General features: G+C 36.0%; 3 protein-coding genes across 4 annotated transcripts; all 3 read right to left on the reverse strand.

The window, feature by feature from the left end:
- Nucleotides 1-25,576: 25,576 nt before the first annotated feature.
- On the reverse strand, nt 25,577-27,802 carry LOC103954234 (ferredoxin, root R-B1). 2 transcript variants are annotated; one of them, XM_009366040.3, is made up of 2 exons: nt 27,645-27,802; nt 25,577-26,219 (listed from the first exon to the last, which is right to left on the reverse strand). In XM_009366040.3, exon 2 carries the CDS (start codon nt 26,209-26,211, stop codon nt 25,750-25,752), a length of 462 nt encoding a protein of 153 aa, XP_009364315.1. In that variant the 5' UTR covers nt 26,212-26,219; nt 27,645-27,802; the 3' UTR covers nt 25,577-25,749. The 2 variants fall into 2 exon arrangements, with proteins under 2 accessions (XP_009364315.1, XP_009364316.1); XM_009366041.3 differs by having other exon boundaries at nt 27,577-27,717.
- Nucleotides 27,803-45,222: 17,420 nt separating this feature from the next.
- On the reverse strand, nt 45,223-48,111 carry LOC103954233 (60S ribosomal protein L10a). The gene is made up of 6 exons (XM_009366039.3): nt 48,002-48,111; nt 47,672-47,717; nt 47,101-47,320; nt 46,595-46,760; nt 45,640-45,845; nt 45,223-45,506 (listed from the first exon to the last, which is right to left on the reverse strand). The coding sequence occupies exons 2-6, from the start codon at nt 47,674-47,676 to the stop codon at nt 45,453-45,455; spliced, it is 651 nt and encodes a 216-aa protein (XP_009364314.2). The 5' UTR covers nt 47,677-47,717; nt 48,002-48,111; the 3' UTR covers nt 45,223-45,452.
- Nucleotides 48,112-49,253: 1,142 nt separating this feature from the next.
- LOC125470444 lies at nt 49,254-51,637 on the reverse strand. Its single transcript, XM_048569478.1, has 2 exons — nt 51,099-51,637; nt 49,254-49,591 (listed from the first exon to the last, which is right to left on the reverse strand). Exons 1-2 carry the CDS (start codon nt 51,503-51,505, stop codon nt 49,528-49,530), a joined length of 471 nt encoding a protein of 156 aa, XP_048425435.1. The 5' UTR covers nt 51,506-51,637; the 3' UTR covers nt 49,254-49,527.
- Nucleotides 51,638-72,089: the final 20,452 nt, after the last annotated feature.

The following is a 72,089-nucleotide window of genomic DNA, read 5'->3' on the forward strand; positions in this document are numbered from 1 at the left end:
AAAATATAATTTTCTTAACGGGTAACGGGTCGGGTCATATTACCTGATAATATTAACGGGTTGATTTCGGGTCGGGTCATATTACCTGTTTACTTTAACAGGTATTACACGACACGACCCGTTAAGTTATCGGGTATGACACGAAAACGACACGAACACGAGAAACACGACACGAATGCCAGGTCTATTTTAAACCATCTTGCCATTGAATATGGATCGGCTTTTCTTGTGATCAATGAATATGACGGTTAAAACAAGTGAAGAGTATCAGATGCAATTTCTTGGTTTTTGTGCACACACAACAAACACAAAGTTTCATCATTGCATCATTTATGGCACAGAACTCAAGGCTGGGCGTCTGAATCTAAAAAGTCTCTACTACCCCACAAAGAATTAGATCACCATATGAAGACAGAAGACCAAATGGATGTATTTCAACTTACTCCAAAAGATATGGTATGTGGATAACTATCCATCCTCAAGGGAAACAAATGCCCTTTACATGTACAATTATGGGCAATTGTGGAACTATGATTTTTGAGAGCCGAAGTAAGGCTGATCCCAATACAACTACCTAAGAAGTCCGGTCATGGACCTAATAACTCCAAGCGGAGCTAGATTAATGGAGTAGCAGTGTCACCATCATCTTGTTATAGGGAAATGGGCAAGTCCAAGTGGCTTCATTGGAATTGACTATGCTTGTTATGCAAGACATGGGATCTAATCCGAAATGGAATCAGCTAGTTCTCGATAAGTCTTGGATTCCAACAAACTATGAATTGGCATGTGTCACAAGTAATCACACTCCTAAAGAGCATGCAATATCTACTTCTAGATATTCTCTAAGATTCCCCCGGCTTAGAACTATAGGATTCTATCCTAAAAAGGTCTCTCTCCCGGCTAGTATAGATACACCCATTTAGTGTTCATCTCTAAAAACGCTATCTTTGCACTCTAACTCTCTTGCCCACTACTTGAGTCTTATACTTGCTTACTAACTTGGCTGTCAGAGAGCCTTTGGCCTGTACACACCCTATCCCTAGTCTTAGGCTTGCTGACGGTTGTTTGCTCTTTTATAGATTACCTGGAACTGTGCATCATCATCACTCACAGCGGTGCGCAAATTTGGTTCCAACAGTTCTACTTTTAAGAGTTCCTTTAATAAATACACAAAAATGAAAAGTCTAAATACGATTTGAAATTTTTTTTATTTTAATTTCTTTAATAAAAACCTTAGTTTTTTGTACAATTGATATTCTAGACGAATCTCAAGATGAGAAGTTCGAACTCTTAACATAGTGAGTTGGAAAAAAATTCTAATCATTAGAGCAACCCATCATATACAATAAACTCTCGTAAAATAGACTGAATTATCGTTTTGTTAGTAACAAGATCAACATTTCTAAATTTTCTTTTTCCTGGCTTGTATCCGATCTGGAAGTTCAATAATATATTTTTCGTACATACTGAACCCGAAGTGCATGGGAAAACGATTGAATGAAGTATAAATAATCATATGATGCAATCAAGGTTGGTAAGATGTGCTTCACTATCAGCATGCTTGCCCTTATACAAGTTTTATTAATTAATCAGCGTCGTGTAAACACAAAGATCCAGCATGCCAAGCAAAAACCGCCGTTTATGAAAACGATCCTTTAATCTCATAAAATATAGTGCTATTTTCATGTGACATATGTACTGAATCTGTTATTCTACAAGGAAGAAACCGGACAAAGAAAAACAAATACATGTCGGCGTAGAAATTGTGTTTTATAATCGTTAAATTACGTATGTGAATGATTAATATTTAGATATTCAAACGAGCATAACACTTCTTATACAATTGAAGACTAATAAGGTTCAAGAATGTAAATCTTAAGATTTAGTTTAGCAGTCATAACTTTAAATAAGGTTGATATATATATATATCCTTTAACAAGAGGGATCCTATTTTTCTAAAAAAAATGGGAACATCCTCTTGACCGTTGGATTTGACTTTAATGAAATTGTATGATTGAGATTGTATGACCTGTGATTTAATCTCATCCACACAATTTTATTAAAATTAATCCAATAGTAAAAAAGATGTCCTCATTTAAAAAAAAAAACATGAAAATCTCTCTTATTAAAAGGCATATATATATTCAATAAAGGAAAACTCTTGGTGCTTGACGAATTTCATAATCTAAATGGCGAGTTTTTTTCTTATTTAATATTAATGTTGTCATAAAAATATATGTACCGTAACAAAGAATATATAAAAGGCCGGGCACAGGTGTCGGCAGGGGAATCTTTGATTGGGGTATGATAGGGAAAAAGGTGTGAGCTAAAAGACAACTTCTTATTCCAAATGTCCCCAGTGGCGATATAAACATCCGTCGAGCAAATATACTTTGACGATGACGTTTTACTTTAAGACTTTTAAACTTAAAAAGTAAATAAATTATATTTAAGTATTATTAGTACTAGATGTCACTGAAATAATTTATAAGTTTAATAATCGAATGAATCAATTTTGGGCATGGTATAGTGTACAACAGATGAGTTCAAACCCCTATGTGAACTTGTCCAAATATACAAACTATTTCTCCAACAACAGAACATATAATATATCTAATAATAAGGGAAATAAATATACTCTAAAATATCTTTATTTTAATAAAATGAGACTTTGCTGACACAAATTTTAGTAGAACACACTTGTCTGCCGCTTCGAGGCGGCTTCCTAATAATAAAGGTCAAAAGAAATCTTGTACCTCAATAATAATTATTATAAATATTATAAATTTGACATTTACGATCTAATTGTGTTATCTTTTCAAAATTATATGATAATAATATTAATATAAAGTATAACAATTTTTTTCTAATACAAGTAAAAAACAAAATTTATCATGGAGAGAGATTGAAATGATAAATAAAGATAAGAGTAGAGTGCTAATAAACCCTACCCAAGTTTTATCTCTCAACCCACTTTTTGATAAAAATCTTGACACTAACCCTCGTGTAAAATAACATCTAAGGACCAAAAAAAAGATTCTCTTCGTTGTTCACCATCTCTCTGTAACTATCTCAATTCCTTCAAGTACATTATTTAGAAATTTGAAAATTGAAATGCAGCATGAGGCTTGTTCGCAGTACTTGGAAGGGGAGGGAAGGGTGTTGCATTAGGGGTCTGGAGAGATGGAAGTAGGAGTGACACATTTCGACCTGAAATGTCCATTTATACTCTAAATCGAGCTGTGCTGGCCGACACCTGGAAGGTGACGAAGCCATAAAGTGTAGTGTAGTGGAATATGTGAATAAATTTAAACCTAAAAGTGCCTAAATATAAGAGTGTGATGCCCAAGGAATCAAAACTATTTCTGGTTTCCATTCTCGAAAGGGTTGGTAGAAATGACTAGATGGTAGTGGAATTGGTAGGTAAATCCCTTGTAATGCACAACTATCGATATGGTAGCCCTGCCTCAAGGTCATCAACTTGTCTCAAATCTACATCTTTCCTTGGCAGGGAAATTCTTCACTTAAAGTTTAGAGGCAGTTACCAAATTGATTTTCTCGAATGTCAATAAGTCGCCTAATCCGCCCAAAACTTAGGAAAACCTAACACGTTTTTCGTAGTCGACGAGATGGCAAAATTCAACAATTTTGCTCAAGAATCGAGAATGCTTACATCACGATTGTGATGAATGCAATACTGCCCAAACTTATGCTCTAATAAGGAGAGTTGCAATCTGCTAAAGATATAGGGATTGACTAGATTATGAAATTCTAACTAGAATAAAAATCTGGAGAGAGGCCTTGGTGGTGAGGGGAGGCTCTGGGCTTATCAACACTCTAATATTTATTCTTCTAAACGGTCAAAAAAGAATTTATATATATATATATATATATATTAGAGGTTATTTTAGGAATAATAGTATGTAGGAAAATAGCATTTCAATTTTTAACTTTTTTTGGTGGATGAATTATAATGTGTGAAAAATAAGATATTGAAGTGGGAATGAAAACACTCTAAAAGTATCAAAGTTGATTTAAATTTACTTGAAAAATCAAATAAATTGAAGACACACATGTGAATAAATTTAAAAACTTGAGGCAAGGAATGAAGTGACATGCACCTTTAAGCCCAAGTCTCATGCTTCTCTTGATTCTTAAGCACATTTGATATTAGATTATGTTTAATGAGGCAAATATTATTGTACAAGTATGAAAATACTTAGATATAACGTACAAGAAGATGCCATTTAGTACTAAAGTCTAGTGATATTCCTCTTCACTAGTAAGTGACAGGTTTTAGGTTCGATTTTCACCAAACGTAAATTTGAACTACATTATTGTTAAGTCATTGTGTAGCTAAGCCCAACTTTTCCCTCTTAGTGCTAATATCGTTTGTTTCAAAAAAAAAAAAAAAACCATACAAGAAGGCACATTTTCAAGATGATGAGAAATATTAAGTGACTCTAGTAGGCCTTAATTGGCTCTGGCATTTTATACTTATAAAAAAAAAAAACCTTTTTCAGAACAAAAAAAATAAAATAAAACGTCATGATTAGCCGAGTAAAGGGCGCGCATGATCCAACAAAATATTAACGAAACCATTTTGCGAGCAATCTATTGTTTTCTATAATACCTTTAAGCTTCAAAGGCACCAACCACAGATCAAAAACCCTATCATTAAAATTGAGAAACAAATACATAAACAGGAAAACTTAGCCGTACAATTAGTAATTTAAACACTAAAGAAAACTTAGCCTATTCTCCATCTCTTTTTCTGTGAAGTCTAGTTTTATTATTTGGTCTTCATTTTTAAATGTTGTAAATTGTACCACACATGCTCTTGTTAGATTTAGAGTTAAAATACTTCTTTGGGATCATGTTGCTAAAAATATTCATCTCAAGAGCTTAATTTCTCTACATCAAAGGTTTGCTCATACTTATGCATTTCATATCACTACTTTCAGTTCATCCTGTCCAGTGGCTTTGTCTAGTCAAATCTTCTCGCTGGTTTCACACAAGTTGGGCACACACTTTAAGACAACCCACATGGGCCTAGAGCGTTTTTCAACCTTAGATCTTTTCAAATTGCTTTTGCACATGACACGTGGCTTTTCCATCCCATTCTCTTTGTCTTGAACAAGCCCACTATAAAAGCTTCATCTAGGGTTTCATTTTCATCTGGCTAAGAGAGTCTATCTTCTGAAAAAGGTTGATTTTAGCTTGGAGCTGCCCTTTGGTTCTCATTTGAAAACCTTAGCCACAAAATCACATCCATGCACTAAACACCCACATCATTGCATATTAGGGTAGCGTTGCTATTGTGATTTTGATCTTTGTTTCCGGTCAAGTTTTTATAAGTTTCAAATCTTTGAACTGACCTCCTTTTGGATTCGCATCAGTTTCATCTTTCAAGTGTTTGACTGGTGAAACTGACTAGACAATGAATCCAGATTTGCATCAACTTCATCATAATATCATTTGTATAAGTTGATTGGATCTTCGTACCACAAGGTGAAGAACTCAGGAGGACCTGCCACTCAGTGAAGATCGAAAGAGTCTATCACGTGAAAGGCAAGGTTGTACAAAGGTACAAGCTGCTCCATAGATAGGGATCTAGGAATTGAGCTTGTGTGGTTATTTTGTAAGAATCTTGATTTCACTAGTGGATTGGACTTAGTGGAGAATCCCCGGTTTTTTAACCTAGAGGTGGATTTTTCCGGCCAAAAACATCCCATGCAATTTATCACTTTACTAGTTTACTTATCTTTCTTTTGCTTGTGATATATGTTCTTCATTATCCACAAATAGATAAGTCCTTGTAACTAAGCTTGTCAGTATTAAAATGAGCACTAAACTGGATCTTAGTTAACTAGGAACTTTATAGTACACTGAACTTTAATTTGACTTCTTCCGATGTGAGTAAACTAACATATCTAAGCTTAGTTGATAAGTGTTGCTGACTAGCCAAACAAGCACGTATACATATTGTAAATTGCAAGTTATTCCACCTGGTACCAATTTCAATTAGTATCAGAACCGTGCTCTAGATTTACATAGCATGGTCTCTGGGTGCTACTGGTATTGGGTGGATTTTCACCATGGATTGTGATCGTGTTGTGAGATGTCTTATCAGGAACTGTCTACCATGTATAAATCCTTGTTCGATGAGACGTGTACTGCCAAATTGAATAACGTTGAGCTAAATCTAAAGATTATTAAGCTGCAAGAAAAAGTTGAGTCTCTTCAACTAGTTAAAACTAATGAGGGAAAAAGTTATGTCCCTTGAGGCCTAAATCAGGGTATTGGAAAACCAGTTCGTGACTTGTGTGATGTAGGGTCATCCGAAGCAGGTTTAAGCTCTGTGTGCACTTACACTGATACTGAGGAAAGTTCCTTACCTGCAACCTCTATGGCCAAATCTTCCTTGAAGAAAAAATTCAATCCCACATGTCATCGATATGGTGAACTCGTTCATATTTGACCATTGTGCAGAAAAAATTTCATGGAAAAGAAAGATGACTTGAAGGATTAGGTTGATCGACTAGCCATGGAAGTCAACAGAATGGCATAGGTTGTTGGTTCTTCTAGCTCAAACTGTACCATGTCTATTTCAAGGAGACATCAAAGTGGGTCTGATAAATGTCTAGTTTCTCATTGTGCTCATTTTGTTCCAAAACCAGACGTTTGGTACTTTGATATTGGTTGCTTATGTCATATGTCGGGAAATAAAGATGTCTTCTTGTCACCTATACCAAATAAAGGCAATGTTATTGAGTTTGGTGGTGGACACATGTCTCAGATTAGTGGAAAGGGGGTAGTTAAAATTCCTGGTCTTCCTCAACTTGAAGATGTCTATTATGTGGCTGAATTGACTACAAACCTACTTAGCATTAGCCAGATTTCTCCCTAGATAAGAGGAAAATTGCTACTCTTGTGGTTCCTAAAAACAGTGAATGGCCTTTGTGGGGTACAAAAACTGATGAATTTTTTATCACAAATAGGCTGCCATTTTCTTCTTCTCTGAATGCCACTTATGTGAATCTCTTAATGTGGAAAAGCACTGCACCTACTATGAAATTCCCAAAACGCCACATCTAGTTGAAATGATCTCAAATGACCTATATCAAATGGTGTTCTATGGGAAGATAATGACAATCTCAATTGCTTGGTGCATGGAAAATCAAAGGTATGTTTCCCTCTGTCATACTGTTGCAAATTGCGACTTTGTTTTGTTTCCTTGTGATATTTTGGTGTGGATGTTGTATATGTTCAATAATCTTGGTGTGAAACCTTTTGCTAATGGCATTCATTGTGATCTTGTGTGTAACATTGACTTTTGGATGAATCTTGCCCAACAATTATCAGCAAATTATTTTGCAACTAAATCTCATCTCGTTGATGAAGTGTTAGAAAGAATGACAAGTGCTCTAGTCTTAGTATCACTTAAGAAACAGCTAGTTAACTTCTCACAAGTACTCTTGTCTATCGAGGAGATAAAAATCTTCGATGGTATGCTGTCCTTTGTGCAATCAATTGAACAGGTTGAATAGCTATGCTTCCAATTTTATTTGTTGCATACGTAGTTTTTATTGTTGTTTGGCACTAGTCAAATATCTCATTAGTTAGCTTTCCTGTTCTCATTTTGCATCTCTTAATTGTCATACATGGGTGATATTTTGTGGAATAACCTTGAATAATATTTTCACTATGATGTCAAAGGTTCTCCCTAATGTGATTGATAGTCTCTGAAAAATCATTATTTCATTTAGCAAAAACTTATGTTGATTTTAGGGTTAGGCTTACTTTGGTCTTGATTGGGTTCTAGTGACTCTATTTACTCCATAAATTGAGGTTAAATATCAATTCGAGTGCAAAACACCACCTGTTCTATCTTGTTTTCATGCTCAACGCTTCACAAAAGAAAAATCATTGTCTTGAGCATCAATATTACCACTTATGGTCAACATACTCAATGTCAAAAAAGGAACCTCAATCATTCATCCCTGCAAATATGTTCTCACATGCAATGTCATGTTCAACCAAATCCTTCCCACTTGTCATAAAAAGTTCAAAAGTTTTTTGGGGTGCTTCAAATACATCTTGCACCAACCATGTCAAATGACTTGGGTTTCCTACTTCCATATGCCATCTCAAAGTTCCATTTGGCTTTAGCTTCCCATTGTGCCTAGTTTTGTGTTTTGCTTATTTGCTTGATTTATGTTCTAAGTGTTGTTTCTTGAACTTAATAGATTATTAAAAGCTTGGTTAGCCTTCGAATTAATCTTGAGCATAGTCAAATGAAGTTATGATTCAAAGATGTCTATCTCCAATCACATTCCCATACCTTGACACATCATGGATGTTGTATGAACGTGTGTTAATATATGCTTTACCTTCTATGTATGACTTTGAAGATCTTTGTAGATAGCACTACATATCATATTTTCCTTCAAGTCTTTGGTTAAGTTCCGCTCTTGTGTTTGGAAGCATAGATATTGGAGTTATTTTCATCTGTGATTATCTGTGAGGAATCTCTAATTGGCTGTAGCCTAATGGTGCTAAGATTGTGCTAGCCTTCTATGTTATTTGTAGGTCTTGAGTGTGGTATTCCATGTGATCATTGCGTTTGGGACAAAATTATTTTCAAATTAGGTGTTTACTTTTTCTGTCCAGTCACAGCACGTGTTAGAAAAAAGATGCTCATTAAGGGTATTTCTGTCATCGCACTTTATGTTTTGACCTTCCAATCTAAATCGTTAATATCATCTCTACAATCCAGATTAATCTCACAGTGTCCTAGGCATTTACCCTCTCTTATCACATTAGGTTTTTACAATTACCCTCATTTGTGCCGTTTGCTCTAGTCTTTTCTCTTTCTCTCGATTCAAACTGTGAGCAACTGTTAACATAAGGGTGTCTTAATCATGTCTTCAAGTCAAACTTCATTTCATCACTTCAGAATGCAACCTAATCCTCCTCGTCGTAAAACCCATTCTCAAACCACGAGAGAAGCCAACACAGAGCCTTCAACACTTTAGCGCCCACGTTTCCCACGTCTCCTACCAAGAAAATCTTCGGAGTTGCTGCTACCAAAAAAGTTGTTCCTGAGAGAAGGATTGCCTGGGATGGCCTCTCCGTGGCTAATGCTTTCTTGTCCAAAGATCTCATTGAAAGGTACAAACTTCATCAGGTAAACTCACCTCTTTCGACCTTCAATCTTTCCATGGTTCAAGAATTTTATGCAAATGTTTCATCTAAGTTTCCAGACTCTGGTGATGAAGTGTATGTCTGTGGAGTCCTTGTTCCTTTCAATTCATCTATCATTAGCTCTATCATAAGTCTTGAGCACTCCTATGCTTCTGATATGTATAACTTCAACCTTCTGACATGTCACTATGACATGAAAGCTTATTATCGAAAAGCTTATTTAGACCCATCCATTTCTTTGGTTAAAAATCAAGAGTCAAAATCTCATATTCGACCGCTTTACAGGATTTGGTCTAACTTTATTTGTAGAAATACTATGTGTAATATCCCACATCGCCCAGGGAAGTGGATCCTATAAGCCTTATATGTATATTCGCATCTCTACCTAACATGAGGCCTTTTAGGAGCTCACTGGCTTCGGGTTCCGTAAGAACTCTGAAGTTAAGCGAGTTTGCGCGAGAGCAATCCCAGGATGGATGACCCACTGGGAAGTTCTCGTGCGAGTTCCCAGAAACAAAACCGTGAGGGCATGGTAAAGGCCCAAAGCAAACAATATCGTGCTACTATGGAGTCCAGGGTGGGATGTGACAATTTGGAATCAGAGCTAATCCCTGGCCGAAAGTGTGCCGACGAGAACGTCGGGCCCCTAAGGGGGATGGATTGTAATATCCCACATCGCCTATAGGAGTGGATCCTGTAAGCTTTATATGTATCTTCCCATCTCTACCTAGCATGAGGCCTTTTAGGAGCTCACTGGCTTCGGGTTTCATAGGAACTCCGAAGTTAAGCGAGTTCGCGTGAGAGCAATCCTAGGATGGGTGACCCACTGGGAAGTTCCTGTGTGAGTTCCCAGAAACAAAACCGTGAGGGTGTGGTAGGGGCCCAAAATCGGACAATATCGTGTTACGATAGAGTCGAGCCCAGGATGTAGTAGGGGCCTAGGTCGGGATGTGACAATTTGGTATCAGAGCCAATCCCTAGCCGAAAGTGTGCCGACGAGGACGTCGGGCCCCTAAAAGGGGTGGATTATAACATCCCACATCGCCCAGGGGAGTGGATCCTGTAAGCCTTATATGTATATTCCCATTTCTACTTAGCATGAGGCCTTTTGGGAGCTCACTGGCTTCGGGTTCTGTATGAACTCCGAAGTTAAGCAAGTTCGCACAAGAACAATCCCAGGATAGATGACCTACTGGGAAGTTCTCGCGTGAGTTCCCATAAACAAAACTGTGACGATGTGGTAGGGGGCCAAAGTGGACAATATTGTGCTACGGTGGAGTTGAGCGGATATGGTGAGCTCCTCAAACAATGGTAATCCTACTCTTGTGTCAGCCAAAATATTGCATGCTATGCTCAGTCTGTTGGATGTTCCATTTCGATACTTGATATTTAGGTCCATTATGAAAGACTTATGAACCTAAGTGATATGATGTGTGTCGTTGCTCATGGTGAACCCCGTCCTTTTCCACCACCAAATGCGTCTCAAGAGTGAAAAATTGTTTATCATGAGTATGAGATTAACTCTCTTCGTAGACAATTGCGTATCTTGACTCACCTCATGTCAGTCACACCACTCCTGCATAGTCTTTGAGTAAATATTCCCAAAATCCATCTTCATTTATGCCTAAACCTGTTATATGTTCTCTAAAATTGACTCCTAAACACTCAGTGTTTCCCTCATCTCTCATAGTTGTCCCTCAACCTCAATTTGTATCATCATCCCTATCCTATTTCACTGCCACATCATCTGCTTATTCTCCGGATGTTGCCGCAAAGATGTCTACAGCGTATGATGGCTGCAGCATATACTGCCAAAGGAAAAAGGTTGCTTCTTTTGAAACATTGAACCTATCCTCTTTCCCTATCCCATGGCTAAGCATATCAGGTTCACATAATCGAATGATGAAGAGGATAAAGCTGAAGAGGATCTTAAGGAAAACCTTGAGGAAAACCTTGAAGAAGACCTTGCTGAAGAAACTGAGGCCAATGGTTTCCCGCTTCACTCGATTGCATCGTCTCAATCCGAGAAGTTCTAGCTTATGGGGGAGTAAGCTTATAAGAGAGTGTAGTTCCAGTGTAGTTTCTTGGGAGATCACTAATCATGGGGGAGTTCAAGTTCTTTTACTTTGTTATTAAACATTTGTGCTTACATTGTAATTTGGAACTTCATATTTTTGTAATTATTATTGTGCTACTCTCGGTTTAGCTTTTGTTGTTATTCCTAAACAAATGGGTGTTTTGAACAAATTGCTTTGACATGCTCCTTTGGTTTTAATATTTTGGTATCGAGAATTGTACCTTGTGCTTAACTTTATGTGTTATGTTATGTCTTTGTTGTTGGTTCGTATTACTTCATTGGTGGTTGGATTTTTTTTTAATGAGCTTAATTGTCATATCCATTTATTTTGTTTAATGAAATTGGCATTTCATTCATTTTACATCCTTTGTCTTTGCCATGACAAAATGGGGGAGAAAATTAAAATTTGAAAATTCGTGTTGTGTTGCAATCATGTACAATGCTAAACAATTTACTTCCTTGTAATTGCTTTAACCATGATAATTTTTCATTTGTTCTTTGTCAAGAGTACTTCTTTGCAGGATATTCTCTTGAGTGAGGTTGGTGATAGGAGCATATTTATGCGCCTTAGTTAGCTAGTTCTTATGCATTTTTGTTATGTTTTATTCGTTAAAGTAGTCTTTTAAGCTACTTTCATGTGTTTTCAGGTTTAAAGGACATATTACATGAAATGATGCAATTGGGAGCTTTTGGAGCAAAACTGAGCTGGAATGTGGTGTATGCAAATGGAGCACGAGGAATGAACGAGGTTGAAGGTCAAAGGAGCTTAAGAAATGAAGAAATGAAAGTGAAGAGCAAGGAAGTCGGAATTGGTAACCAAAGTTTCTAAAGTTGGAAGTTTCTATTCTTGGAGGTTTCCATTGTCGTGAGTTTCTATTCTTGGCTTTGGGCTTTTAGATGACCTAAACCCTAACCTTAGCCCATTTTAGAGCCATTAACCTTAGCCCATTTTAGAGCCATTGCCATGGGCTTTAGCCCAAGTCCTTTCCCTTGCCATGCAAGGGGAGGCATTTTAGGCCCAAATCCATGCATTAAGCCCTTCACCCTAATTGGCCCAAATCCATGCATTAAGCCCTTCACCCTAATTCTTCCTCCTAATTAGTGCATCCCACCATTCCATTTCATAATTTCCATTAGTGCATCCCACCATTCCATTTCATAATTTCCATTAGTGCATCCCACCATTCCATTCACACTTAAATGCCCATTATCCCATTTTTTTTAGCTTTTAATTCCACACCATCCCATTATCATTTACATCCACTAAACCATGCATCCACATTCACCTAAATAAACCCTAAATTACATCCACTAAACCATCCATCCACCATAATTCCCACCATCCACACATTTTCCCATGCACCAAATACCTTAAACAAACATCCATTAACACCCATTCTCTTCCTATAAATACCCATTCATTCCATTCACCAAATCATCTCATTTTCCATTGTAATACACAAACACTTCCCCTTCTCCATCTTCTCCATTTCCACTCCATTCCACACTTCCATCCCCCCAACCAACCTATCCTTAAACCTTGTGCTACAACAACGAGGAAGAGAAGAGTGCCTAAACGTTCATACAATTCAAGTTTGAGTTGTTGGAATGTTTAGGTGTTTCTTTGATTTCAAAGTTTCATTTTAATTCTCTTTGTTTTATGGAAGAGAAGAGTGCTTAAACGTTCATACAATTCAAGTTTTGAGTTGTTGGAATGTTTAGGTGTTTCTTTGATTTCAAAGGTATGAGGAACTAATCCCCCTTTAGCTAGGGGGTGATTCGAAACTATGTTTATATTTGCAATATGAATTGATTAACTTTCGTTGGAATTTCATAAGTTGTGGATTCAATTTGTTTAACCGTTTGATTGATAACTTATTTATGAATGTTTATTAAGAATGCGCGCTTAATTTTCATGCATAAATATGACGCTAGAATATAAGTGATTTTCACCTAATCGTTATGAACTTATATTCACAAGTAGTGGAGGTTGCTTATAAACAATCGCGTTAAATGAATTCTTGGCACGAGTTTCATGCTCATCATAGTAACGAATGCCTCGTCAACACTTATAGTTTTCATAATACTTAATGATCTTTGATTGTATCTTTATTGTGTTGTTCACGTAAAGGACTTTCGGAGAATGTTGTGAATTGCGTTGCGCAAACCCATCCAATTCATTAACTTAAGGAAAACTTGACGGTTAATTTAAGCGGACCTAATTAATCCGGAGTGTTGAGTTTCATAATTTATCGAAAGACCAACTGAGAATCAATCTTGTATGCAAGTATAACATGTGTGGAGAAGAACCCCTTAGCTAGCATTCATTCCATATTTCATCACATTCATATTTAAATTCTACCTTTAAATTACAATTTGTGCATTTAATTTATTTTCGTCAAAATCTCAATCCCCCTTTACTTTAGTGTCCAATTTAGTTAGAAAGTGTCTTAGTTTGTGTTTATAAGTGTTTTGTATTCTTTGAGTCTTTTGATTTGTTTTAGTGTTTTAATGTTTGTTTTACATTTTTGAGTCAGTTTCCAAGTGATTTAGTAATCCCTCCTAATCCCCGGTTTAGAACGATCCCTACTTATACTTATACTACAATTGACAAAAAGAGGGTTTAATTTGTGTGCGTATAAATCTCGCATCAAATTTTGGCGCCGTTGCCGGGGATTAGCAACTTTGCTAATCCCTTTGATTGTTTTATTTTCGTTTGTTTTTATTTTTCTAGATTCTTAAAATTTGTTTTGTTTTGTTTCTTGTTTTAGGTACTAGTTCATGACTCGGAGTTCTCATCCGATTCGTGAACATATCCTGGAGTGATTGGGTTCTTCGTCCGGCTGCAAGACGTAAAAGAAAGCGCTACTTGGGAGGCAACCCAATACAGTGAATAAAGCTTGTTTATTGATTTCCGAGTGATGAAAAAAAAAAAAAAAAAAAAAAACATGGCAGAAGGATGGAGTCTTCACAAAGGTTGTGTACTTGAGGCCCCACTACGTGGCAACACTCTCGGAACAGGAGGTATCGGAGCAGGAGGCATCGGAGCGGAAGGCATCGGAGCAGGAGGTACCAAAGATAGATCATTCAAGGCCTCAAACCTTGGTGGAACGCTGGATGACCCAGGAAAGAGGTGCCTCTGGAAGAAAGCCGCAAGCTTTTGACGGTCATCAAGCTCATCAAGCTTCCTCTTCATGCCTGACGAATAATTGTTGGCAAGCACGTGCAAACTTCGGTTCTCGTACTTAAGCTGTTTGATCTCCTGCTTAAGACTCTCCACCTCCGCCATCAAGGATTCAACCTGACGGGAACGAGCAAGAAGGCGTTGGCCCATGTTGGACACAGAGCCAGCGCACTGAACGCTAAGAGCCAAGGACTCTTGAACGGCCAACTCATCGGACCGTCCAGAAAGCAGCTGACTGTCTTTGGGAGTGAGGAGGTTCCGAGCCACTATCGTAGCCGTTGTGGGATCCGTCATCACAGAGTCCTCATCTGTAAGAGGACCATGGGAAGATAAGAAAGACGGGCACCATACCTTACCCTGAAGAGACGTGACCGGATCACTGCTTAGACTCAAATCTAAGCAAAGGTTCGATGGGTTGGATGAGCTAGCCATTGTTCACGAAGTTAAAAGAGAAGGGGTGGACGGAGTAGATTTTCAAACGGGCCGGAGAAGATTTCTGGGCAATTTTCAAGTGTGCATGCTAGAAGGTGATCAATCACCTCTATTAAAGGAGAGGCGTTCACCAATTCAGAATGAAGAGACACCACTCTTCTCGTCAGACGCAATCCCAGCTTTTCAGGAGACGCGTGGAAGGCGAGAAATCAGCTGCACACTTTAGCCAACAAATGTGGGAGACAAAGCCGAAAGCTCCCGGCTTTCCAGAAAGCGTGTGCATATTTGTCGAAAACTCCCGGCTTTGCAGAAAACGCGTGCCACTTGTCAAAAGATCTCAGACAGAGCCGCATCCGCGCTGCTACGTGTCGTTCAGAAAGCGAAGGGCATCGTTCAGAAATCGAAGGGGCGACTGCTCAGAAATCGAAGAGGCAAATTCAAAGATCGAAGAGTCGTCACTATTTCAAAAAGCCGGATTTGCGGGATCAAAACGTTTGTCGACAACGGTAAAAGAACAGTACCACCACTTGCTATTGAATTCCCTATATATGTCGACCTTCATTTTTTTTGGCAAAGCAGAACTGAAGAAAATGCCCAACTCTTTCTCACCTCTGAGGGCGCACTCCCAGCAAAGCCTTTCAAAATACTTCATTCTTTCTTCTTCCCCAAAAATGATACCAGATGCCTGGAGTACAGATGACCCAGGAGGAAACAGCACCACAAATACATGTGCTGATTCATTCACCGCTTCTTCAAAAGCAAAGGTATCTCATATCATCAAGGGCAAAAGCAAAGGTATATCATATCATGCTCTTTCCCTGTCTTTTCCTTTGTCCTTGATATTACTTGCATGGCAAAGTGAAAGAAGCAATCAGCCGGCACTTGGAGTCTATCTGGACTCTATTCCCTGGTTGCTTACCTAGCTTTGCTGAGCTATCCTCTAACCCTCTTCAATACGAATTGGAGAGATTGAACAAAGAAACAGATAAAAGGAGGAAGCTCAGACCTTCGGGGGAGACCAAAGGAAGCCTGCTACCCAGTTCAAGAGTAGCACAAAGGAAAATCAACGATGGGAGCAGCGCATTTCAAGAGTAAGCCTGTGGAATCACTCAAGATGAAGCCTCACTGCAATCACCAAGGAGAAGATGGAATTTACACTCCATAACCAGATTTGCATCTCTAAAACTCTTCTCTTTGTTAGATACATTCTGCCATGTTTAGTATGTTTAGTTGCTGTTTTATATGTTTTCTTTTGTTTGGTGTGTTTTAAGCTTAAAACATTGAGGACAATGTTTGATTTAAGTGTGGGGGGGTAACTAAGTATGTTGATGCAAATTTGTTGGATTTTATCACCCATAACTTCAAGTGTTGTTCCTTGCTGTTTTAAAATGTTTTTAAACTGTTTTAGTGTGTTTTGACTTAAAAATTCGAAAATCCCATAAAAATTTGAAAAATTGTTTTGAAAAACCCAAAAAGAGTTGTTTTAAAGTTGTTTTTGTGTGTTTGTGTCGTAGGTCACCTTCCAACGCAATGATGAGGATTTGGTTTTTAATTGCATGATGGTTAAAGAAAGTTACAAACATGGATGGACGTTTGATATACTCTTTGGTTTATGCTTGGTTGTAGTTATAGTTCACGAATTCACATGCAATCACAAAGAAAAAAATTAGTTTTTATAACATGCTTGAAGGAATGAGCTCAAACTAACACTACATCCCTGTGAGACTTGAGCTTAAACGTTTATTTGGAGAGTTAAAATCTGTGCATTCTTTGTTTTCTAAAGTCGTTGCATGATCTCATTATTCTTTGATTGGTTGCTACTTAGAAGGCGTTTCATCACTTAGTTCCAAATGCTAGAACTCATGCCCATTTCATTCAAAGCATGTCATTGATTTGCATAACACGTATTCAAGATGAAGTTGTGTAGTGAACACCATAGCCAAATTGCCATATTTCCCTTTTCATTTGTTTTATAGGATTTAACCTCGTTGAGCCTTGTGTAGCCTACTTTCTTTGTTAACCCACATTATCTTCACCTAGCCTAGATTAGGACCATCCGTACCCTTGTTCTTGAAGCATAGTAAGCATGAATGAATTCCCTTTGATTAATGTGTGCAGAAAATAAGTGTGGGGGAAAGTGTATTCATGTGAGTTTTTGTGCCATAGGCACGGTAAAAAAAAAAAAAAAAAAAAAAAAAAGAAAAGAAAAAAAGAAAAGAAAAAAATGGAAAAAGAGTTGAAAATAGTTGAAAAGTATTGGTTGTTGAAGTAAGGGCCCAAAACAATGAATTAGGCCCTAAGAGTTGTTTGAATCTCCCCTATTTGTTTAAAAGTTGATTTCTGCATTCTAAGGGAATTCTAGGTCTTAATTTCATTACTTTACTTATTATTGCTTAAAGAACGTTTGTTATTCCTTACCTTCCCTTGTTAGCCAAAACCCCAAGCCCCGTTACAACCCTTGACTTCTATCTTGAGTGTTGTGCATTTCAAATGTGGAGTTTGAATTTGGTATGAGCATATGGTGTCACTGGTTCTCGCATCTAAGTAGTAGCATCCCATTCATGAGATCATATCCATACACGTTTAATTACTCCCGAAATTGCTTTCCTTGTATAACGTATGTGAGTACTAGTCTTTCATGTTTACATCAATCTTCTCACATATAACTAGTGTAGGGTGTGTAGTCAGAAAATTTGAGTGAAAATTGAGTGCATAACGAGTGAGGAATTGAGGGAATTCTCTAAGGCATGTTACTACATTCAAAATATGTTTTAATTGATTAAATGCGAACTAGTGAATGGTGACTATGATTAAGTATGTGCTTGAGGGAAAGGAAGACTAAAAGCCATGTGAGTAATGAATTTTGACATGTCATGTTTCATTGGAAATCCCTGAGGCGAACGTTGGAAGGTTTAGTTTTTGGTTTTGGTTAGTTTGTTTCGTTTTGTTTTCTTTCTTTTGTTTGTTTTGCTCGAGGACTAGCAAAAGCTAAGTGTGGGGGAATTTGATAGGAGCATATTTATGCGCCTTAGTTAGCTAGTTCTTATGCATTTTTGTTATGTTTTATTCGTTAAAGTAGTCTTTTAAGCTACTTTCATGTGTTTTCAGGTTTAAAGGACATATTACATGAAATGATGCAATTGGGAGCTTTTGGAGCAAAACTGAGCTGGAATGTGGTGTATGCAAATGGAGCACGAGGAATGAACGAGGTTGAAGGTCAAAGGAGCTTAAGAAATGAAGAAATGAAAGTGAAGAGCAAGGAAGTCGGAATTGGTAACCAAAGTTTCTAAAGTTGGAAGTTTCTATTCTTGGAGGTTTCCATTGTCGTGAGTTTCTATTCTTGGCTTTGGGCTTTTAGATGACCTAAACCCTAACCTTAGCCCATTTTAGAGCCATTGCCATGGGCTTTAGCCCAAGTCCTTTCCCTTGCCATGCAAGGGGAGGCATTTTAGGCCCAAATCCATGCATTAAGCCCTTCACCCTAATTGGCCCAAATCCATGCATTAAGCCCTTCACCCTAATTCTTCCTCCTAATTAGTGCATCCCACCATTCCATTTCATAATTTCCATTAGTGCATCCCACCATTCCATTTCATAATTTCCATTAGTGCATCCCACCATTCCATTCACACTTAAATGCCCATTATCCCATTTTTTTTAGCTTTTAATTCCACACCATCCCATTATCATTTACATCCACTAAACCATGCATCCACATTCACCTAAATAAACCCTAAATTACATCCACTAAACCATCCATCCACCATAATTCCCACCATCCACACCTTTTCCCATCCACCAAATACCTTAAACAAACATCCATTAACACCCATTCTCTTCCTATAAATACCCATTCATTCCATTCACCAAATCATCTCATTTTCCATTGTAATACACAAACACTTCCCCTTCTCCATCTTCTCCATTTCCACTCCATTCCACACTTCCATCCCCCCAACCAACCTATCCTTAAACCTTGTGCTACAACAACGAGGAAGAGAAGAGTGCCTAAACGTTCATACAATTCAAGTTTGAGTTGTTGGAATGTTTAGGTGTTTCTTTGATTTCAAAGTTTCATTTTAATTCTCTTTGTTTTATGGAAGAGAAGAGTGCTTAAACGTTCATACAATTCAAGTTTTGAGTTGTTGGAATGTTTAGGTGTTTCTTTGATTTCAAAGGTATGAGGAACTAATCCCCCTTTAGCTAGGGGGTGATTCGAAACTATGTTTATATTTGCAATATGAATTGATTAACTTTCGTTGGAATTTCATAAGTTGTGGATTCAATTTGTTTAACCGTTTGATTGATAACTTATTTATGAATGTTTATTAAGAATGCGCGCTTAATTTTCATGCATAAATATGACGCTAGAATATAAGTGATTTTCACCTAATCGTTATGAACTTATATTCACAAGTAGTGGAGGTTGCTTATAAACAATCGCGTTAAATGAATTCTTGGCACGAGTTTCATGCTCATCATAGTAACGAATGCCTCGTCAACACTTATAGTTTTCATAATACTTAATGATCTTTGATTGTATCTTTATTGTGTTGTTCACGTAAAGGACTTTCGGAGAATGTTGTGAATTGCGTTGCGCAAACCCATCCAATTCATTAACTTAAGGAAAACTTGACGGTTAATTTAAGCGGACCTAATTAATCCGGAGTGTTGAGTTTCATAATTTATCGAAAGACCAACTGAGAATCAATCTTGTATGCAAGTATAACATGTGTGGAGAAGAACCCCTTAGCTAGCATTCATTCCATATTTCATCACATTCATATTTAAATTCTACCTTTAAATTACAATTTGTGCATTTAATTTATTTTCGTCAAAATCTCAATCCCCCTTTACTTTAGTGTCCAATTTAGTTAGAAAGTGTCTTAGTTTGTGTTTATAAGTGTTTTGTATTCTTTGAGTCTTTTGATTTGTTTTAGTGTTTTAATGTTTGTTTTACATTTTTGAGTCAGTTTCCAAGTGATTTAGTAATCCCTCCTAATCCCCGGTTTAGAACGATCCCTACTTATACTTATACTACAATTGACAAAAAGAGGGTTTAATTTGTGTGCGTATAAATCTCGCATCAGTTGGGTGGTTTTAGTTATAGGGTTTGGGTTATTTTGTCAAGGAAAGCCAAAGCGGGAGATTGTGAAGTCTAGTTTTATTGTTTAGCTTCCCTTGTCAAATGTTGTAAATTGTACCACACATGCTCTTGTTAGATTTAGGGTTAAAATACTTCTTTAGGATCATGCTCCTGGAAATATTCATCTCAAGAGCTTAATTTCTCTACATCAAAGGTTTGTTCATACATATGCATTTCATGTCACTATTTCCAGTTCATTATATCTAGTGGCTTTGTCTAGTCAAATTTTCTCGCTACTTTCAGGTGACTTGGGCTCACACTTTAAGACAACCCACATGGGCATTCTGACAGCCTTTTCCCCGAGAGCATTTTTCAACCCTAGATCTTTTTAGATTGCTTTTGCAAATGACACATGCCCTTTCCACCCCCTTCTCTTTGTCTGAAACAAGCCCACTCTAAAAGCTTCATCTAGGGTCTCATTTTCACTTGGCTAGGAGATTCTATCTTCTGAAAAAGGTTGATTTTAGCTTGGGTTGCCCTTTGGCTCTCACTTGAAAACCCTAGCCACAAAATCATATCCATACACTAAACACCCACATCATTGCATATTAGGGTAGCATTGCTTTTGTGATTTTGATCTTTGTTTCAGGTCAAGTTTTTATAAGTTTCAAATCTTTGAACTGACCTCTTTTTAGATTCGCATCAGTTTCATCTTTATAGTGTTTGACTGGTGAAGTTGACTAGACAACGAATCAAGATTTGCATCAACTTCATCATAATATTATTTGTATAAGTTGATTGGATCTCGGTCCTACAAGGTGAAAAGCTCAGGAGAAGCTGCCACTCAATGACGACGGAAGGAGTCTATCTCGTGAAAGGCAAGGTTGCACAAAGGTACAAGTTGGTCCATAGATAGGGATCTAGAAATTGAGCTTGTGTGGTTACTTTGTAAGAATCTTGATTTCACTAGTGGATTGGACTCAATGGAAAGTCCCCAGTTTTTTAAACCAGAGGTGGGTTTTTCCAGCCAAAAACATCTCGTGTTATTTATTGCTTAACGAGTTTACTTATCTTCCTTTTGGTTGTGATATATATTCTTCATTACCCACAAATAGATATGTCCTTGCAACTAAGCTTGTCAGTATTAAAATGAGCACTAAATTGGATCTTAGTTAACTAGGAACTTTATAGTAAATTGAACTTTAATTTGACTTCTTCCGCTGTGAGTAAACTAACATATCTGAGCTTAGTGGATGAGTGTTGCTGACCAGTCAAACAAGCACATATACAGATTGTAAATTGCAGGTTATTCACATGATACCAATTTCATTTTCCCTCTGTTGCCACACCTCTCTCCCTCAGTTAATTTATAAGGCCACAACAACTATTTAGCCATATATGAATGGCATATTTTTGTTTTGGACTTAATTGATGATATTTTTTTTTTTAAATTAAGCATATGACAATGATGAATGCTACATGGGCTTTAAGTCATTGTAACAATTAGAACTTGACTTTTCTATCATTCTCTCTCTATTTTTCTCTTTCAATGTCACATAGGCTTTAAGATATTATAAATAGTTAGAACTTAACTCTGTTATCCTTCTCTCTCTTTCTCTTTCTCGTGCCTTTCGTTTACATGGAGGAGTCTGCTTAATTCATGGGTAGGTCCTTAATAAAGGAGTCATCTTAGTGATTCTGTTTCAGCATAAGGGTGGTATGAGTTTGATTGAATAATACCTTTATAAATGAAATCATGAAAAATGGTTACGAGACAAGGGCGGATTTGGCTAGACTTCCAAGAGCTTGCCAAGAGAGAGATTGTGAGATGAGAGACTGCAAAGTTCTACGGCCTGCAATTGAGAACTAAGAAACGGACACTGCGTTGCAGTGTCTGAATCCAAATGTAAAAGTCGAGCCAGAAACAGACAATGCATTGCAATGTCTAAATCCAAATGTAAAAATCATAAGTTGCGTGAGGTGTAAATCATATGAGGGGTGTGAGTGATGGAAAAAAATGACATCAGGAAACAAACACAGCAACACACTGTCTAAGTCCAAAAATGACATCAGGAAACAAACACAGCAACACACTGTCTAAGTCCAAAAATACAAATATAATAAGGAAATAGACATTGCATTGCATTGTTTGAATCCAAAAGTAAAAAAACGAAAAGAAAAAAAAACGTGTGAGTGATGGAAATAAAAAAAAAAACGAAACTACGAAATGGACTCTACAACATAGCATTTGAATCCAAAAGTAAAAAATAGAACCAAGAAACGAAGACTGAATTGCAGTGTCTAAAACTGAACATAAAAATGGACATGCAGGAGGCGTGTGAGTGATATAAAAAAGGAAACTAGGAAATGGATAATGCAATGCAGCGTCTGAATCCAAAAATAAAAAAGGAACGGGGAAACAGACACTGCATGTAGTGTCTGAATTCGAGTGTAACAATGGAAATGTAGGAAGCGTGTAGGTGATGGAAAAAATGAAACCAGGAGTGGACACCACAACGCAATGTCTGAATCCAAATGTAAAAAAAAAACATAATAAAAACCATACACTACATTGCAATGTTTAATCTGTATTGACATATTTCAAAATATAAAAATAAAAATATGAGAAAGGGGGTGTTAGTTGTTGTGGGTGCTAGCTGTAATGGCAAATTTTGTAATTTTAGATTATTTTAAATGCATTTAAGTATCACAATGTATGATTATCCTATTTATGATTAACAAAAATATTGTTGATATATTATTAATAGTATAACTTCTTATTGATTTTATACAAAATCACCCTTTTAAACATATTTGTCCTTAACGGTAATTGAAAACAAGGTAAAAGATACCAAATATATTGTAATGTTAGTTGGTTGTAGAGATAAAATAAGTGGGTTTGACTAAAATTTCTCAATTTTATATAGGTGTATTCAATTAGGAGTTTAAAGGATTTTAACAAAGTTTACAAATTCAGAGAAATTCAATCAAGATTCATGACTTAAAAAGAATCCAAGGAAGTCCATTGGTATTCAATTAAGATTTTAAATAACCATAGGAAGCCAGATGTATTCAATCAAGATTTTAAAAATAGTTTATAAAACTAAATGTGTATTCAAATAGGATTTGATCTAAAATTATTTTCAAAAGTGAAGGATTTTGATGAATTTTATTCTTTTATAGTGTTTTTAGGAAATTTTATTTGGATCCAGTTGTCTTATCTCTACACTCAACTAAAACATTTTCTCTACTAAGCTTCCATGTTTGCCCTTAAATGAATAAGAAAATAAACATTGCTGTTTTTATTTCTACACCCAATAACTCAAATCCTAGCACACCATTGCACTCTTTCATTATTTCCGGCAAAACCCACCCAAGTGAAAGCAAGATCATCAACGACCATGGGCTCCAAAATTTTCAATTGGGATTATTTGTTGAAATTTTTAGGAATAAATTATTAAGACCATATCCAGTTATATATCCTAAATCTAGGTCGTGTAAAAGCAGTTTCATCCACAGCACAATTTGGAAAGCCCAACAAAGAAAATAAGTAGAAGCTGCAAATCAAAAGCACTTTGGTAAAGGAGAAGTTGTGGGAAGCCATACCTCCCCAAGTGAAGGAGCTCCTGTGGCGAAAAGTAGCGCATACAACATTGGAGCAGTTGTTACTGCTTGGAAAAAAGAAAACATTCATATGGTCATATGTTACTTTGGGCACCCTCAGCTTCTTATTAGACATCATATTTTCCATCTCCAAAAACTATGAATTGGTGATACCATTTGGTCTATTTGTTGGGTGCCTCTTGACTGATGTTTTGAAGGAGACATTGCAAGAAGTGGTTCCCGGGTCCGAGGAGAATGTCAATGGGATAGTAGTTTGTTTTGCCAGAAATAATGGAGGGATGGAGTGGTGTGCTAGGTTTTGGATCATTGGGTGTAGCAATAGAAACATCGAATGTTATTTTCTTATTTATTTATTAAAGGTTAAACTTAAAAGTTTAGTGAATAAAACTTTTTAGTTGGGTATAGAGATAAGAGAACTAGGTCTAAATAAATTTTTTCTTTAAATAAACTCACTTAAAAGAAACATGGAGGAGTCTGCTGAGCTCAATTAAACTCCATTTATTTATAATTCTTTTAAAATCATTTAAAATCTTAATCGAATAAACCGCTTTAATGGTTCTTCTACTTTCTTTATACCCCTGTTTCTTTTTGTTGGCATTGCTCCGTACAATAGCTTAGCCGCATTCCTTGCCTATGCGTTACACCCCAACATGGGCTTGGTGCACCCCACCAAAATCTAATTTGAAATTTGCAGTTCCAAGCCCAGTGGCCTTTTGCTTCAAGTCTGTAATCTAAACACCAACAAGGCACCAGTAAATCTGTTTTCCCAAGTGCAATTATATTGACATGGAATTTAAGCAAATAATAATAGTGTGTAATTTTGTATCGAGTAAAAATAGGTATTCTCATTGATTGAAGTAGTAGTAGGTACTTTTTACATACGTATTTTATAATAAATTTAATTCAAACAAATATAAAATTAACCACATAAGCTCTTGCTAGACACCTAGCCGCTAAGCACTTGGCCGTGTACATATCACTTAAGATATTTAATATTCCACAAATTTCATTCTAAATTTCTCACAAATGTATTTTTTTTTTTAATTATAAAAATTAGAATAAATTTTTTAAAGTACCAATAGCAATTCTCTCTTATTTATACAAAAATAATATCATTATTCACGAGTAACCAACCATGGAAATTATTTTTCTGCTTCTAGAGGATAATGATTTTCACACACTATTTTTCTGCTTCTACACCCCTTTTATATTTTTCACAAGCCAAACAAGAGTATATAAATTGATGCCATAGCATACCACCACTAAATTGATGTCTCCAAATGTGTCAAAAACTTAACCACAACCGCTCGAGGGACAGGCTGCGGAACAGGGCCTGATTGCCCGAGGGAGGAAGTCCAGCGTTGGCTAGCGAGCAAGCTCGAGCAGGCCCGAGCTCCAGGCCCGTGGATTCATGCAGACCCGAGCTCCCGAAGCCCACGTCAGACGCCTACCAAGTGAATCGGAAGGCCACAAGATGACTGTACGACCTCCTAAACATCGTCATCGTCGTCCTCTTCTTCGTCATCATTGTCCTCTTCGTCCTCATCCGCGTCGTCGTCCTCCTCCTCTTCGTCTACGCTATTGTCGGATTCAAACTCCAACTGGGACTGCAACTCATACAGCTCCAATTGCTCGGCGGTCAAAGGCTTAACTTTGTTTTCCTCCACAACTTCCTCCATAGCCTTCATCCTCTCAAAGCTCACACAAATTTGCAGAGAAAATCTCCTCTTCGTATTCTTGAGAAAACGAATTGCGATAGGATTTGGGAGAGTGAATGAGATATAGGGAGGACGAGAAAGGAGCTGCCAATTGGGATTGGATTACAAATAAAATTATTTTATATTATTTTATAAATAAATAAAATACTAATATTTTATTACCAATTGCCAGTGCTATTCAAATGCAACGGTAGAGATGTAGAAGATGATTACTATTTATTAATGGCAGTTACTGTTCATTAGGTGGATTAAATAGAGAATAGCCTGGAGGAAGGGCTCCCACGCTGGAAGTGCTCTTAACATTTAATTGCAATACGATTCCACAACGAACAGAACAAAAGGGAAGGTCTATGAGAGCCTTGACATGTGAAGCATAAACCACCACTTTCAATATTCTACTCAATGCCGACGCCAAACCCACCTAATACAGCTCACTTTCCTTGTGAGTGTGAATCACAAGGTCTGAAGTCGGGTACGAGACACAAGTCAGCACATAACCCTCCTTCATTTGATTGTCGTCGAGGAATGAACCATCGGACTGATCCACTGAACCTGACGCCAGCTTCCCCGCACAGGTCGAGCATGCCCCAGCCCTGCAAGAATATGGCAGCTCAACTCCAGCATTCTCAGCTGCATCTAAGATGTAACAATCATCCGCCGCCTCAAATTCGTTCTCCACGCCATCTGGTCCAATCAGTTTAACCTTGTATACTTCCATTGATGCCCGGGAGTTGGAGGATGCTTTCAAGCCAAAGGACTTTGAGATATTCTTCACAGATCCAAGAGGAGGAGATAACTTCACAATTGAACTGGTGAACCGCTTTTGGGGCACATGTCTGAACATGCATTGGGAGGGAACTTGTACGGTTGTCATGGCTGACATGTTTAGCCCTGAACTCATACACCAGTGAAGAAGAAAATTAGTAAAAGCAAAGAAAAGAATGGTGAATCAACATAATGATCATGAACAATTCTGACAAGTAAAATCGAGTTAATGACAATATCAAATGATGGATAAGGCCTTTAAGCACCATTATAACAACAAGGAATTCACACAGAACAGAACTTTGATCATAGAGTGTAGAGTTTATTATCCAATATCAACTAACAGCAAAGTAAATGCATATATAAAAGATGAAACAAATTAAACTATTCAAACACCTAATCAGCCGCAGCCCTCAACACCTATACCGCTACCCATAGCTTGGATGCGTTACTGATTAGCATTATACAACACTACCCGCTCTTGAATTTCAGACCGTCACTCCAACCACCCCGACTGAACAAGATACTTGCAGTTAACAGAATTACTTGTAGACACGGAACAATCATAAAAGGATGAAACCAAACCATCCCCTGTGAAAGACAGCAAGGGAATCAATGTCCGGTGCACTATGAGAAGAAGCAAGCTCACTCGAGGCTCCGTTTTGGTTAACTAGCCTACGCAGGCTATTACTTTAAACCCTAGATAATATCTATACTAATTTCTAAAACTAGAAGTTGTACGAAAAGTATGCATCCACTATTCAAACAACAAACATCAACAACAAAGCCTTATCCCACTAAGTGGAGTCGGCTACATGAATCCTAGAATGCCCCTGCTTGGTTTTGTTCATAAGGATTCGACTTAAGAATGGAGTGCCGGCTGTCCCACTATTCAAACCCAGCGCTAAAAATTAAACCCACCCATCACAAGAGCTCATATGATATAAAATAACCATCAACTTCCTCATGAAAAAAGCACTCATGGGAACTCATGAAATAATTCATCACAAAAAGTAAAATTCACAATAAACCCATCAAAAACCAAAGATTATAAATAATTATACATAACACTACATGCGATTATATGATTTTGCTTTTCAGCCAGATGCCATCATTGACCATTTTTAAACATCCATAACAAAAATTTCGAAACAAAAATATTTCCACCAATTCGACACAGAAGGCAAATTAAATCAGTATTAAATTAATGGTGAAAAGGCAAATTAAAAATAAGATTAGAAATTGAACTAATACTTGATTAATTAAAGAAGCAGGTTTTAATGGCAGAATCAAATACAGAATCTTCGCTGTTTTCAACTTTCAGTATCTGCTAAGATACGATAAAAGATCATTACAGGGGCCGATCTCAGTTTCAATCTATAATTCAGCTCAAACGCAAAAACCCAAAATTATAACCCTAAAAACAAAACCCAGATTGAAAAGAACAATTACCAATTAACAGTAAACATTAAGAAGATCAAACCTCAAAAACCAAAGATCCAAACGTGACATGCAAATACAAACATGTAGAGAGAGGGAGAGACGGCTTACGCAATGAGAGGGAAGGTTTGGTGAGGAGTGATGTGAGAAGGTTGATGAGGACTGACGTGGGTGGGGATGTCTTTGATTCGGCAGAGCGGAGAAAGCGAGGCAGAGGAGTCACTGTTTATGATGACTATTTATAGACAGAGAGAGTGAAATGAATTGGTAAACGTTCTAGTTATCCGTACACTCCATAATTTTTTGTCATATCTAATGAACTAAATAGAGTTATGGATAAATTACACTTTACCACCTCAGGTTTAAAGTCAATTTCAATTTCTTAAAATGTCTTTAAAATATTTTACTTTCATACCTCAAGTATTATTTTATTTCAATATAATACATCTGTTACATTTTCCATCCATTGATCCGTTAAGTGCTAATGTGGTTGCCAAATGTCTACCACGTGGCAAAAAAAAAAATTTAATTTTTTTTAAAAAAAATCTTAATCTTCTATATTAAAAACAAAAAAAAAAGATAATAAAAATAAAAATAAAAATAAAAACCAAAAACAAAAGCTAAACCCGCAACCCCCCCTACCCACCCAACTTGCAACCCAGAAGAAGAAGAAAAGGAGAGGAAAAGAAAGAAAAAAAAAAAAACCCATCTTCATCGTCCCCGACTCCCCTTTCTTCCCCCTCCCGTCTTCCCCAAACCCACCGTGCACCCATCCTCCACCTCCTTCACCACACCCACTACCTGCAACCCAGAAAAGAAAAGAAAAGAAAAAAAAATCCATCTCCCTTTCCCTGCAACCCAAATCCCGTCTTGCCCAATAAGGAGTGGGGTGTGTAGAGGAGGGAAGAGGATGCATGCAAGGGTGGGTGCACTGGGTTTTTTTTTTCTTTTTTTCTTCTTCTTCATTCTGGGTTGCAGGTTGGGCTCGGGTTGGGGAGGAAGAAGATGGGTGCCCGGAGGAGGTGAAGGATGGGTGCAGAGGAGGTGGTGGAGGATGGGTGTGGACGGATGGAAGATGATGAGGCTCCGACCCCGAGGGAGGGGGGTTGGGGTTAAGGTTGGGGGGGATCCGGGTTTTTTCTTTTTGTTCAAGGTTTTGGGGGTGGGGTGATGGGATCTAGATTTTTAACCCTTTTTTTTAAAAAAAAATAAAAAAAAAAATTTAGAAGATTAAGGTTTTTTTTTTTTTTTTTTTTTAAAAAGTAAAAAAAAATTTTTTTTTTTTTTGCCACGTGGTAAACATTTGGCAGTCACGTCAGCACTTAACAGATCAATGGATGGAAAATGTAACGGAGGTATTATATTGAAATAAAATAGTACTTGAGGTATGAAAGTGAAATGTTTTAAAGATGTTGTAAGGAATTGAAATTGACCCCAAACCTGAGGTAGTAAAGTGTAATTTACCCCAGAATTAAAGACAAAAATAAACATATAGAGAATATGAGAAGGTGTGTGGTTACGAGGAGGATGCTAAAATACTTCTGTGAATATTATTGGCCCAAAAAAATCAGATAGTTCTAACTTCGCCACCAACTAATTCCATTAAAAAAGAAAAAACACCATCCTTATAAACAATGGCGCTATTCATACACTTGTTTTACGTTGCACACAATGCTTGTAAATTTATATTCTTTGATTTTTTTTTTAATTCATTCGATTAATGACTAAAAATTTAAAAATGTGTGAAAAATAAAAAGAAATGTGTATAGCCTACGTTATAAAATCTAGGACTCTGTTTTCATTAACAAATGTGAAAAGGATGGCGTTAGGCATATTTTGAAAGCCATTAAAGCCAAGGACACTAAAAGATCCCCGTTGCAAGGGGCCAAAAGGCCCAAACCCACACTCCTCTCTTTCTTTATTTTTCTATTACCTCAATTATTCATTTGCCCCCATTACAAAACTTGGTTGTCACTTTGTCCCATGGGTAAAGTACAGGGCACGAGTATAATATATGAAATATATATCATATATAGGGATGGGTTTAAAAAGCCGAAATAGGTAGGTTTGGTTTCGGTTTTGGTGGTCCAGAAACTAGGCCGGACCAAACCGAACTGAATTTTTATTTAATTATTTAATATATATTAATTATATAAATTTGTAACAAATACTCAAAATCTAGATGTTTCGAACCTCTGACCTCCAGGTTGAAAGTGTTTGCTTCAACCAACTTGACAACAAGATTTGTGTTGCTATAATTGTATTAGTAAAATATTTATACTGATTATGGATCTTTAATTCTTTATAAGATTTCTAAACACAAAACCCTAGCTATCCGATTTACTCCCATTTCATCTCCTCTTTCAACTGACTTATTAGCCTCTCCCTCTCCCACCGTTGAATTCTTGAACCTCCATGCTCTACTTTCTTAGTTTCTTCTTCCAAACCCCTAAGTCTCTGTATGAGCAATCCAGAGAATATCGAATCAGAGAAAACTGCAAAAGAATGCAAAAACTCGGCATCGTTGATATCTCCCTATTCAGCTCCAATCTAACTTTCAATTGACTAGATCAACGAAGAGCTATTCAGGCCCAACCATGGTGAGTTAGCCATCGAAAAAGGTACCATTCTCTTCGTCTCATCGAGTAGTATGATTTTCGTTTTTGAATCACTTGATTTCGTTGAGTATTGAAGAAGTTATGAAAGTTTAAAGTTTACCCAGTTTCCAACGAGTTTTCCAGTTTTCCCTCGGACCAGTCAACTTTGAGGCTATTTTCCGGCCATCTCTGACAACCATTGGGCTTCCAATAAGTATAATCTTATTCTACACTTTCCTATCTTCATTTTGATATATTATGGGTCAAATTTGGTTAAGAAACGATTGAGTTACGAAGCTTTGAAAATTGCCCAAACTTCCGGCCAAGAGCTCTGGGACACTTAATGGAGTTTTTAACGGAATGACCAAAATGATGGATGGTTTACAATCTCAAGGACCATTTCTACTGATTTGAAATCTTAGGGACCAAAGTGATGTGTTATACAAATCTCAGGGACCATTTTGGTGATTTAGCCTTTTTTATTTTGTTTGTTGTTTTGCTGCCTGTTTTGCACACTTAAATGCCCATTTTGCCCCTTATTGCCACACATTGATCATCTTTTGTTAGTGAGCTTCGATTCCGCTCTCTTCACTTTACCTTCCTATTTATCTTTTGTCTCTCGCAAGCTTTTCCTCCTCTCTGTCTTTGTCTCGCTCTCTCCGTGTTTGATCCTCTATCTTTTTTTGGGTAAAACATTTGGTTACATCGTTTTATCCTGATTTTGCAATCGTCAGGGAAAGAATTTCAGGGTGTTGGTCTCTGTTATCATCAGCGTTCCCGGAGTTGGGACTGGCTTTCCAACGAATTTTTGTCACTTTAGCGGTGGCGCGGTTTGAGTTTGTTGTCTAAGAAGTCGAATTCAACTCAGGTATGTTAGCTGTATGTAAGTTTGTGTTTCTAATTTGTGTTGTTTGGAGGAAACCTTAAAAATTTTGTTATGTGGTGAGTTGTAGTGTTTTGTTCAAAATTTGTGGGCTAGGGCGTATTTTGTGTTTTCCTTCCTCCACTGAGAAGTTTGTGAAATTGCAAGGGTTGGAACACCACTATTGGTTTGGGTATGCTCTCTCTAGCTCCACTTATGTTTGATTCTATTTTCCTTTCTTATTTGGATTAGTGGAATTTTGGGTTTTCTTTTTTATGTTTAATTTTCTATAATTTTATTTGGTTCGATTTAGGGTTTTCAGAAGAAAGACATTTATTATGTAATCTATTAGAAACCTAGATGGACCGATGATGCATAGGAGATTCGTGATAGCGATTTTACCACTTGTAAAACAAGGGTTAAACCATAGAAAATTCTTGCAAGAGAACAAGTGTTTGTAGTATAGAATGGCTCAAACAAGGTCGATCTCCTCAGGGACTAATATAAACAATTTACGAGTTTTTGTGTATTTAACTTAGTTAACTCTAAGAACTACACTAATTCAATGAAACTAAATACTACTATACATGACTTCAACAAATATCTAAAATGGGAATTGGTTTATAGGAATAGTGATCCAACTAAACAACACAAGTAAATATAGAAACTCAAGATAATACAAATAATTAAAGAAAATTAAATTGACAAGGCACTAGAGTTCAACCTTTACCAACAACACTCCTACATAGCTCTTCCAATTGCTTAAGTAATTGAAAACACACATGCTTTGAAGGTTGGGTTTTCCTTATGTATGTTTTACTTGTGACATCCAAGCTAAAACGCATACCACTACATGAAATTTATCCATGACATTTGGATTAAATATAAACATGAGTGATTCATTAATCTTGGTGAAAATCCTTTTGTTAAACCATGTAATCCCTAAAAGTATGATATTTACCTTAGGAGAAATTACGATCCTCAATCACAAGAAGCATAACCATTTTAATGTGGCATTCGTTCAAAATTGCATCCGATTACTTTTCTAAATATCTTAATGGTAATCAAGTATCAAGGCACATAGATAGTTTAATTTAATGATTAAAAATATCAAAGCAAGCATGTAACAACACTTAAGCAATTGAAAGAGAATCTACGTAATCATGTTGAGAATTATGGCCTCACTCTAGAAAAAGGAAATTAGTTACATATACTTGTTTTAATACATAAGGAATCATCCATTAAAAATCAAAGAAAGAAAACAGCCATTTTTTACAAGAATTATTCCCGCTAAACTCTCCGATCTTCTCCTCCTTGAAGAGAGGAGCATGCTTCTTTTTTTCAATTTGGAGCTGCGACCCCCCTTTTTCTTCCTGCTCCCTGCTCTCGCTTTGTTTTCTCCCGATTTTGCTCTCTCTGCCATGTTCTGCACTCTCTACAGAAAACTCCAATCAGTCTATTCCTCTTTTGGCCTGCTTTCTGTTCCCGTGTGTTGATTATTTTATTAGTCAATGGAGTGGGCAGTTGTGCTCTCCACTTTCTCCTCTCGGCTTTTCTTTTGCTCCAAAGGCTAGTGAGTGCAATTAAAACCCACTTTTGTGCCAAGTGTTGATGACAAAGCAAAGCACAAGGTGCATTTACGTTCTTATTTTATTAGTTACAGTGGGCAGAATTGGCCATAACTTTTGGTAGACCAAAAGTCCTTAGATTTCAATGAATGAGATGTCCTTAGAAAGCACGAAACGTCTACTTTCGTCATTCTCAAACGAGGAACAATTGGTTGGCAATTTTTTTTTTTTTTTTTTTTTTGAGCTGAAAACTTGATATGATCATTTTCAATCTTTTGTGAATCAGCTCCAACTGGAATTACTCAAAAATCTCACCATTTGCATACTTTTCCACCAAACTTGATCCTGCTGCTCCTAGAAACACAAAAAATGGGAAAACCATCACACAAACTTAAAACTTCCAACTAAACTAGACAAGAAAAGAAATATAAAAGGGGGAAATATATATTATATCTATTGGTTCATCAATTCGGTTCCCTTTTTTTCACTTTCGGGTTTGCATACATTTTGTGCTTTTCCCGGTTGAGTTTTCTTTCTAAAAAGACCGTAATTGCATGGAATCTTGGCCTGGCTATTATTTTATGATGAAACAGTTATAACTTATAACCATCTTACATAGATCAACGCATATGTATATCGAATTTACTTGTATTACTCGAACAATTTGCTTTTCGATTCTTGAAGGGAATTAATAAAAACCCAATATCTGTGTAAAAGTTTAGTTTTCAACTTTCTAGCAGTGAAAATGTTGCCCTTTCTGTAGATTACACCCTTTCACACACTTACTTTGATATGGTTAAACATATATATTCAAGATTTTGATCTCTGTGTGATTTCATAGTACTTTTCACCTAATATTCCTCTCTCTTGCTTATGAAGGCATTCATTGCATTAAAAAAAGGTTCCCAGTTAATCAAGTACAGCCAAAAATGGAAGATAAAACTTCGTTCATTCAGAATTTCTACTGTGAGTAATTTCCTTTACATTAGGATATTGGATTCATTTGATACAATAAGTTTTTAATTTTACATCTTCTTCTTGTTGCGCATCTCCACGATCATTACTAGATATCTTAACCGCTTGAATGGCTTCATTTTTCGTATCTTTAACAGGATGAAACTACACTAATCTGGTATTCACATGGAGAAAAATGTACTCTGAAATTAGCTTCTGTCTCTCAAATTATCCCCGGACAGAGAACAATGAGTTTAATACTCCACTACCAAGAACGAATCAATATTGTTGTGTTTCAACTTAGTAATTGTGTGTTTCTGTCTATAATTATGAACCACTTTTGTGTCCTATTTGACATAATAAATACTTCTACTGCTTCTTTATAGGCTGTGTTTAGAAGGTATTTGCGCCCATAAAACTTAGTGATAAACATCTTTTTTTATGCAATTGGATTAGAATTTGATAATATGGAATAAAGTTATTCTTACAGATTAGAAATAAAGTTGATTTTTTGAGCTGTTTAAGTGGCATCCGCCACCTGATATTTTGTGTTTCTATTAACGATAACAAGAAGATGTAATGAATGCATTACTCTATAATCTGTGTGGGTGCACGAAAAAATCTTTGTTCGTGTCTTTAATTGGTTAATTTTTTTTAACTCTGTTCCTCTTGAGGGACTCATGCATGTTTACAGTACGAAACTATCATTGTTTTTCTGGTCGCAAAATTTATAGTTGCAGTGGTTGGTTATGTGTGGAAATCAGGTTTTGTTCGTTTTTATGAGCTTCCTGAGTTTTATACAGTTTATTCGGTTGATAACAGACTAACAGTTGGTGATATTTTGTATTATAAGGTTTGATAAACCTTCGCAATTCAAGTTTTCAAACTGTTTTTTGCTACCTTTGACCGCGCTCTATCATCCAGGTAATTGACTTGGACTTCATTTATTTGTTAAAGCTTTGATTGTACGGTTCCGTTTTGTTTTCTGTGATTGGAGATAATTTGGCTTTATTGTCGGCGTGCTGGAATTTGTTTTTCTGTTTGATCGATCAGGCTATGCATGCATTGTAAGAACTAAATAAATGACAACTATTTGTAATAAATTTTTATCTTTGTGCTTAACATCATCTCACATATAATTGGATTAAAATGTGATTATATGGAATAAAGTCATTTTTACAGATCATAAACAAATATTAAAACGTTTGTATGTTGCATTACACGCGTGCAACTGATTTTTTGAGTTGTTTAAGTGCTTTTTTCCACCTGTTATTTTGTCTTTTTGTTGTTGATAATGAAAAGAACAGTGAATGGATTATTGTATAATATATGTTTGTAGACAAAAGAATCTTTTGTTGGTTTGAAATATTTGTTCAGGTTTTGAATTAGTTTATTTATTTTTTAACTCTGTTTCTCCCAAGGAACTCATACATATATATAATAAAAAAACAATTATTGTTTTGTTGGTTGAAAAATTTATGCTTACAGTTGTTGACTGTGATGTGGAAATGAGGTTTTCTTCATTCTTATGAGTTTTCAATGTCATATATCGTTTGCTAAATTAAGTGCGGTTGGTGATATATTTTTGGGTTAAACTCTATTTACTACTCTGAAGTTTCGTAGTTTTCAACATTTAGTATATGAAGTTTTTTTCATCCCAGAGTCATACCTAAAGTGTAAATTTTGGGATAGTCTCGTACCTCCGTTAGTTAAACCGTTAAATCTTTCGATAACTGATGACGTGATACCCATGTGAACAATGATTAGGCACCAAGTGTCAATAAAGGTTGCACGTGGATATTAAAAAAAAATTACAAAATTTTTAAAAAATCACAAAATTACAAAAAAAAAAAAAAAAAAAAGAGGTTGTTCTTCCTCAAAACCCCAACCGTCCCTCCCTTCTCAACCTCCACAAATCCAACCCTCTCCCTCCCTTAACCCCGACCCACTCAATTTAAAAATAAAAAAAATAAAAAAAAGTTTCTGGGCACCCTACATCCCTTCTCTTCCCTCAATCCATGGCGACGGCTGCAGTACGAGCTGAGGAAGTTCCAGACCCTCGCGGTCCGCAATTGCTCCGGTTTAGGTCATAGTGATGAAGACGAAGGACGAAACGACGTCAAACTCTGAAATCGTACGGCTCAGATCTGGTCATGGTGATGAAAACGAAGGACGAAACGACATTGTCATTCTTGGCGATGCTGTCGGAGTACATCGAGAGCTCGAAGAAGAGCCAAGATTTCAAGATCCTATCGAGTCGGCTGGTGATGGTGGTTTTTGCAGCGACGGTGTCGGTGGTCCCGTGAAGGTGGTGACCGGTAAGGGTGAGTGCAGAAGAGGTGAGGAGAATGAGGTAGGGGGTCGGTAGGGGTGAGTGCAGAGAAGGCGAATGGGTGGGTGTGCAGGGAAGAGAAGGGAGGGAGAATGAAGGAGAATGAGGGAGGGGGTTAGGAGGGGAAAATTTTTAGTTGTACCGGGTACACCAAATTTTTTTGGTGTACCCTCACTCATTAAAATTTTTTTGGTGTACAAAAAGTGAGGGTGCACCAAATTTTTTTGGTGCACCCTCACCATTATGAGTGAGGGTACACCAAATTTTTTTGGTATGCCGGGTACACCGAAAAATCCCTCGTTAGGAGGGGCGAACCCAGTTTTGTTTTTGTTTTTTGTTTTTTTTTTTTGGTAATTTTGTGATTTTTTTTTTTTAAATTTTGTAATTTTTTTAATATTCACGTGGGATCTTTATTGACACATGATACCCAGTCATTGTCCACCTGGGCGCTACATCATCAGTTACCAGAAGACTTAACAGTTTGACTAACGGATGTATGAGACTGTCCCAAAATTTACACTTTATGACTCTGAGACGAAAAAAATTTGATGTACTAAATGTTAAAAACCACGAAACATGAGGATAGTAAACAGTCTTTTGCCCTATATTTTTTACAGGACATGGAAAACCTTAGTGATTTTGGTTTTCAAACTGCTTTTTGCTAGCTTTGGCCGCATTTTGTGCTCAAGGTAACTAACTTAAACTTTTGCATTTATTTATTAAAACTTTAATTCTATCGTTTTGTTTCATTTAATATGATTAAAGTTAATTTGGTTTTATTGTCTAAATTTTGTTATATTAGAATACAGCTTTTAATTTAATGTTGTGTTTCTGTTTATCACAGCTTTTCACAATGTCTAAAAAATCTATAAATGATCAAACAAGTGATGGCACAAAACGAAAGCAAAATATTGATAACAGTAAGTCTAATATAGTTCTCGAATCTGATCACCATTCAAAAAAATGTATAGAACACATGGTGTGCAAAATTTTAAAGACATTGTTTTACCCACGGTTAACATGTCTATTTCTCAAAATTTATTCACTGAACATCAGTGTTCCTCAAGCACAGTTTATATTGACAATTGTGTTATTAAATCTGTTAACGATGGTGAAATGGTGGATTCCACCGTGTGTAGAAAACAAATATACAAGCGTGATCAAAAAGGGAAAAATATGTTATAAATAGGTCAAAGGTTATAAATAGGTCAAAGTTAGAGAGATAACCTTTTTAATGGTAGGTGCAAGGTAGATGTAAAATGTCACACTAAAACTATAGCACAAGAGGATAACAAATAAAGACAGAGGAATAGATGATGTTACTGATATTTTTCTCTCGTTCTCTTCTTCTTATATTTTCTGTATCTTTTGATTGCAGTCGAGTGCTCTATTTATAGAGCAACTCGTATTACTACATTTGAAATTTACAACACACTTTTGACAATATGATATCTTGCATTCCCAAAGTCAGTTTTCAATCTGTTATGGGAATTGACAATTTGTACTTGTAGTCATAAACAATTCAAATGTTAAAAACCAATCTGTGAGGGCATTGAAAAACTCCACCAAAACACTGTGGGCATTCACTACCCATCAGCATTTTCAACACTCCCCCTTGGATGCCCACATATCAACATGAGTTGCCTCGATAAAATCTTGCTTGGAAAAACCCAGTGGGAAAAAATCATAGTGAAGGAAAAAGAGTACAACTTTTCCTAGATCGTTGATATAGTGTTAAGTATGCTTATATTGCCTCGCTAAAACCTTGATAGGAAAAACCCAGTGGGAAAAATCCTAATCGAAGGAAAAAGAGTACAACAAGCATGTATCATGGATGCTCCCCTTGATATGTATCTCCTCCTGATTCCGCATTCTCCAAATTTAGCTGTTTGGTAAGTCGACGTAATCCGATACTTTGCACTAACTTCTGAAACGTGTACTTTGGTAGAGATTTGGTGAACAAGTCTGCCAGATTTTCATTTGAACGAATTTGTCTGACTTCAATAACTTTAGCCTTCTAAAGCTCATGTGCACTAAAAAACTTTGAAGATATGTGTTTAGTCTTATCGCCCTTGATGAATCCTTCCTTCATTTGGGCAACACAGGCTACATTATCTTCATGGATGACAGTTGGATTGTCTGTCTTCGAAGTTAGACCACATGAATTCCGGATATGATGGATCATTGATCTTAACCAAGAACATTCACAACTTGCTTCATGTAAAGCGAGTATTTCTGAATGATTTAAAGATGCAGCAACTAATGTTTTCTTGGTTAAGCGCCATAAGATTGCTGTATCTTCATTCTTAAACACATATCTAGTTTGTGAGCGGGCTTTATGCGGATCAGAGAGAAAACCAACGTCTGCATATCCAACAAGGACCTAGTCATTTGTGGAGTTCTTTGAGTAGAAAAGACCCATGTCTGTTCCACGAAGGTATCGCAATACATCTTTGATACCCTTCCAATGGCGAATTATTGGAGCAGAGTTATACCTTGCTAACAAGTTAACTGAAAAGGCTATATCTGGTCTAGTACATTGTCCTAAATACAACAAAGCACCTACTACACTCAGATATGGTACTTCTGGACCAAGGATCAGTTCATCATCTTCTTTTGGACGGAATGGATCTTTCTTAATGTCCAAAGAACGAACGACCATTGGCGTGCTGAGTGGATAAGCCTTGTCCATACTAAATCGCTTCAGAATTTTTTCAATGTAAGCTGATTGGTGGACCAAAATTCCACAAGCACAATGCTCGATCTGCAGGCCGAGACAAAATTTTGTTTTTCCAAGGTCTTTCATTTCAAATTCGCTTTTCAGATATTCAGCAGTTTTATTGAGCTCTTCAAGAGTTCCAACTAGATTCATATCAACATATACTGCCACTAGAGCAAATCCAGAATTGGATTTCTTAATGAACACACAAGGGCAAATGACATTGTTGGTATACCCTTCTTTGATCAAATACTCACTGAGACGATTATACCACATTCGTCCATATTGTTTCAGCCCATACAATGATCACCTTAATTTGATCGAGAGCATACCTCGTGGTTTGTTACTTGTTTTAGGCAACTTAAGTCCTTCTGGGACTTTCATATAGATGTCAGTATCTAATTCTCCATATAGATACGCAGTGATGACATCCATAAGTCGCATGTCAAGTCTTTCTGAAACCACTAAACTTATTAAGTAATGGAACGTAATTGCGTCAATTACAGGAGAGTATGTCTCCTCATAATCAATTCCAGGTCTTTGAGAAAAGCCTTGTGCAACGAGTTCTGCTTTGTATCATGCGATCTCGTTTTTCTCATTGTGTTTCCTTGTGAATACCCATTTGTAACCCACGGGGTTTATACTAGGCGGGGTTTGGACTATTGGTCCAAAAATATTCTGCCTTTCCAAGGAATTTAATTCTGCCTAGATTGCTTCTTTCCACTTAGGCCAATCATGTCTCTGTTTGCATTCGTCAACAGAGCGGGGCTCAATATCATCACTTAAGTTGATTTCAGTGGCTATTGCGAATGCAAACATATCATCGATGATTATTTCATTCCGATCCCACAATTCATTTGTACATGCATAATTTATGGAGATTTCTTTGCTTTCATGTACTTTTATCTCTTCAGGGACATGGGTCTCATCAAGGACATTTTCTTTTTCTGGAAGTCCAGAATCATGAATTGTAGATGTATCATTCATTTTCTCTTCCTAAATGATTTCATTTGAATTCAACTGTGCCCTCGACTTTGTTTTTCAAGGGGCTGAATCTTTTGAACCTGGGGGTCTACCACGCTTCAAGCGTGTACCAGACGAATCATTCGCTGCCACTTTATTTTGTCCAACAGGGACATCAATTCTTGCAGGTGCATTTGCAGCTAGTATATATGATTTTGTCACTTTCATAGCATCATTAAATGCATCTGGCATTTGATTGGCAATGCTTTGAAGATGAACGATCCTTCTCACTTCATTTTCACATTGAATGCTGTGAGGATCAAAATGAGACAAGGTGGGAACAACCCATGTCAGCTCTTTCTGTTCTTCTGGAACGGTCTTTTCTCCCCCTAACGACGGGAATACTGTCTCATCAAAGTGACAATCAGCAAAATGAGCTATAAACATATCACCTGTCAGGGGTTCCAAATATCTAATGATAGATGGTGAATCAAAACCCACATAAATTCCCAGTCTACGCTGAGGTTCCATTTTAGTGCGTTGCAGCCGTGCAATAGGCACATAAACAGCACAACCAAAAACTCGTAAATGTGAAATGTTTGGCTGATGTCCAAACACAAGTTTTACTGAAGAGTATTGATGGTTGGCTATAGGTCTCAATCAAACCAATGATATAGCATGTAAGATGGCATGTCCTCATGCAGAGACTGGTAATTTGGTTTTCATAAGCAGAGTGCGAGCTATTAACTGAAGCCGCTTGATCAATGCTTCTGCTAAACCATTTTGAGTATGGACATGAGGAATAGGGTGTTCAACATCAATGCCCAATGTCATGCAATAATCATCAAAGGTTTAAAACGTAAATTCACCAGCATGATCAAGTTGGATTGACTTAATGGGATAATTTGGGAACTGTGCTTGTAACTTAATTTTTTGAGCAAGAAGTCTCGCAAAGGCTACATTCCTAGTAAACAAGAGACAAACATGTGACCATCGGGTAGATGCATCAACCAAAACCATAAAATATCGAAATAGTCCACATGATGGTTGAATAGGCCCACAAATATCCCTTGAATTCTTTGCAGAAATGATGGGGGTTCAGCATCAACCTTTAGTTGTGATGGTCTAATTACCAACTTACCTTGAGAACAAGCTTTGCAAGGGTTATCATTTGAGATAGCAATGTGTCTGCTTACTAATGGATGTCCATTAGAGTTGGTAATGATCCTACGCATCATGGTAGATCCTGGATGACCCAAACGGTCATGCCAAAGCATGTAAACTTTTGAATCAATGAACTTCTGGTTCATGACAGTATGTGATTCAATTGTCCTTATATGTGTATAATACAACCCACTCGACATACCACGCAACTTCTCCAATATACGCTTCTGGGTCTCATTGGAGGTTGCCTAGATACTCCACATTTTCTGCACTTTTCGTTTCAATGTGGTATCCATTTAAATGTATGTCTTTGAAACTCAACAAATTTCGAGTAGATCGAGTAGCATACAATGCATTCTGTATGGACAATATTGTTCCATTTGGTAACATAATTTGGGCTTTCCCTAAACCTTGAATTACATCTGAAGGTCCTGATATTGTTGTTACCCCTACTTTTGTAAGTATTAAGCTTAAGAAATACTTTCGATCATGAAGTATTGTATGTGTGGTTGCGCTGTCTACAAGACAAATATGTCGACCAATTCTCATGTTCTGAGAATAACCACAGTTTTTATCCATGCTCTCTGAGTAAGAGAATTAGAGTTAAAAGCAAGTTATAACAAGAAATTTACATGCCACTTTTATTGAATCTGAAATACTACAAGTTCAGCATAATAAAAGTACATCAATGATTCAATTGGACCGATATACTTCATCTCCCCTTTCCACAATAAAGTCTGGAATATCTAGATGAGTTGTGTTCAACTGCCCTGATAAGTCAAACACTAGATTGGGTATATTCATTGGTCTAGCCTGGTCGAGAAAATTGGTCTCGACACCCTTCTCCTTGAGGGAGGCTTGATATAGATCCACTAGATGTTTTGGGGTACGACAAGTACATGCCCAATGCCCATTGCCACCACACCTATGGCAGGCTCCTTCAGAGTTCCTGGGAGCATTGTTCATATGAGCTTTGCCTTTGTGGCGATTCACATTTTTGAAGCTCGGGCCTGAATTATGCCTCAGAACCTGGTTGTGAAACTGAACTCCATGGTTCTTGCCTTTCCTATTCCATCGACCTCGCTTGTGGCCACGTCCTCGTTTATGATTATCACCACCAGAGGATGTGGCGTTCACTTTGAGGGAAGCAGCATTCACTTCTGAGAATGGTGCAGATCCAGTAGGTCGGGAACGATGGTTTTTCATCAGGAGCTCATTGTTCTATTCAGCTACTAAGAGCACAGATATCAGCTGGTTGTACTCAGTGTAGCCTCGCGCTCTATACTGCTGCTGCAGGAGCACATTAGAGGCATGAAATGTGTTGAGAGTCTTATCCAGCATATGTTCCTCAGTAATAATATCCCCACAGAGCTTCATCTGAGAAGTAATTCTGAACAACGCAGAATTGTACTCTGCCATTGACTTGAAGTCCTGGATCCTCAGATGAGTCCACTCATAGCGGACCCTTGGAAGAATCACCATTGTCTAGTGATTGTATCTGTTTCTCAAGGCATTCCAGAGAGCTAACGGATCTTCAACCGTTAAGTACTCGCTCTTTAGCGCCGCATCAAGATGGCGACGAATGAAAATCATGGTCTTTGCCCGATCTTGAGAGGATGAGCTACTCTCTTCCCTGATGGTATCTCCAAGATTCCCTGCTTCCAGATGGATCTTGGTATCTAGTACCCAGGTCAGGTAATTCTTCCCGGTAATATCCAGGGCAGCAAATTCAAGCTTCGCCAAGTTTGCCATTTTCTTTTCTGAAAGAAAATGAGATGTGTAAGAACTTGCAATAATATGTATTCTCGGAAGAATATGATGTTAGAACTTCTGGTTCTTACAAATTTTTCATTTTGATCTTCAGGCCAAAATGATAAGCACTCGAAACTTCTGGCTCGAGATTTTCAAGGTGAATGAGGAGGGCGATTGTACCGCACCATTCTCATTGAAATAATGTAACATAGAATGAGCAATTATTCCCGCTCGAGGGATGTCGAGATCAGCTCGAGGGACTCTCGAGCAAATGTCAAGAACAACTCGAGGCATCGAGAGCAAGTACAAACTACAGAACTTAAAATCGCCATCTTACTTAACGATGACACCAGTAACTGTGTCGAAGTCCACCTCCTCCATGTCGTCAATCACTCCTGACGGTTAAATCAGTACCCATTTTCACCCGCGGGTAACACTCATACTCATCCGTTTAAATTGCAGCTGTATTCTCTTTTCTACAGTCCTTTCGCTTTTGTTCCGAAATAGTTTTTGCGAACATAATATGTAATATATTGAACTAATTACAAGATGCCTAGTTTCCTCTCGACTGCTGCTATTGGTTTTCTATTTTGTTAGAATTGGAGCATTTCGTGATATGGAATTATACTCTTTCAACCTGCTCTTTCACATGTACCATCATAAAGCTTGTGACTCTGCAATGCATTTGATTACAATTGCGTTTTTTGTTTTTAGTTTAAAAAGTTGACATAATCACCTCGTTTGATATTGCTGTTTTTTCACCAAAAACTACTTCATTTTAAGGTTGAGCACTAAAAGAGTATTTGATAAAAATAAAATATCATATAAAGCTATGACCTTTAAAGAGAAGCAAAGCAACTTGCAGGTTGCTTTAAAAGCTGCTTTTTACAAAAAGAAGAGTCTTTTATAAATATTTCAATTCCTGCAATTCCCTCATTAATTTTTTTAAAAGACGTTATTTATCATTCTACCCACATTTTATCTCTTGAAGAACAAAGTAACCATCATCGCTTACCATTACAAAATAGTAACCTTACAACCACTGCTATTACCACTACTACCCCGCCACCACCTCCACTATCATGTTTATTTTTGTCATAAAAATTATCATTGCTTTACATTTAAATTTACCAAACGCTTTTACACTCTTTTTCATACAACACTTTTTAAAATATAATTGATCAAACACTCAACTTTATATTATTATTCTTAGGGCTGATTTGGTATTGCTATGCTTTGAAAAAAAAGTGATTCTGCTATGTTGTGAGAATAAGCTGTTGTGAAATAAATCAGCAGAGTGTTTGGTAAACTTTTTTTGTAAAAGTGATTTTGAAAAAAAATAAAAAACAGTATTATAGTGTTTGGTAAACTTTTATATAAAATAGCTGTGACTATGTGAAATGACCTAAAAGGGTTTGGTCCTATTTAGTGTGCCTTGAGGGGCCCACTCCTTTTATTTGGTCTCCCTCTTCTCTCGTTCTTTCCTTTTTCTGTAAGACTCCTTTCTCTCCAACTCTTTCTCTAACTCTCACTCTCTAATTACAGAGAGAATCACCCACACCAACACCAATTTTCGAGTGAAATCCATACCAATATTCCCTGTTTTAGGTGTAGTTTGACCTATGGATTCGAATGGTGGCGTTGAATGTGAAGATCAAGTACTCAAAAATGAAGAAAGCCAACCCTTCCCTCTCCATGAAAAACTCTTCAACGAGTTGACCTAAGGCTCGATGAAATTTGGCGTGCTTCAAATTCAATTCAACCTTCATTTAATCTCAGGTACAACTTCTGTATCCTGCATATCGAATTTTAGCATGAAATTCTTGGGATTTAACCCCAAATGCCCTCTCTGTGTTCATGCCTAGAAATCTGGTGACCTTGGTTATTTTTCCAACGTACTCAAGATTGAATCTACACCAATCACTAAATCTCAACTATGGGTAACTCTCTTGACTTTATCTATAAAGTTTGAGGTTAAATTCGAAGGACTAGTGCTAATGCATGCTCTATATTTTTTGCCCAGAAACCAGCGAAGCATCACTGGTACAACTAATCAAAGACCAATTCATTCCTAATTGACGACTGGGTAAATCTTTGAACCTCTGTGTGACATTTTAAATGCTTAAGGTCATTTTGGGTACATGAAAGTTTCATTAAAGCCCTCAACGCCTCTTAGAAAAGAGGTTTGCACAAAAGCTGAAAAGCCAGTTTTTCAAAGCTGCCCTTTGCTGCTTCTGTTTTTTTGGCTTTTTTTCATCCAAAACTGTGAAAAAAAGCTAAAGTTGAAAGTTTACCAAACACAAAAATGCTCCCAGCTTTTTTTGATACCAGTTTTTTTCGAAATCCTCTCAGTATCAAACCATACCTTAAGTACGACAAATGCAACTTTTTATATATCACAACAATACCAAGTTAGCCCCAAGTCAATTTTAAGCAGTTAAATTCTCTGAACACACTGATCAAAAACACATACGAGCATAAGTGCTTCCCACGTAACAAGTAAGCCAAAATGCATACACTATGCTTTCCCATATCGTTATGGCAATGTACTTGTTGCAAGTTAAATGGCTCCAATCCACTCGTCATGCCAATGTACAACGTTGTACACCAACTGATAATCACAACGTCTTATTTTCTAGGCTTTGGTTTCATGCAAAATGTTCTCAACACAAAACCCACGTTTCCATTTGATAACACGTAGATATCGATAAACCAATGTCACACCCAGAAACACGCACTTCAAAATCAATGGAATTGGGAAAAATTGCAATCCTAACATAGAAAATGTTCTTCATATATATATGCTCACGCCAAAATATGAAAACCAGGCTTCCACTCCGACAGTTTATATATTTAGTCGAAGATTACCATGACGATTACCATTAAACAACGTAAAACAGCCAATCAATACCAAAACTTGACCATTCAGATAAACACACTTCCAATTATATATCAGGCTCCAATAACCTCTCATCTCCCTACAAAACTCCCAAAATACGCAAAAGTACTTAATAGATGCGATATGGCTTACCCATGGTAGTCTTCAAATGCAAGCACCTTACCTGATAAAAATAAAATGAATATTATCTTAGAACATGTTACTGACAACAAAATAATAAAATGAATAGTTTGGAAGGTCAGCAAGATAACACGAAAGGAGTTAGTTCAAAAAGAACCAGAACAGACACTACTTACATTTTGCCAATTTTTCTTCAACAGCGAAACAAGAAAGTTAACACTCAATTGGACGTTTTGAAAGACCTGCTTCTCTTCCATGGATACATTCCCTACAGCAACTCCCATACAAAGAACCTTCTTCAGTTGGAACTTGATCATTGCTTTTGTCTCGGAAACCTTAGACTCGAGGGATTCTTGGTGGCTAACAAGGGTTGGAAATTTTCCTGCACCGTGATATGAACATCAGTAAAATCCAATGTTTTAAAAGGCTCGCCTCAGGATGCACCTAGGCACCCTCTGAGGAGGGCTTGAGGGTTGCAGCCTCTGTTTTGAGGGAGTGGGCGTAAGGCTTCGCCGGAGCCGCCTAGGCAATGGAAGGCGCTGTCGGAGCCACCTAGGCGGCCCTTAGGGCTTTTTTTAACTGTCAAACCCAAATTTTGGGTAGGGTTTTAACTGCCTCATACCTCTTCCTAGCACTATCGTCTCTCTGCCTTTTTTTTTTTAATTTTTTTTATATAATGGATGTGTGTGCTATCTGCGCGCACTGTTATATGTGTGCTCGTTGTGCTTTTCATCCTCTATTATATATATATATATATAATATATATATATGTCTATATATGTGTGTGTATATATTTATAATATATGTGTGTGCTCAGGGTGATTATTGGTTAATAATCTTCTTTTTTTTAATATAATATACGTGTACGCTCAGTGTATATATTAAAAAATTTAGATCCCGTGAGGCTTCGCCTCACACCTAGGTCAGGCTATCCCTCGGACACCTCACCCATGCCAAATCTGAAAAAGCACACGGCGCAACAGTTCATAACCCCATAAAAGAATCATTACAAACAACGATTCTAACAAGCCAACACAACAAGGGAGGCAGAGGACCTATAATAAAAGAATGCATACGAAGCATAAATTAAAAGTCACTAATCAAGCACCAACAATTCGATTGCATACCCACCTGCCTTATTGAGACCAGGACCCAAAAGACGGGGAATCTGCTTAATAACAGCTTCTGAAGCCAGAAAGGCATGGTATTTCTTTGCCAACTTCTTAACCAACTTTTTGTTCTTGTTTAGCTTCTTCAGCCCTTCAACATCCATATAGTCCAACCCAATCTTTTCAGCCTGTGATTAAATATATAAAAACAACCCACCAGCTTGAGATAAGTATTCAATCAAAGAAAAATTGCAGAAATTCATCATCCTATCCCAATCAGTAAAATTGACATGTAACAAAAGTGAAAATCTTGACCTTTTAAGAAACATAAGAAATTTTGCAGATAACTGGAATGGCAGAAAAGAAGAATGGAACTGTTTGGTGTTTACTAAAAATAAGTATTGAACTTTGGGAAATGTGAAAGAAAATCCAATAAAAACACACATGGAAGTTTGGAACCCTTCTATAAAGACATCTCATAAAATTCAATATTATGCCAATGTTTTAGCCAAGTGAACCAAACACTACCTCCTCAACATGCTGAGCATCTCCAAGCATGCAGACCTTCATCTTTGGACGAGGGATGTGTGGCAACCTAACAGAACCACTGAAACGTTTGTCCTTCTGAGGATCATAATTTTTCAGCCCAATCTGAAGTTCAATAGTCTCAGTGAAGTTACGTTTTTTTTCCTTGGACGCATTCATGATGACAGAAATACCCTCTCGGAGAGTATCACTCTGAAGTTTACTGTAGTGAAATGGAAAAAGTCAGAAATTGATCGTGGTTTCTGTCAATACTACACTCAATCAAAGCCAAAGAACTCTACCAAACAACGGGAATACACGCCAATTGTATAATAACAATTCACTGGACAATCACTAAGAACAGGTGAAAATCTTGAATCGTTCCACGCCAAAATCTTGAATCATACACCTTAAACTACTCAGATTGTAGCAAATGGAAAACAAGAAACCAATAATATGCTTTAACAATCGAGAAGCTAAATTAAAAGCACAATCTTTCGGAACTGGATTACACCAACTATTGAATTGCCGCAAACAAAACCCAATTCCAATGCATAATCGTGATTAAACATACCTCATGGCTGAAGCTTAAGCTGCCGGACCAAAAGAAGAATTCTGACCTGCAAAATATAAATGCTCAATGCTTTATTGGAAAATAAAAAAAAAACTGACAGAAATGATAAAGAAACAAAAACAAAACTATTTTGGTCCAAATAAAATTAAGAACCCAATTGAGGGCCGAGGAAAAAAAAAGGAGTAACTAGTTGAAAAAGCGCAGTAAAAGAATTTACTGGGTTAATATTTGGGTTTTCTAGGGAAACAAGTGCGAATTCAAATTAGAAACTAATTGATGGAGAATTAAGGGACGATATATGTCGGAGAAACAGAGAGAGATGAAATATACCTGAATGTAAGAGAAGGTAAGAGAAGGGCTCGTGAGGGTTTCTGGTGGCAGAGGAGCTTTAATATAGTGGGAGGTGGTGAGATATATCGACAGATAACCCCTCGACATGTGCGCATATCTTATTTGTGAGGGGGCTGGGCTTGGCTGGGCTGGGTCGAGTCTACATTTAATCCAAAGACTTTTTTTTTTTTTCCTTTCTTTTTTAGGCTTGGATTGGATTTGGTTGTCCCCATAAGACAGTGTATGAGTTAGAAAATTAGGAGGTTCTACGATGAAGGTTCTTGGTGCCGTAATTATTCTCACTGCCAAAACATTACATTAAAGGTACGGTACGAGCGGAGTGACATGAACGACGTGAATGATGGTATTTCAGAAGTTGATAAAGCAACAACATTCTGCTTCTTACTTCGTCATGTATTAAATTTCCTTCAGCAAAAGTAAAGTAACCAAAAGTTGACAGTAATTTTGTATGCCTAATCTACAGCAAAAGTAAAATAATCAAAAATTGACTGCCAATCTGTAACGTTGTATGCCTAATCTACATCAATGTATCCATCTATCGTCAAGTGATCACTCTTTGAAAACATGCTCCCGTTTTCTGGAGCTGACTTGAACTATCTAAGTACAGGAAAACATCTATTGTCATAATTTTGGTTTTCATAATTATAGAGAGGTTCTTACTTACTAGAGGTGTAGTTAAAAAGCATATTTTTTGACTTAATTATCGTTAATACAAGTTGTATGGATATAGGTATCGTTTGGTATGCAGACGGGACGGGACGGGATAGGACGGAACGGAGCGGAGTGGGAGCAAAGATGCCCTCAGATGGGACGGGACGGGACGGAACGGAGCGGGAGCAAAGATGCCCTCAGATGGAAACAAGGAGGAAGAAGAAGGAGACGGAGAGGTTATAATTTTGTGTTCCAGGGATGTGGAACGACTCGTTCCAGGGGGTGAGGTGGAACGAAAATTCACCCAAAACTCGTCCCGTGGAACAGCTCGTTTCACCCGTTTTAGGCGCACCAAACTTGGGAAGGAACGCCTTGTCCCACTCTGTTCCATCACGTCCCATGTACCAAACGGTACCATAAAGAACTACATTAGTGGAGCTTGCTAATTTTCAAGTTGTGGCATTGGAAAAAGAGAGACACTAATATCTAAAAGCTATTGTATGTATATATGTAACAATAAATTATCATCCCATGCAACTTTAGAGAAATATTTTAGCTCGCCTTACATTTTTTTTTTTTCTGTAACTATATTGCATATTTTTGTACTTATAGACAAATGAAATACACATCTTCCTTGAGATAACCACATAGGAAAACATTCTTCACATCAAACTGTTACACTAACCAATTCAAGTAAGGGTCTCTTGTTACCATATGCCTAAGAGCTTTTCACCACCAATCTTTCCTTGTATCTTTCAATCAACCCATCTACCATGCGTTTTATAGTATAGGCTCATCTAAAGACCCTCTCATATATAAGCTACATATTATTTTGCAATATCTCCGATATGGGACTATATTACTCCTACACGCTTCCTCATAAGTGACCCCATATAGGGTCTTGCAAGAAACCACTTCCTGTAAAGGAAATTGGTCAATTCATTATATTAGAGTTAACACAATTTTTGTAGATCTCGATCAATCATTAATCGAACCAACACAACTTTTTGAGGGCCTAGTCATTCATTCAATGCTCTTAAGCTAGAGTTAATGCAGCTTTTCGAAAGCCCAACTAATTAAGGAAATAAATTTAAGCACAAGAAACCGAGTGCAATACGTGTTAGAAGATTAACATGTATTAATACCAAGTTAACATTAAGAGTTCTGGATTCACAATAAAATAGCCAAAAATGAGTAGACTCACACCAACAGTCCCTGGATGTGCGCTTGTTGGTTCTCTTGTTACTTTTGATGGGCAGATAAGGTGAGGTGAGGTGGAGGGGAGTGTCAGTTGTGTCCACGTGGCGACTCCGTATTGGTGTATTTGGCTAAGAAGGGTAAGTGTAAACAATTCTTCTGTTGCTATAACCATGAGCTAGTGGTCTAGTGGTAAATGGCAGATTACGAGAGGCTTCCTTAAAACTAAAAAATAGAGGTCTTAGGTTCGAAATCTGCTGCTGGTGTGGAAACTAGAATTGTGGCCAGGGGCATGGATGGAGGAAGGTAAGGCCCAGTGGGGGCACATGCGCCCTCTCATCCTTTTTTTTTTCTTTTTTCATTACAAATTATTCAATTAATCATTCCCATTTTTTTTTGCTTTGCGGATTATTCAATTAATCATATTAAAATAGTGAAAATCCTCTTTTAGTTTTTAAATATCCCCCCGTCTTGTATATTTTTCTCACGCACTAATGTCTAAACCTTGTTGTGTTGCATGTATTTGGTTAATTAGTACAAATAAGCATTAGATTGTCAACAATTAAAGACAAAATTAGACAATAGAGTGATAAAATTAGGCATTTTGTAATTAATTTTTTTCAGCATTTGTAAAAGAACTAGCTTATAGGTAGCAATTTATATTGATCGTTCGTCACAAAAGAAAGAAACATTCTACAGATGAATTCTTTCAACTTAGAAATATAAGAATATCATTGTAGTTTTTGAATTAAATTTGAGTAACAAAAGTTTTCCACATTATAAGAAAGCAATTATTATATTTTTATATCTACATACTAATTGCCAAAAAATTTGACAAAGATGACCTTGATAATTGTCAAGATTTTGCAGGTCAAAGCAAGTGCAAAACTTAGGATATAAACTATTAACTAAATTCTTAGAAATGAACTCGATGCTCAGTTAGACAATATATATATATATATATATATATATATAATACAATTAGATCCAAACAAGAATTCCCCTAATAATTCATGATCTTGATTCAAAGTTCAGCAAGAAATATTTTATTTTGAGTATTTCAATTTCCCAGCATATACATAATTACAAATCCACGAATTTCATATGCCAATCTTTGCCTTCTATTATTTTGCACAAACTTCAACTCGAACAAATTTAATTATGTTTTTTATTTAGTATCTAATTAAAATATAAATTAAAGGCCAAAAATATCAAAGTTTCTCAACACCTGCTCTCTATCCTCAGCACTCCATGGGAAGTATTTGCTCGACGTCCCTCCATAGCAAGTGCTTCACGAGCTGAAGTGAGTCCTTCTGGCACTAACAACGCATCAAAGGGAGAGTAGTCGATCCAATCCTTGAGCAACTCCTCCTGACCCCATGAATCCGGTATCACCACGTGGCCGGCCACCTCCTCTTGGTGGCTCTTAAGTCTCTCATGCCCTAAGTTATCCATCTGAGGAATACTAACATATCCGCCGACAGCTTGCATGCTTTGTGATCCCACAAGATCGATCACGTCACTGTGTTTGTTTCTTTTCCCGGAAAATGCAGGATTCTGTTGGTTGCTCATGTGAATAAGATTGTTGTTAGGGTTAGGGTTTTCTTCCATGAATGAGTAATGGGTTCTCTTCATATTGGAGCTAGCTAGCTCGGACTGTGATTCTTCTCTATGAGATCTGCTAGGTACTTAAGATTTTATAAACGGAGCTTGCAATTAATTTGTGTGTTTGTGTGGGTGTGAGGGACTAAAGCAAAACCAGAGAGAAAATGGGTGGGGGTTTACATTACACGTCATGAAATATAGGGTTGTATGGTGTGTGAGTTATCTACGTTTCATGCTAGCTTTATGGTTTTACATTTGTGTGGTTTAGTTCTCATAAGGGAAAGATTTTGAATAGTTTGTGTGTGTTACGGTCTGTGAGGTGGACATGTGTTTGGTGCATGATTTTTTAAAAAGTTGGGAGGTTCGTCCATTGAGTTGGTGGGTTAAATTGCAGGGCAAATGAGGTCGAACAACCATTGAGCATAAAGAAATTGATTTCTGAATATGGCCAAGAAGTGGACGAACTTGACACAAAAGATTGAGATATTTTTGGCTGATCTTACCCCTTAAAACAACCTCTTTTTTTTAATTCACATAAGTATTTAACGTGGCTATTTTGGCATCCTTCAATTTTTTTTAATAAAAAAATAGTTGTTTTTCTAAAATGAAATGATTGTTGAAGCCATAAATATAAGTTTGAGCGGTAACAACCAATCAAAAAGTGTGTAACGTTTCAGTAGCCAACAAACGACAATCGCCAAAATATTTAGTTGCTTTCCCTGAATACTTGAAGCCAATCATGAGTCTTGGAATTCATTAACAACCAGCTGAAAACGATGTAACAATTCAGTAGTGATCAATCGAAAACTATATAGGTACATAAGTTCAATCGCATTTTGCTGATGCTACAAGCCCATCATGAGTCTAGTGTTCCACAAAATCAGCCTAAAATTATGCACATTTTAATGTACATTGTAACAGAAAATTCTCAACATTTTGGTAGCTTTCACTGAATACAGGCACAATTGTATTTGTAAGCACTATCGTCGTTGCAAGCCATCTCGATTTCCAACGCCACCGAAATCTTCAACAATGGTGTAATCTATATATACTCATTATTATAGACATTTTCTTTTGTTGGAAGAATGTTTGCATTTAAAAACATATATATATATATATATATATATATATATAAAATTTTCTACTAGCATAAGCCCACATACTTTGTGAGTAAGCAGTTTTTTATTTGGAGAAATTAGGTTTTCATCCCTCCTTTTGGTACTTCATTGATTAAAACCTTATTCCTTTTTAATTTGGAAAATTTTATTTAAACCCATGTAACTTCTTTTTACACCCAACTTAAATTTTAAATGTTAATTGTCTTTTTTATCCTATTGCATAATTACTATTAAGTACATAATAAAATTAATAATAAAACTCAAATTTATCAATAAACCCACACACTATAATTAAACTCTATCATCACTCTGTGTTTATCCTACGTTTATTCCAGCTAAAACCTAATAGCTCTTATAGAGAAAAACAAGTTTTTTTTATTGATGGATGGTGATTTTCAACTTTTGAATCCTCCATGACTTGATTTATGAATTATTTGTTCATTTGATTTCAATTTTTTACAGTTTAGAAGATGAGTATTTGCGTTTCAACTTTTTTCATCAATCCCGGTCTACCACGATGCACGGACACGCCAAATAAGTGTCATTGTTGCTGCTCGATTCATGAATTTTTTGTAAATTGATCAACCCACTGCGGTCTAGTTGTTGCTCACTGTTACACCGATGATGTTAAAAATCTGTAACCTCGCTGTAGTCTGGATTTTCCATCTTCGTTTTGATGGAAGAGCTTTGGGCTCTCCGTTTAAAACTTAATAACCATCCACCGTCCAAACCCTAAGCTTTTAATCATGATGGATCCTACCCCTCAAAATAGGTTCTCTAGTAGGAATGATTACTTGACAAAATCATGCAAAATATTGATGAGTAATGAAATTTTATAAATACTTGCTTCGGAGTACCATTCACGAGTTTCAGAATAGGCTCCATGTTTGTGTTCAGAGTTGGTTGTGAGAGAGGATCAATCACCAATCCGGGATTTATTGTAACGATGTCGATTCCATTTTATTTTGCAAACTTCCAATAGCAGCTTCCTCCACCAAGGTCTTTGAAATCATATACCAAAGCTGATGAAGGAAAAGTCTTAGTGAACACAACGAACATGCATTTAAAGCATAAAATATTTAACTTGTACACAACAAAAAATATATAAAGTTGGTAGAGATATTTATGAACAAGACTAGGAAAGAGACGAAAGTTAAGCTGTGGGACTTAAGGAAAATAAAATGCTTGATTTTGGGTTTTTATTTTTCAAATGGGTGTAAAGATAAATTTACATGTTGAATTGGGTTTGCGAGGGTATTTAAGATAGTAAATTTGAGTTTAAAGAGATATTAATAGTTTAGTTAAAAACCAAATGGGTACAAAGAGTAAGTTGGGTGCAGAAAGAGCTTACATGGGTTTAAATAAAATTTCTCTTTCAATTTTTGATCAAGGTCCTTGGGTATTAATAACATTATTAATTATTTCAATAATACAATATTTTTTATTTTTAAATATATTCCTTTAGTGTTAAAAATGTTACAATTAGTATATTTATATTTATGGCCAAATTTTTTATTATATATTTTTATTTTTAGTTTGTACCCATTTTTAATTTGGAAACCTTTTTTAATTTGTACCAATTTTCGTTTTCAGTTTTAATTTGTACCAATATATTAATTTCTTTTTGTGCCCATAATTTTTAAAGTTTTATTTGTATTTGTGTTCATGTGTTTACCGTCATGTGACATTGTATAATTAATTAATGATAGAAAACTTACATATAGAATATTTATGTTTTATGCCTAAACTTTATATCATATATTTATATTTTTAGTTTGTACCCACTTTTAATTTGCAACTTTTTTTTTTTTGTTTTTTTTTTGAATTTGTAGTATTTTCTTTTTAGTTTTAATTTGTACCCATGCATTAATTCTTTTTGTGCCCATATTTTTTAAAATTTCATTTGTACTCATAATTTTTTAATCTTTTATTTATACCCTAATTTATTTATAATGTACCCATTCTTCTTTATTACTATACCACTTTGTTATATGTGAAATGTTCCAAATTTTTTAACACTATGGATACATTCTTTTGCCATTTATTATTTCTTATTGTTACATAGTTTTTATCCATTTATTCAATCAAAATGTTTGAATTTTTTTTATTGTAGCCATTTCTAATAGTATTATAATAAGGGATTTTAAATTTATAGAATTATAAATCTCATAAAATATCAAACAATTAATGTCAAAACTATAAAACTATAAAGAGATATTTTGGATGCGGTCGCTAGTCTCTAACACTATTTGACTAAAACCTTAATGGTATTCAAAGTTTGATCAAAGTTCCTTGACTTTGTACACCTCATTATATTATTATTAATATTAATATTTTTATAGTTTTGACATTAATTGTTTGATATTTTATGAGATTTATAATCCTACAAATTTAAAATCTCTCATTATAATACTATTAGAAACGGCTACAATAAAAAAATTCAAACATTTTGATTGAATAAATGGATAAAAACTATGTAACAATAATAAATAATAAATGGCAAAAGAATGTATCCATAGTGTTTAAAAAATTGGTACATTTCACATATAACAAAGTGGTACATGTGACATCCCACATCGCTCAGGGGTGATCCTTATATGTATTTCCCATCCCTACCTAGAACGAGGCCTTTTGGGAGCTCACTGGCTTCGGGTTCCGTAGGAACTCCGAAGTTAAGCGAGAAGGGGGCCAGAGCAATCCCATGATGGGTGACCCACTGGGAAGTTGCTCGTGAGTTCCCAAAAAACAAAATCGTGAGGGAATGGTAAGCCCAAAGCGGACAATATCGTGCTACGATGGTGGAGCGGGCCCGGGAAGTGATCCGCCCCTGGTCGGGATGTGACAATTTGGTATCAGAGCCTAACCCTGGCCGCGTGTGTGCCGACGAGGACGTCGGGCCCCTAAGGGGGGTGGATTGTGACATCCCACATCGCTCAGGGGTGATCCTTATATGTATTTCCCATCCTACCTAAAGTGAGGCCTTTTGGGAGCTCATTGGCTTCGGGTTCCTTAGGAACTCCGAAGTTAAGCGAGAAAGAGGCTAGAGCAATCCCATGATGGGTGATCCACTGGGAAGTTACTCGTGAGTTCCCAAAAACAAAAACCGTGAGGGAATGGTAAGCCCAAAGCGGACAATATCGTGCTACGGTGGTGGAGCGGGTCCGGGAAGTGGCCCTACCCGGGCCGGGATGTGACAATACATTAATAAAGAAGAATGGGTACATTATAAATAAATTAGGGTACAAATAAAAGATTAAAAAATTATGAGTACAAATGAAATTTTTAAAAATATGGGCGCAAAAAGAAATTAATACATGGGTACAAATTAAAACTAAAAAGTGGGTACAAACTAAAAATATAAATATATGATAAAAAATTTAGCCATAAGACATAAATATACTATATGTAATTTTTTTATCATTGATTAATTATACAATGTCACATGACGATAAACACATGGGCACAAACACAATTAAAACTTTAAAAAATATGGGCACAAAATGAAATTAATATATGGGTACAAATTAAAACTGAAAACGAAAATTGGTACAAATTAAAAAGGTTTGCAAATTAAAAATGGGTACAAACTAAAAATAAAAATATATGATAAAAAATTTAGCCATAAATATAAATATACTAATTGTAACATTTTTAACACTAAAGGAATATATTTAAAAATAAAAAATATTTTATTATTGAAATAATTAATGATGTTATTAATCCCCAAGGACCTGATCAAAAATTGAAAAGGAATAAGGTTTTAATCAATGAAGTAGCAAAAGGAGGGATGAGAACCTAATTTCTCCAACTATAAATATTAATAGTAATACAATGAGGAGTACAAAGTCAAGGGACTTTGATTAAAGTTTGAATACCATTAAGGTTTTAGTCAAATAGTGTTAGGGACTAGGGACTGCATCCAAAATATCCCTTTTTATTTTTTATTTTTTTAGAAAATATATGGGAGAGAGAGAAGTTGGAGAGAAAGTTAAAGCATGTCCAAAGGAGATGTCAAATTTTAAACATAAAATTTAAATTTGATAGCCTATGTGGCATTTTGATATCTTTTAAAGTTTTATTGTCCACTCGGTATGTCAAATTAAATTATTATTTTATTATATTATAAAATAAATGATTAAATTAATAAAAACTTAATAAAAGGCATTTAATAATTATGAAATCTAGACCGTTCACCATTTCTTTTTAACAAGAGAAGACCGTTCACTTACCTTGATTGAGCAAAAGGGAAATAGGTCAACAACAACATTAATTGCAATGATAATTAAACCAAAAGAAAATTAATAAAAAGCATTAATAATTAATTTTGAAGCTGCTGTCAAATTTGACAGCAACTTTCTTGCTACCAATCCATGTCATCGCCATATAGGATTTGACATTTCGGTTGGAGAACATCGCCACATAAGATTTGACATTTCGGTTGGAGAACATTAGTGTGGTTTTTTTTATTTTTTATTTTTACTATTATAGCTTATATGGACATTTTGACATCTCCTTTGGAGATGCTCTTAGAGATAAATGTGAATGAGAGAGGGAGTGAGAGAGAAAATGCAAGAGTAGAGAGAAGGTTTAGGGCCCGTTCGGTATCCTACTAAAAACCATTTATCATTTCTAAAAAAATTCTTAAACAATTTTTTAACTACAATTTTTTATAAGACTTAAAATCTTTTTCAATAAGAAATTCAAAATTATTTTTAAATCTTAACAATTTAAGAAATAAGAAAGGGAAAAAGGTGAGAGAATCCAAAGAAAGGGAAAGAGAAGAGAGAGAATCGAAAGAAAGAAAAAGAGAGCAGGGAGTGGAGAGAGAAGGATAGAGAAAGTTGAGGCTTGAGGGGAAGGATTGGAAGAGACAAAAGAGAGAAATGAAGATGAGAGGAGAGAGAACAATCATAACAGAGAGAAGAGAGATAAGGCGGAGAGGAGGGAGAACAATCATAACAGAGAGAATAGAGATAAGGATGAAAGAGAAGAAAATAATAGGAAGGGAGAGAGGAGGGAAATGAAGTGGGGAGAGGAGAAAGGAGAGAGGAGAGAGGAGAGAGAGAGAGAGGAAGGAGAAAGAAAAGCAATAAAAAGATATCAGATAGAAAGAAAGAGAAGAGGAGAGAGATAAGTTTAAAAACTGACTTTTTGTGTTTTTTCATAAGAAGGCTAATATTTTAAGTTGGTTTTAATTTTCTTTTTAAAAATAGTTCTACCAAACAAAGATTATTGACTTGAGACTCAAAAAAAGGCTAATATTTTAAGTTGGTTTTAATTTTCTTTTTAAAAATAGTTCTACCAAACAAAGATTATTGACTTGAGACTCAAAAAATGTTTTTGAGTCAAAAAAATTGGATTCAAGTTCAATACCAAAAAAACCTTAACACACTCTAGTTTATGCTTATGGTCACCCTTGAGTACTAAAATAAAATCAATAGTACAAAAACATGTTTGCACGATGGCAACTTGTGCGGTGGAACAAATTTTGACATGCAAAGTATATTTGTGCAATGCTAAACACAAAACATCGCACAAACGGCCTTTTGGCAACGGCACTTTGTGCTGCGAAGACTGGTGTCGCGCAAAATTGTTTTGCGCGACATAGGTGCATCTTCGTCGTGCAAAACTGTTTTGCATGATGCCAGTCTTCGTCGCATAAAGTGCCGTTGCGTAAAGGCCATTTGCGCGATGTTTTATGCATCGCACATGATTTTGGCGCCAAACCAAGAATGTTTTACCGTTTTTTTCCCAACATTGAGCGATGTAGGTGCAACTATGTCGCTCAAAACAGCTTTGAGCGACGTATGTCCACCTCCGTCGCGTAAAGCTGTTTTGCATGACACCAGTCTTCGTCGAGCAAAGTCAACGACTTTTTTCCCATCGCTTAATCAGTTTGGGAGGCAGAAACTGCAAACCAATTGTTGCAGCTACCTTCCTCTCCCATCTCTCTTCAAAACCTTCTCCAATCCTCTCCCTTCCTCGATCTATACATATAAAGACATTAATTTGGTGAATATCAAAATTAAGAGTAGCAACTAATTACCCTCGAATTTTCTTGTTTAATTACCTAGAATGTAAGTATAAACAATTCCAGTTGCTTAGGCTCTTTCCATCTTCAAGATGAGCACCTTCAATCTTAATTGTCACATTGAAATTGAATAGCGAATTTAACATTCAAATATATAGTTGCAGAGCAAAGATAAAAAAAATAACTACAAGAAGAAGAAGGGTACCTGATAAGATGAAGTGCTTGCTCCAAACAAGAAGCCATCTGGGAATTGAGGTTTTTGGATTTCTTCTTCATCTAGCTTGAAACTTTGAGTTGTAACCAAAGCGGTAGAAAATAAGATAACCGAGAGCGACAAGAAATAGAGCAAGGATTAAATTCGTTGAGCTTTTGCTAATATTATGTGTTGGTTGAATTATTTGCTGCATATGCTAAGTATCTTCTTGATGTGTTGCCATTTTTGTATGATACAAAATGAGGAAGTGAAGTTTAGAGAATTGTTTTTGTAAACTAATGTGCGAATATAATGTGACCTTTTAAAAGTTTAGTTTAATAAAATTTCTACAGCCAGGCAAATTTAAGCACCTTTTGTAGACCTTAATGAATGGTTCCAAAACTAAATTATTTATTCCTTATGATTTTGTGGTATCCGCTAGTGTAAATATCTGAAATTGAAGACCGAATTAGTTCATTGTATTTATATAGGATCAAGGAGTGTAACTATAAAAAATCATCAAAATCAGAGTTAAAACTATTGTATTCATATAGGATCAAGGAGTGTAGCTATAAAAAATCATCAAAATCAGAGTTAAAACTATCATTAAATCATGATTTTTCATTTATAAATGTTGAATGTTTGTTTTTTGCGATTTTTTATGTATGCGATCTCGAAGTATATACAAACAAATTTGATGATTGGATTGTTGAAACTAGTTTCATACAATGCGTATCCCATCAAAACAATAAATTCACTAACACTTGGAGTTTATTTATACTTTTATTAAGTATAACATAAGATTTTGTGGTATCCACCTGTGTAAATATTTTAAATTGAAGATCGAATTCATTAATTGTATTCATATAGGATCAAATAGTGTAGCTATAAAAAAATCATCAAAATTGGAGTTAAAACTACCTGTAAATCGTGATTTTTCATTTATAACCGTCGAAATTTTTTGTCCCATTACTTGATCTCTGAATGTTTGTTGTTTGCAATTTTTGGTGTATGCGATCTCGAAGCATATACAAATAAGTTTGACAGCTGGATAGTTGAACACTTGAGAGTTCATTTATACTTTCATTAAGTATAACATAAGATTTTGTGGTATCCACTAGTGTAAATATTTTAAATTGATGGTCGAATTAGTTCATTGTATTCATATAGGATCAAGAAGTGTAGTTATAAAAAATCATCAAAATCGGACTATTTTTTGTTTATAACCATCCAAAAGTTTTGTTTCATTACTTGATCTCTAGATATTTGTTTTTTGCAATTTTTGGGGTATGCGATCTCAAAGCATATACAAACAAGTTTGATGGTTGGATCGTTGAAATTAGTTTCGTAGAATGCATACCCCATCAAAATGATCGATTCACTAACACTTAAAAGTTTATTTATACTTTCATTAAGTATAATATAAGACTTTGTGGTATCCACTAGTGTAAATATTTTAAATCAACTATCGAATTAGTTCATTGTATTCATATAGGATCAAGGAGTGTAGCTGTAAAAAATCATCAAAATTGGAATTAAAATAACCGTTAAATCGTGATTTTTCGTTTATAACCGTCGAAAAGTTTTGTCTCATTACTTGATCTCTGAATGTTTGTTTTTTGCGATTTTTGGAGTATGTGATCTCAAAGTATATAAAAATAAGTTTGGCAGTTGGATAGCTGAAAGTAGTTTCATAGAATGCGTATCCCATAACAATAGATTCACTAACACTTGAGAGTTTATTTATACTTTCATTAAGTATAACGTAAGATTTTGTGGTATCTACTAGTGTAAATATTTTAAATTAACGATTGAATCAGTTCATTGTATTCATATAGGATCAAGGAGTGTAATTGTAAAAAATCATCAAAATCAGAGTTAAAATAACCGTTAAATTGTGATTTTTTGTTTATAACCGTCCAAAAGTTTTGTCCCTTTACTTGATCTTTGAATGTTTGTTTTTTGCGATTTTTGGCGTATGCATCTCAAAGCATATACAAACAAGGTTGATAGTTGGATCGTTGAAATTTGTTTCATAGAATACGTATCCCATCAAAACAATAGATTCACCAACACTTAAGAGTTTATTTATACTTTCTTTAAGTATAACACAAGATTTTGTGGTATCCACTAGTGTAAATATTTTAAATTGAAGATCGAGTTCATTCAATGTATTCATATAGGGTCAAGGAGTGTAACTGTAAAAAATCATCAAAATCGGAGTTAAAACAACAGTTAAATCGTGATTATTCGTTTATAATTGTCGAAAAGTTTTGTCCCGTTACTTGATCTCTGAATGTTTTTTTTTTTTTTTTTTTTTTTTGCAATTTTTTGCGTATGCAATCTCGAAGTATACACAAACATGTTTGATGGTTGGATCGTTGAAACTAATTTCGTAGAATGCATACCCCATCAAGTTCAATGGTGTGTGTGTGTATTTATTAAGTAGCTTTAAATTTATTCATTTTGGTACATATAATACTCAAGAAATTGAATGGTATGTATATTTATTAAGTAGCTTTAAATTTATTATTGTAGTTCGGGTCAGGTTTTTGTTAGAAAAATATATTATCGTGGGTTTTATGTAAAAAAATTGAATTTGAAGAGAATAAATTCATATTTTTAGTAAATTTTATAATAACTTTTTAAAAAAATATATATATAACTTGCGCGACGTCACAATGAGGTCGTTGTGCAAAAACACTTTGCGTAACGTCAAAATGTATATCTACATCGCACAAGTTCTTAAAATTATGGCGGTCCAATTGTTAAAAATAGGCGCTTATTTTGTATTTTCCCAAATTACTCTGGACAAAATGGAAAAGAGTCCTTCCTTCTCATCTGAATACTTGATCTCGCCTTCTCTTTCACTCCGTCTCACGTAGCCTTCCTCCCGACTACACTTAGCCAACCTCCTCCTCATCTTTTCCTCATCCTCTCCTGTAGCCTTCTTCCTCACCTTCCGATCAGCCTCCAAGCCCTAATAGCTCTCCCACGACAATGAGGACTCCAATTCCTATTGCGTCGAGATTAAACACGAACCGAAGGACGACGACTTTGATTGCGTTGTTATTAAGAACGAATTGGAGGACGACGGTGCAGACGAGGTTTAATGGAAAAGAAATGGTATTTGCACATTGCAATCTGACCAAGGTAATACTAGAAACAACTAAGAATTGAAATCAATTAATAATTTCATATGTTTCTTGATTAAGTTCCTTGGATTATTGTTGATTTTGTAGTGGAACTGTTGAGGGAAACTAAAATCTAAAAAGAAACTTTCTTTGTTTTGTAGTTCTTCCACCGCTTTCACCCCATTCGCGCTCTCTCTCTCTCTCTCTCTCTCTCTCTTCTCTCTCTTTTCGATAGCTTTGAGAAAAAAAACTAAAAGAGCATTTTTAGCTTGAAGAATCGTGGGATTATATTTCTTCAAATCTCAATCAGGTTTATGGATATGAGATGCGAAATTGGACCGCGGGAATCAGCCAAGAAAGTCGTCGTATCTGCTGCAATCCTTTCGAAGTATTAGCTGTTGGATCAATTAACGCCTCGGTGTGTTCTTCCCAGATAACACCTAGTTCCCGGATTTCATATTTATATATAAAGGAAGGTACTTTTTTGGTAATCTGATGGATGTTGTAGGAATGGGATCACTCGTGATTGATACAAACACTGGCAAGAAATATATCAGAGAAGTGATGTATTTACCTGGATTAAAAGAGAATCTGTTAAGTGTTAGGCAAATGGATAAACATGGATATTGTCTGCTACTTGGTGGAGGAATGTGTTGTTTTCTTATGGTCCATCACTTATTGTCTTATTATCAAAGTAAGGATGAAAGGAAATAGGTATTATCCTTTGTCCTTATTGCAGAATGATCAGGTTGCATTGAAGACCAGTGTAACTCATTGCCCCTGGACTTGGCACAAAAGGCTAAGTCACTTAAACTTAGAAGTCTCAAATAGTTGAGAGAATAAGACATGGTTCATGGTCTTCCACACCTGGAAAAGATTGATGGTGTGTGTGAAGGGTGTCGGCTTGGGAAACAACATAGAGATTGGTTTCCAAAAGAGCAAGCTTGGAGAGCAAGTTATCCACCGGAGCTAGTGCACACAGACTTATGTGGTCCTATGCAAAATGAATCAATTGTTGGGAATAAATACTTCATGCTACTTATTAATCATTGTACAAAGATGTCATGGGTGTATTTTCTTAGATACAAATCTGAGGCTTTAAATTTCTTTAGAAAATTCAAAGCAATGGTAGAACTTCAGTGTGGATTCAAAGTGAAGTGCCTAAGAAATGATAAAGGATGAGAATTCCTCTCAACTGAGTTTAACAAGTTTTTGGAAATTGAAGGCATTCAAAGATAGTTATCAATTGCCTATACTGCACAACAAAATACGGTAATGAAGAGAAAGAACACGACAGTGGTAGAAATGGATAAAGCAATGCTTCATGAAAGAGATATGCCATATTACTTATGGGCAAACGTAGTACACACTGTTGTGTATATTCTCAATAGATCTCCTACAGAAGCTTTTGGAAATTTAACCCCCTTTAAAGCTTATAGTGGCAGAAAATCAAGTATTGCACATCTTAGAATATTTGGTTCTTTATGTTATGTGCATGTACCTGTTGAATTGAGACATAACCTTGATGCAAAGAGTACCAAGAGACTATTTGTGGGATATGCAAAATGTGAAAAGGGTTACAAGGTATTTGATTCTTATGCAAAGAAATTGATTAAGTCAAGGGATGTTGTTTTTTATGAAGCTATGACTTCGAATTAGAAGGAAAGTTCATCAGGTTCTGTTGTTGTGACTTATCTTCAAAATCAGCATGAGAATGTGCCAACTGTGAATGCACCTAGGTTGAATGAAGTTAATGAAGAATAATACAGTTCATGAGATCTCCCATGCCAGAAAAACAAGAAAGTGTCTCTTATAGACTGAAAATATAGCTCAACCCTATTATCATACTCCATTGAAATTGAGAAACATAAGTGATATTCTTGCACAATGTAATCTCTACATTGTGAAGCCATAAAAGTATGAAGAAGCTAAATAGGACAAGGCATGAATAAAAGCAATAAAAGTTGGACTATCTATGATTGAGAAGAATGAAACTTAGGAATTGGTAGATAGACCAGTGGATAAACCAATTTGGATGGCTTAGTACAGAAGAATAAGGTAAAGTTAGTTGCTAAAAGTTACACTCAAAAACCTGGAATTGATTATAATGAGACCTTTGCTACAGTATCAAGACTGGACACAATTAGAACTATAATTGCCTTGGTTGCTCAAACCAGCGGGAACTTGTATTAGCTTGATGTGAAATCTTCTTTCCTCAATGGAAAATTGCAGGAAGAGGTTTATGTAGATCAACTAGAAGTGTTTGAGATAAAGGAAGACAAGTCTTATAGACTGTTCAATGCTTTCTATGAATTGAAACATGTGCCAAGAGCCTAGTATAGTGAAATTTATACATACTTTGCTTAATGTGGATTTGAAAAAAGTCAAAGTGAAGCAACTCTCTATAATAAGTCAATGGAAGAAAATGATATACTAATTGTATCCATTTATGTAGATGACATATTATACACTAGAAGCAATAAAGAAATGTTGGATGAATTCAAAGAGGATAAGAAGAAGAAATATGACATGGCAGATTTGGGTCTCCTTCATCACTTTCTAGGAATATGAGTGATTCAGACCAATTCAAGTATTTTCATTCATCCAAAAAAGTATGCCACTTTTTTGTTGAGTAAGTTTGGACTGAGTGACTGTAAATTTGTCACAATTCCTCTGGTTGCCACTGATAAACTGAGTAAAGATGATGGTAGTGGTCCAGCTAGTGAAGAGAAATATTGAAAGATTGTTGGTAGCTTACTTTATCTCACTGCTACAAGGCCTGATGTGATGTATGCAGCTAGCCTACTTGCAAGATTCATGCGCTGTCCCACAAACAAACACTATGGAAGTACCAAGATAGTACTTAGATATGTTAAAGGTATTCTACACTATGGCTTGGAGCATGTAAAAGGAAAGAATGCAATGTTGATTGGTTTTTGTGGCAGTGATTGGGGTGGTTCAATGGATGACAGGAAAAACACATCAAGTTATGCATTTTCCTTTGGAAGTGGAGTTTTCTCATGGGCTTCTATCAAGAAAAGTTGTGTGGCACTTTTAACTACTGAGGCAGAATACATTAGTGCCTCAGAACCAAGAACTCAAGCAATATGGCTCAGGTTTGTCCTAAAGGATTTTGGAGAACTTCAAACTGAAGCAACTTCATTGCAGTGTGATAATACATTTGCAATCTCTATAACTAAGAATCTAATGTTTAACCAAAAGAAAAAGCATATTGATCAGAGGTATCACTTCATCAAGGATGCTTTGCAGCAAGGAATTGTTGATTTGGTCTATTGTCTTACAAAAGAACAAGTCACAAACATCTTTACTACAGCTCTACCAAAGGAGAAGTTCAATTATCTCAGAGAAAAGCTTGGACTTATATTAGCTCAAAGCTTACATTGTAGTAATAATAAGCCTTATATTTAGTTGTATTTACTACAGCTTTACCATGAGCTGATTACATTGTAGTAGTAATAAGCCTTGTATTTAGTTGTGTATCCACTTTGGTTATAAATTACCAAGTATATGGCTCATATTGTAATTTGTCTAAGTGACATGTGTTTGAATCCTAGAATCCATCTAGATGTGTGGCTGAGATCACTTTAATGTAATGGAAAGAATCCAAATGCATAACTAACCATTATGCAGTGTACGATTGTGTGTGCTAGAGAGATGAATAGAAGCAACATTCCTCTGCGTATTTTGCAGAGAGAGAGAACCATCCATCATTTTCTCAATTTTCAATATTTTGTTTTTCATTTCTTCAGATTCATACACATACACATTCAAACTTTAAGATGGAGGATATTTGAAAGCATCGCCATGAATGTATTTCCAGCCAACCTCTTTGTCTTCTTCGTCATCACTATTTGAGGACCCACAACAAGATTCATTACACTAAGTTGACCAAGTAAAAACATAATGTAGTTGGAAAAAGATTGTGAATAATGTATTACTTTCTCAGTTCATTCTTAAGGGCGTCGCATTATGAGCAAAGCAAGCAATCCCATCAAAAGCACAATGATGATAATGGAGTTAATGAATGAGAACCAATGAATTTTCTGGTGGACTGGTGATGAATGATAGAAATTGGGTAGTTCACAGGATCGAAGAATGGATGTCGCTTAAAATATTGATCGCAATATGGTGTGAAAGATATGAACCAAAAGTGAGAATGAAATTGAATGAATTTGACAGAAAGGGATTTGACAAATATATAAAGATGGAAATAACCTTTCGGGAGAAGTTACAACTTTTCACATTGCAATACAATTGTTCATATCCTTTAAAATTAATTAATTATATTATTTTTTTATTAATTAATTAACTTATTTCACTACAATCATATGTATATTAGTACACCAATGTTATGGTGTACCTTCACATATGATTATACATATTGTGAAAACCATGTTATCATAATCATATTCCAACATCTCCCACTTGATTATGATGACCTAAATGGTTTCCTATTTTGATTTGTTTCTCACAAGTATTACTCATATACAAATTCAATGTGATATGTGGCTTCTTTACCTGGTGCGCACCATTCCACTTTATTTGATAACATTTTACTCTTTAGTAAAATGGTATCATATCCAAGTAACTAGGAAAAACAATTTGTACGCGGTTACAAATGATGACATAGTCCCAGACTATACACCACACTGTTGTATAAATTATTTCTTGAATCTTATAACAGATTTTAGTTTCAAGGAGATTTATTATAACCTAGTTACCTCGCTAGTGCCCTCTATCTTTAACTGACCAAATACTAAAGAAGCAGATAGAGTCGCATCTATTTGTCCATGTTTTAGGCATCTCTGAAACCATACAATGATGTCCGCAGCACGTCTCACACTACAATACATCTAGATGTTTTGCAAACCCATTTTAGTCACATGCTCTCTAAATTTTTCCAGAGACAATCCCTTGGTCATTTGATTGGCCAACATCTCTTCGGAGGGTATGTAGTCAACCTTTACCTCTCATCTCTTCACTGTATCTTGTATATAGTGATATTTAATATGAATTGTGTTTTCCCTTGGAACTATTTGCTCCACTCTTTATAAAAAAGATGGTGGACTTATTATCACAAAACACATTGACAGGCTCCTTAAGTATAACTATATTTAAATTATCTATAAAGCGTTTAGCCCATGCTGCAGTACTTACCGCTATGCTACAAGATATATATTTTGCTTCCATGGTAGACTTTGCAATATAGCACCGTTTCTCACTTAACCAAGAAACAATCGTTCCATCAAACAAGACAAGGTTACCACCAGTTGACTTTCTATCATCCAAGTAGCCTAAGAAATCTGCATCGCAATAACAAACTAAATCCAGATCATTTAATCCGAAACAAAATTTCATACCTTTGGTGCCTTTTAGATATCTAATAATTCTCTTTACTACTATCCAATGTTGCTTTCCAGGGTTGGATTGATATCTACTTACCAATCCAACTGCATGACATATGTCAGGTCTTGTGTTCGTCATAGCATACATCAAACTTCCAACTGCTTGGGCATACAGAACATTTTGCATATCAATGATGTCTTGCTTCTGTACTGGACACATATTTTTGGAAAGCATCATTCCTTGTACTAACTAGCTTGGATATTAAATCTTTTACATATTTTATCCAAATAATTTTGTTGATCCAAATAGAGCGTTTTGGCATCTCTATTGCTAGTAATTTTAATTCGTAGAACATAAGGTGCTTCTACCATATCGTTCATTTCAAATTTGGATCCCATATATGACTTAATCTTTTCAATCATATCTATAGAGTTACCTACAAGTAAGATGTCATCTACATATAGTGACAACATACATAAATTATCTTGGCACTCCCAAGAGCAAACACAATGATCTAATGGATTTATTTTATAGTCCATCTTCATAATGGCTTGGTGCAACTTTAAATACCATTGTCTTGATGATTGCTTAAGGCCATACAACCCTTTGACATGACATCCTTCGGGTTGAATCATATAGATGTCTTCCTTCAAATCTCCATTTAAGAATGTTGTTTTGACATCTAATTGATGAAGTTTTAAATCCATTCTAGCAACAATTGCAATAAGAATTCGAAAGGATGTAAACTTCGCAACTGAAGAGTAAGTGTCCAAAAAATCTATATTGAGTTTCTGAGTAAACCCTTAGCTACAAGTCGAGCCTTAAACGTATCTAGGGTACCATCTAATTTGTAGTTCTTACGAAGCACCCACTTACAACCAATGGGCTTTCTTCTATTAGGTAGATCAACCAATTCCTAAACTTCATTTTTCTTTATGGAATCTAGTTCTTCGTTCATGGCTTGTTGCCATTGTTCAGACTCAAAACTATCCATTGCTTCTTTATAATTCATTGGGTCTGGATCTCCCACTGAATGATCTACCTCCTCAAGATTGAAAACACAATGATCTTTCAATCTTCTAGATGGTTCCAATTTTCTTTTACTCCCACTGATTTGATCATTTCTCCCACTATTTATATCTTCCATTACAATATCATGATCATCATCTATGTGTGTCATGATCGACGTTGTCATGATCACCCATGTTTATATCTCCCACTTGATCATTGTCAATGTTATGATCATGAGACAAGTCTAAATCAAGGTGGAAATCTTGATCATCTGTAGGAGAATTTTCTTCGTCCAAAGAGATGAACCAAATCAATAGTTTCAATAAAAGTAGCATCTCCACTTTCGATCAATCATTTCTTTGGATGATAAAAACCTATATTTGATACTATTATCAGGATATCCTATGAAATTACATTCTAAAGTCTTTGGTTGTTATTTATCTCGTAATGGCTTTAGAATGAGGACGTGTGCCTTACAACCCCAAACTTTTAAGTTTGATAAATTAGGTTTTTGCCCATGCCATAATTCTTATGGAGTCAAAGTCTTTGCAGGTATGAACTCTGTTGAATATATATGTTGCAGTAGACAAAGCTTTACCCCAAAAATGTAGGGCTATGTTAGCATAAGACATCATAGATCGCATCATGTCCATGAGAGTTCGATTTCTTCTTTCTAGGGTTCCATTTTGTTGTGGTGTATAAGGCATGGTATAATTATGCCTCATACCATTCGCTTTGCAGAAATCATCAAAGGCTTCAAATTCTCCACCTCTATCACTATTAAGGGTATTTATGGATCTTTCCAATTGGTTCTCTACTTTTGCCTTGAACTCTTTAAATTTGTCCAAGGCATTAACTCTTTAAATTTGTCTTAGGCATCATTTTTAAGCTTCAAGAAGTAAACATGACTATAATGAGAATAACCATCGATGAAAGTCACAAAATAATTCATTCCTCTATGTGTTTTAGTCCTCATATGTCCACAAAAATCTGTATGTACTATTTCAAGTAAATTTGTTGAAGTCCAATGTTAAGAAAATGATTTTCTAGTTATTTTTCCTTTAATACATGATTCACATGTATCAAAGTCATGTGCATTTACTAGAGGTAACATTCTTTTTTACTCATGCATATCATTTTATTTATGTGACCTAAATGTAAGTGCCATAAACGTAAGTGGCATAAGGACAAATGAGTTTGATCGGCTGTACCCAATTTTGCACGTGAGCCTTAGAATGTTAGAATGGGACTTGCAACATATGGGTTTAATCTGTTCGGGGTTCTAAACCAAAACCATAGAACTTGGTCAATCGTCCCAATTCTGTATAATTTGCTGCCTTGGAAGTGCATGAAAAAAGAATATATGATGATGACATTGTTGATAACCAAAGATCCGAGCATGTCTATGGATGTTTATTTACAACTGTTGGTCAATGAACTAAAAGAATTATGGGAAAATGGTGTTCCCATGTATGATAAATCTTTTGGGAAGATGTTCACTTTGCGAGCAGCAGTGATGTGGACTATAAACGATTTTCCTGCGTACGCTATAATGTCTGGGTGGAGCACTAAGGGTTATTACGCACGCCCAATTTGAGAATCAAATAGGGGTTTCGAATTGGGATTACGAACTGGGAAGGAGAGGCAGTCCCAGAGGAGAAACACACACTAAGGAGTTTTGATAGGAGCATATTCATGCGACTTAAAAGGCTTGTTCTCGTGCATTTACGTTATGTTTCTCTAGTTATTTTAGTCCTTTATGCTTCTTTTGTGTGTTTTCAGGTTCTAAGGGCAAGGTATGCAAAAGGATGCCTTTTGGAGCATTTTGGAGCAAAATCGGACTTGGATTGGATAGCTTATATTTGGAGCAAAAGGAATGGACGAAATTAAAGACCAAACTATCATAACCACCTATCATTACTTATCATCACTTAACATATCATTCATTTATCACTTAGCATATCATTCATTTATCAATTATCAAACCATTCACTTATCACTCACCACATATCATTCATTTATTACTTAACATATCATTCATTTATCATATCATTCATTTATCACCACATATCATTCATTTATCACTTATCATAGCCATACACTTATCACTTATCATACTCATAATCATCTACACATTTCAACCATTTAAAACATTCCACATGCTTTCACAACTTAATTCACATGCACATTCATCCACCTTTCTCCAAAGAACATCTCACATGCATTTCCACCTTCCTACTTCATCATTTCACCACCTTCTCCATCTTTATTCCACATGCATTTATCATAATTCACCCTAGCTACCACCATTCACACACACATGCACTTATTCTTTCATCATTGAACCACCAATTCAACACATGCATTCACACATCAACAACATCACCCTTGTGCCATGTTTCCCCCTTTGTTCCCACCCATCACATGCATTTCCACCTTGGTCATGCTTTCCCATTTCATTATTCATTCACTTTGCATTCATTCAATTCCACCCCACATGCACCCTTTATTCTTTCATCATTCACAACACCACAAACACCTTAAACAAATAGCCATATACATCTCCACTCCTCCTATAAATACCCTTGCATTCATTCATTCACATATCATCTCATTCACAACACAACACACCACAAACACTTCCCTAGCCATGAGTTTCTCTCCCTTAGAATCCAAAAACCATCTTCCACTTCCATCACTCCTCACTCTTTTCCACACTTCCATTCCCCCAACCAACTATCCCTTAGTCCTTGTGCCACAATAAAGAGGAAGATAAGAGGGCCTAAACGTTCATACAATTCAAGATTGAGTTGTTGGAATGTTTAGGCGTTTCTTTGATTTCAACGTTTAATTTCAATTCTCTTTGTTTTGTAAGTATGAGGAACTAAACCCCCCTTAGCTAGGGGGTGATTCGAAATATATGTTTATGCTTGCATTATGATTTGAGTACTTCTAATTACGTTTCATAAGTTGTGAATTCAATTTGTTTAACTATTTGATTGATAACCTATTTATGTATGTTTATTGAGAGTCGACGCTTAATTTTCATGCATGAATTTGACGCTAGAATATAAGTGAGTTTCACGTAATAGTTATGAACTTATATTCACAAGTAGTGGAGGTTGCTTATAAACAATCGCGTTAAACAAATTCTTGGCATAAGTTTCATGCAATCATAGTAACGAATGCCTCGTCAACACTTATAGTTTTCATGATGCTTAATGATTCTTGCTTGTATCTCTATTATGCAATTCATGTAGGGAACTTGTGAGGAATGCTTTGGGTTGTCGTATGCAATCATCCAATTCATTAACTTAAGGAAAACTTGACGGTTAATTTAAGCGGACCTAATTAACCCGGGGCGTTGAGAATTCATGGTTTATTGAAAAGCAATTAGAAATCATTTTGTATGCAAGTATAACATGTGTGGAGATGAACCCCTTAGCTAGCTTCCCATCCATTCATTTCCGTCACATTCATCTTTACAATCTATTTTGTTTCCAAGTATCCATTTTATTTCAATTTTCGTCCAAATCCAATCCCCCTTTATTTTGTTTAAGTTTTAGTCTAAGTCTTTCTTACTTTAGTTTTGTTTTCTTCGCATTAATTAGTGTTTTAAACTTGTTTTTACGTTTTTGAAGTCAAATCCAAGTGGTTAACAATCCCTCCTAATCCCCGGTCCAGAACGATCCCTATTTACACACTTCACTACAATTGACAAAAAGAGGGTTTAATTTGTGTGCGCATAATTCTCGCATCA

This window comes from the organism of the source record quoted next, unplaced genomic scaffold, assembly GCF_019419815.1.
Source record: "Pyrus x bretschneideri cultivar Hongxiangsu unplaced genomic scaffold, Pyrus_bretschneideri_v1 Contig5, whole genome shotgun sequence".
NCBI lineage: Eukaryota > Viridiplantae > Streptophyta > Magnoliopsida > Rosales > Rosaceae > Pyrus > Pyrus x bretschneideri.

Excerpts from the sequence above, each read along its gene's own strand:
- LOC103954234 (XM_009366040.3), bottom strand. The coding sequence starts at position 26,211 with ATGTCAGCCATGACAACCGTACAAGTTCCCTCCCAATGCATGTTCAGA.
- LOC103954233 (XM_009366039.3), bottom strand. Across the intron at positions 46,761-47,100 it reads ATGCTCAGCATGTTGAGGAG|GCTGAAAAGATTGGGTTGGA; the intron begins GTAGTGTTTGGT and ends ATTTAATCACAG. Across the intron at positions 45,507-45,639 it reads TGAAGAAAAATTGGCAAAAT|GTAAGGTGCTTGCATTTGAA; the intron begins GTAAGTAGTGTC and ends TATTTTTATCAG.
- LOC125470444 (XM_048569478.1), bottom strand. The coding sequence starts at position 51,505 with ATGAAGAGAACCCATTACTCATTCATGGAAGAAAACCCTAACCCTAAC. Across the intron at positions 49,592-51,098 it reads GTGCTGAGGATAGAGAGCAG|GAAGTGGTTTCTTGCAAGAC; the intron begins GTGTTGAGAAAC and ends TTTCCTTTACAG.